General features: G+C 46.2%; 1 protein-coding gene and 1 long non-coding RNA gene across 3 annotated transcripts in view; one reads left to right on the forward strand and one right to left on the reverse strand.

Annotated features, from left to right (window-relative positions):
- Positions 1 to 17,029: 17,029 nt before the first annotated feature.
- On the forward strand, positions 17,030 to 24,007 carry LOC117980430 (uncharacterized). The gene is made up of 3 exons (XR_004671745.3): positions 17,030 to 20,458; positions 22,974 to 23,046; positions 23,978 to 24,007. It is a non-coding gene; the product is annotated as an uncharacterized LOC117980430 (long non-coding RNA).
- A 44,265-nt stretch (positions 24,008 to 68,272) lies between these two features.
- Positions 68,273 to 72,089, reverse strand: part of BOD1 (biorientation of chromosomes in cell division 1) — a 9,146-nt gene continuing 5,329 nt past the window's right edge. The window contains exon 3 of one of the 2 annotated variants that reach the window (XM_055112879.2): positions 68,273 to 69,015. In XM_055112879.2, the coding sequence (XP_054968854.1) occupies positions 68,988 to 69,015 (28 nt within the window). In that variant the 3' untranslated portion in view covers positions 68,273 to 68,987. Of the gene's footprint in view, positions 69,016 to 69,960; positions 70,158 to 72,089 lie in introns of those variants that run through there. The other variant, XM_055112878.2, reaches the window with a different exon arrangement.

A 72,089-nucleotide genomic window follows, 5' to 3' on the forward strand; every position in this document is an offset into this window, starting at 1 on the left:
GCTTCAAGACTTCAAGTTGGAAAAGATAAAATAAATCCATAAATCATTCTACTGTAAAGACACATGCACACATATGTTTATTGCAGCACTATTTATAATAGCAAAGATGTGGAACCAACCCAAATACCCATCTATGATCGACTGGATAAAGAAAATGTGGCACATATACACCATGGAATACTGTGCAGCCATAAAAAAAGAATGAGTTCATGTCCTTTGCAGGGACATGGATGAAGCTGGAAGCCATCATTCTCAGCAAACTAACACAGGAACAGAAAACCAAACACCACATGTTCTCACTCATAAGTGGGAGTTGAACAATGAGAACACATGGACACAGGAAGGCGAACAACACACAACGGGGCCTGCCGGGGGGTGGGGGGCAAGGGTAGGGAGAGCATTAGGACAAATACCTAATGCATGCGGGGATTAAAACCTAAATGACAGGTTGATAGGTGCAGCAAATCACCATGGCACATGTATACCTATGTAACAAACCTGCACCTTCTGCACATGTATCCCAGAACTTAGAGTAAAATTAAAAAAAATCCATGGGAGAAACAATTTCAGAATAACTCAAAACACTGCACATTGTGAAGCAGGTACTCCCTCCTTTGGTCTCAGTTGGTGCCCTCTCCTCTGGATAGCCTCATTTGAAACCTGCGATGGGTGAATGCCACTCCATCCCAGCAGGCTTCCCATCCTGGCACTGACACCACATCAAAATGATCTAATTGTGGTTCTGGGCCTCCTGCCTCCAACCTACTGTGAAGACTGCCTGGCACATAAGCACTTCTTAAAATATGATAAGCTAGCATTTAACGAACACTTAATACATGAGACAGCCTGTACCAAGATCTCTGTATTTGCCTCTTTTTTTCATGACAAAAATGCTAAGGTGCAGGGCATATTATTATCCCTAATGTGTGGAGGAGAGAAGTGAGAGTCACAGAGAGAATATACTTGCCCAGGGTTAGTAGGGTGGCAGGCAGCAGAGCTGAGCTTCAACCCAGGAAGCCAGAGTTCAGAGGCACTGCGCAGAATCTCAGACCCTTTGCAAACCATACATCCAATAGGGAGTTACTATCCAAAACATGTAAGGAACACAAATAACAAGAAAACAAATAACCCAGTGAAAAAATGGGCAAAGGATCTGAAGAGACATTTCCCAAAGGAAGACACACAAATGGCCAACAGGTACAGTCTATGAAGAAATGCTCAACATCATTGATTATCAGGGAAAGGCAAATTAAAATTATAATGAGATATCACCTCACACCTGTAAGAATAGCTTTTATTAAAAAAAAAGAGAGAGAAAACTAGTGTTGGAGAAAATGTAGAGAAAAGGGAACCCTCGTTACACTGATAATGGGATAGCATAAATTAGTACAGCCGTTATAGAGAACAGTATGGACGTTCCTCAAAAAATTGAAAATAGAACTATCACATCATCCAGAAATCCACTTCTGGATATATGTCTGGTATGGTTTGAATTTGTGTCTCCACTCAAATCTCATGTTGAATTGCAAACCCCAATGTTAGAGGAGGGTCCTGGTGGGAGGTGACTGGATCTTGGGGGCCGACCTTCCCCTCGTTGTTCTCATGACAGTGAGTGAGTTCTCATGAGATCTGGTTGTTTAAAAGTGTGCAGCACCTCTTCCTTCACTATTTCTTCCTCCTGCTCTGCTCATGTAAAATGTGCCTGCTTCGTCTTTGCCTTCCACCACAATTGAAAGTTTCCTGAGGCCTCCCCAGCCATGCTACCTGTACAGCCTGCAAAATCATGAGCCAATTAAACATCTTTCCTCTATAAATTACCCAGTCTTGGGTAGTTCTTTATAGCAGTGCGAGAATGGACTAATGCAATATTCAAAGGAAATAAAATCAGTATCTTGACAGATGTCTGCAGTCCCATGTTTATTGCAGCATTATTAACAATAGCCAAGATACAGAAACAACCTAAGTGTCCATTGAGAGATGAATGGATAAAGAAAATGTGATATACGTATACACAATGGAATCCTATTCAGACACACAAAAAAGGAAATCCTGTCGTTTGTGACAACATGGATGAATCTGGGGGACATTATGTTAAGTGAAATAAGCCAGACACAGAAAGACAAATACTGCATGATTTCACTTACTTGTGGAATCTAAAATAAATCGAACTCGTGGGAGCAGACAGTACAATGGTAGTTACCAGGAACTGGGGGTGGGGATGGGGAGAGGCTAGGTAAAAAATCTCATACCCAACTTGCTCATTTCCTTCTGCATCCATGCCTACCGGGTGCAGTAGGATGGAAGCAAGGTTAGCAGGGCCCTGCACAGATGCTGAAGGTTTCAAGAAGACACTGGGAGACCGCTGGGCCCATGTGCACTGAAGGCCTGGATGACCACAGAGACGTGGACACGCGGAGCGTCCCTGTGAAAATAAATTGCTATAAGCATTTAAAGCAGCAGAAGTGGGCAGCAGAAGTAGGAAGACTGAGGAAGTTTCTATCATGGGAAACAAACTTCTCAGAGAAGTTCTTGCTCCATCACACAAGATGGGGGGCACTGGCTTTGTGTAAGCTCAGCAGGTAAGGTGTGGGCATGGCCAGGAGCAGGAAGGGCACCTGAAAGAAAAAAAGAAAGAAAGAAAGAAAGAAAGAAAGAAGAAAGAAGAAAGAAAGAAAGGGAGGGAAAGAAAAGAAAGAAGGAAGAAAAGAAAGAAAGAGAAAGGAAGAAAGAAAGAGAGGTACTTGGGGGCTGATGTCAACCCTTGGAGCCAGATCAGCCATCACGAGCTGGGTGACTGAGAAAGTCACCTTTCCTCTCTGGCCTGCAGATTTCTTATCTGTAAAATAAGGATAATAATAGTGGATACCCAATGGAATTATTCCCATCATTAGAGATAATGCAAGCGACGATGCTTCCTCCATGGATATATATGTTGGTTTTTGTTTTTAGAAATTGAGAGGTGTTAATATGAGTATTAATATTAGCATAAGTATTAGTATAAGCCTAGGTTTTGAATGGCCTTGCAAGTTCTTGGTGAAAATCAAGAGTGCCCACCTTTTTAGTAAAAGCTTTGGAGCCAGTCTTAGAGTGGAAGGTGGAGAAAGTTGCTGTGTGTGCACGTGTGTGTGCACGTGTGTGTGCACATGTGTGAATACGTGTGTGCCTGTGTGTATGTGCATGTGTGCGTGTGTGTGTGTGTGTGTTGCAGAGGTGTGAGTAGTTTCAGACATGGCTGAAGAATATGGTAAGTGCTATAGAGCAGGTCTGTACCCAGTACAGTGCAGCACACAGGAGGGAATTGTTACCTCTGTTAAAGAGCAGAGAAAGCTTTCAGAGGATGTGACCTCTGCATTAGCTCTTGGCAGATAGGAAGGAATCATCTGGGTAAAGAAGAGAGAGAAGTGCCAAGGCATGGTCTTGGCAGAACTTGGCTTGTTCAAGGAACAAGTTCAGAGGGAGCAGAGGCAGGGAGTGTAGAGGAAGTGGCAGGAGAGTGCTGTAAAGGTGGTCCAAGCCAGAGTCTGGCTTCTCAGCACAAGGCCCTCTTGGACGTGCTGCCATGGGTGGACCCACCCTCCATCCTCCCAGCCACATCACGTGAGCAGCAGCTCCATGTCCAAACATCCATGTCTTCCTGGCTCTACATCTCTCCCAAGGTCCTTGGAAGTGGGGGGCATACAAATGAAGGAAGCAATGAAGGAGGCTTGAATCCAGGCAAGAACTCAGGGAAGGGAGTGGAGAAGACAATGCTTTTTGAGATTCCAGACCTTGAGGGCCTACACAGTCTACACTATGAACCCTGGCAGGGTGACTTCCAACCATCTGCAATGTCTCCATGGCAATGGGCCATGGAAATTGAGGGTGGAGATAGTTCTTGGCGAGGCACGCCATGATCTGGTACGTCTCATGATTTTCCTTGGAGGCATCCCCGGGTGTGCTGTCTGTCATAGACGGTGCTGTCCACAGGGCCCTCATCAGCAAGCCCTGCCTCTGACTTGTTTTCCCAAAAGTGTAGCTTGATTTGCTCAGTGCCATCTGCACAACCTCACTGGTCACCCCGCCCGCCGTCTGTTTACAGGCTGAAAGACAGCTGGCTGGGGTGAGGGGACACTATGTGACCATAGAATGCACAACTTCAACTGCCTCACCCTGGGGCCTTTACATCTCTCTCCCTGGGATCCCAGTTGAGCAGATGGACTTCAGGTTAGCATCCACTGTGACCCTGGCCTATGGTAACAGCAATGACAGTAACAGCAATGCCAGTGATCTAGTGAAGGTCAGTTAGGTACTAGGTACATGCGTATATCTCACTTAATCCTATAGCAATTCTGCAAGGTAGAGATCTTCCTGATGAGGAAGCTGAGGCTCAGAAAAGTGATATGAATTGCCCAAGGGCTGCAGCCAAGTGGCAGAGCTGGGAACGAAGCTCCCGACTGTCTGAATTCAGAAGTACAGGACCTTCTAAACCAGAATGAATCTTCTCCTCCTCCTGGTGTTCAGGGCCCTTCAGGGGAATGTGCTGACCTCCCCATCTGGCCTCAGCCCCTGCCCTGCCCTCATGTCTGCAGCACAGCCATGACACTCTGCTGGCCCTTCCCAGACACCACACCCCCTTCCAGCCTCCACACCTGTGCCCCGGCGGTTCTCCCCACCAGCTCTGGGAGCAGCTCACAGAGGGACTCTGCCTGGTCTACAAAGTCAGCAAAGGAGTCCATTCCTTGGCATTTCCAGGGGCTAGCACTGCAGAGTCGAGGATGACACTTTTTATTCTAAAGGTATGTGCTCATTGTTAGAGATTCCCAGAGTACAAAAGTGCACGAAGTCACATCCGCCTCTCCTTCTCACACCTCCTCCACCTCCAAATCCCACTCCCCAGAGGAAGCTGCTGGAGATGGGTGGTTTGCTGTGTGTCTCCAGATGTTTTCAAGACCATGAAAAGACACATATGTATTTTTTACAGAAACCACACTTACAGTGGTCTTTCTCCCTTTGCCTCCCCTCCCCTGGCCCGGGAACTATTCTCTGTCTTTCCTTTCTGCCCTGCTCTGTGTCTGGGAGGCCAACCCCTACAGGTGGCAGCACCCTGCCCCCATGGCCTCTGGCTTCTGGGTGGGTTGGCTGGTGGGAGGCACTGCTGGGGGATGGAAGGGCAGGTGGTGAGAGAGGCCAAGGTATGTACTCTGCCTCCTTTCCCTCCTGCTTCTTCCCTAGCTGCCTGTGGTTCTCAAAGTGGTGGGACTCCCCGGAGGCCACAGCTCCAGCTCCCACTGGGCTCCGGGAAACTTTTCCCTTCCCCAGGCCCCTGAGGCTGAGGCATGGCAGGGGCCTCCTGAGGTCACTGCTTCCTGGGTGCTCCACAGCTCCATTGATTCCTTTACCCCTGCCTCAGCACGGCGCCTGGCCCCAACACGACACCATTTTCCCACCTTTCTACAGGTCTCATGTTAGTACCTTCAGATCTGCTCACAAGGCGAGCATGGTGCTTGTGTCTGTGAAAATTATAATCTAGAGTTTGAGACTGAAAAGAAATGGTGACCAGGTAAAGAGGCGAATATGTTGGCAAATGCAGACGGTGGCAAGGGCTGTGGGAGACGTGAGTGAGTTTCAATGACAGAGACTAGCAGGGCTGACCGGGTGACTTCTGCCCAGCTCTGGTAAAGGTTGGCCAGTCTCCAGTCATACTGGTGGACTGTAGTCAGTTTCACCCAATGCCCCATTGATGGACACCCAGGTCTTGTCCACGGCTGTGCTACTTCAAATAATGCTGCACAACAGACATTCTTGTGCCTACGTCTTTGTACCTTTATCTTAACGTATCTCAAAAGGAAGTTCCAGGTATGGAACTGCTGGAACTGTGGTTGGATGGGTTTAAAATTTGCTGGATTCAATAAATGATGCTGAAGGAGTGTCTCTCCCCACAGAGGCCCACGTGAGAAGTAGCCACAACTTGTTTACCCTCTAAGGAGCCAGAGGAAGTCTTGTCCGGGACTGAGGGCTTGGCCAGAGGTAAGTCCATCCAGCCTTCCTGGAACTGAAGCCACTTCATAGACTTTCTCCTTTTAAAATTACTTCTCCTTTTCAAATATTTAAAAATATTTAAGCCGGGCGCGGTGGCTCACACCTGTAATCCTAGCACTTTGGGAAGCCGAGGTGGGTGGATCACCTGAGGTCAGGAGTTCGAGAGCAGCCTGGCCAGCGTGGTGAAACCTCATCTCTACTAAAAATATAAAAACTAGCAGGGCTTGGTGGCGGGCGCCTGTAATCCCAGCTACTCAGGAGGCTGAGGCAGGAGAATTGCGTGAACCCGGGAGACGGAGGTTGCAATGAGCCGACACGGTGCCACTGCACTCCAGCCTGGGTGACAGAGTGAGACTCCATCTCGAATATATATATATGTAATTCTTAAAAACACTTTCTCCTTTTAAGTTATTGTAATGGCAATAACACCACTTGCTCACCATCACCTTTCCTGCCCGCCATGACCATCTTTCTTCCGACGAACCTTGGTGTTGATACAAGAATGTGGCAACCAAATACCAAAGAGATTTTTTTTTTTCTAATGAGATTCAAGAAAAAAGCCTGGAAGCAATGACTCCCTCAAACTTCCCAGTGATTCGGTTTGAATGAGTGAAGTTTTAAGGGGCATCTCCTCTGTGCCAGGTTCATGCTGGTGCTGAACATGAATGAATGAGATGCTGCCCCCCTCCCCTCTTCCCACAAGGAGCTCACGGTCTGGGGAGGAGAGTGGAAGGGAGTGGGAGAAGTGGTTTCCAAACCTGTATAGCAGAATCATCTGGGAGGTTTTCAAAGACACGGGTCCCTGGGGCCCACACTGGGTGCTTTCAGTTCAACAGGCCTATGTCTCAGGAGTGTTCAAAGCCCCTTAGATGCCTCTGACACCCAGGGCAGGGTGTGAGCTGTGGCTGTGACAGATGTCTACACCAGTAAACAACACGGTTGCTTGTGTAATGTAGAGGTGGCCGACCTGGATGATCCAAGTGTTGAGCCTGGTATTTTGCATGATCCATAGTTTGGGCTTGGATATTTTAAAAAAAGAAATTATTTTCCAGCTTCTGAAAATCAAGGGATCTCTCATTCAAATCCGGATTTCGCCTCATTAGAAAGATCCGGACAACTAGCTACAATACTTGGCTTATCAGATGGGGCACCTCCTCTCAGTTTTACAGTCTCACCATTCTCTAGCCTCTCTCTGTTTACATTGCCAGTAGCCCTGTTGTCAGTGGATTGACATCACTCTTTTTCTTATGATAGAACTCCAGGAAAATGAGATATTTCTTATCCTGTTGTTTATATCAAAAGCTGAAAAATGAAAGACAGACCAAGAAGTCTAGGTCATTACTTTTTTTTTTTAATGAAAGAGAATATGTCTTTCTGGAAGTGTTTAATAGACACAACAAATGTGTCAAAAGAATATGAGCCAGCCCGTTTTCCTCATTTATTTGCCCAGCCTGCCCTCCGTGCACCAGAGCTCAGATTCCTTTAGTCCCTTTGGTCATTAACTCGCCATGTCACCTTGGACACAGTATTTAGTATTTAGTTTCTCTTGGTTACTTTGTAAAACAATGGTTCTTGACTGAGGGAAATCCTGTCCGCTCTGCAAACGTTCAATGTCTTGAGGCATTTCTGGTTGTCACAGTTGGTCAGTTGGAGGGAGGAGCTGCCATGGGCATCTAGTGGGCAAAGGCCAGGGATGCTGCTAGACCTACTGCAATGTACAGGGCAGCCCCCTACAACAAAGAATTATCCAGCCCCAAATGTCAGCAGTGTTGAGGGAGAAAAACCCTGCTCTAAAATGAGGGAGCCCAACCCTTCCAGCTTGGATGGCTTTCAGTTTTGGGGGCTTCCAAAGCCTCAGGAGCAGGTGGAACCTGGAAGGGTAAGTAGAATGGGAGGCAGGGAGAGGGTGTTCTGGTCGAGATGGGGCAGGCAGTGGATAGAGGTGGGGAGAAGGCCAGTGCAGGGTCTGACCAGGGAATGAGGAGTGGTCTGGTTTGTCTGGGTGTGGGGGCTGTGTAGAGATCGCTGTCCCTGGAGAGGCTGGGGCCCAACTAGTTGCGGTAGTGTTTTCAGTGCATGGGGTGGGATGGAAGTCAGTGTGGCTGTTTACAAGATATGCCAGCTGTCTGTCCTGGGATGTGGTAGGTTGTACTTCCTGCTCAAGTAAAGTCAGGACTAGCAATGTGACTCACCCTTGCCATGGAAGAGTGAGCAGGAGTGTGTATTCACTACTGGGCAGAAGCATTCAGAGGCAGTGCAATGCTTCATGACACTCTCTCCTTTCCCTCTGACATAGTGAACCTCAGCATTCAGGACTGTGGTTGCCATCCTGGGATCCGGGGCAACAAGAATGAGCTGGAACCTTGCCAGCCCACAGGGGCTATGGAAAAGAGATAATTTTTATGTTTTAAGCTACTGAGATTTGAGGGTTGTTTGTTACTGCAGCAGAACCTGGCCATTGTAACTGATTTAGGTGAAAATCACTGATGTTACCTGAGACGATGGTAGATGGTGCACAGAGGTGACATTAAATTACACTATATTCCTCAGAGAGAACACTCTTCCCTTTATAGCTATGTGGATTACACCAAGGAGTATGTTTCAGTGTGGCGCTAGGTTGTCTTTCATGCTTTTCCAATACATCCTATGCTCCCTTTTTAACAAAGAGAGAGCAGGCACAGGTTCAAGTGCCTGTATTTAGCTAAAATTTCATAGGGTGGTTTTAAAATGGAATTTAATGTCAGGGTTGCCTTCCATTTATGGTGAGGAATTATAGTTTTCCATTTACGGTAATGATGTAAAATTTTTTAAATTGTAAGTAGAGAAAGTGAGTCATTTTAAAGACTTACATAAAGCTAATAAAACGCAGGTGGTACACATGTACAGCAAAAATCATAAAGCTGACTTGCAAATGACTGAAGCCAGGGGAGTAGAGCTCATAGCCTATGGCAACATCTCTTGCAGAAGTGAAAGCATTCTGTCAAGGCAAAAAGTATAATAATAATAACAACATAACATTAATAATATTTCCAGACATCCTTCTAACAATAAGGTAAAAGCAGCCATTTCACCATATAATTCAGAGAGGTATATAGTATAATCCTATGTCCACTACACCATCCAGTGCTGGGTGCACAGTAGGTGCCCAACCAATGTTTGTTAAGTGAGTATCAGTTAGCGGCACTCGATAAGATTGAAATGCTCTCTCAGATGGGTGGGCTGCAGTCTTAGAAAGATGTTAGCTCTGCTCAGCATGTTGAAAAGCTTCTGCGAGCACATCTGGGAGAAGAGGCAGAGTTCTGCAAACAGAGGTGAGGAAAGCGAGGAACCCCCAGTGTGGCTTGTGGGGATTGGGGATTGGACAATGGGAAGAGAAGCCACAGATGCTGGGGGCTGCTGGCCAGGTGGAAATGGGGAGAAGTCCCATGTGGGGTGTGTGTGTGTGTGTTGTGGGGGATTTGGGAAAGGATGATGGAGAACATCATCAAACTCATATGAGTTTTAAAGCTGTTTGCATGAAGTATGCAATGGAAATCCACTCTTTCTCACCCTCCACCACCAATGGTTGAGTTTCACACCTCCATTTGCACAGTCCCACTCCTGCTTAGCAAGGGAGAAGGGAAGATTGCAGGAATCTTGGAGAGGCTCAGGCTTTCCAGGGCTGTGGAACTGTAGGTATTCTATTGTGATTTCAAAAATTGATGAGGCTGTGGCTGCCTCCTGGGTTACACAGAAGCGAGTGAGTGAATGAATGAATGAATGGTGACGATTGCACACAAGGGTGTGATGCACCCAGGGGCACTTCTGACTGTGGCCATGAACAGTGGGTGGCAAGTCTTATTTTTCAATGGTGGCTGTGCCAAGATGTTTCATCACACATGCTCTTCCATAATGTGACCTTGACTCTCCTTTCATGGGGAGGTGGTGACCATGTCCCCTTGTATGTGTGTATGTAAGCTTGTGATGGCTTTGACCAATAGAATACAGTGAAGCGATTACTGACCAAAGGATAATACGGCTTCCTCATTTTGGGACATTCATCCCTTGAACCCTGGGTTACCACATTAAAGGAAAGCCAAGCCGTATGGAGCAATTGCGTGCAGGTGCTGTGTTCTGCAGGCTTAGCTTTAGGTCATTCCAATGCAGACTTTTAGAAAATTCCAGTTTATAGCTGTCAACTCTCCTCCAGGCTTCAAGTCTTCCCAAGTGAGGTTCCAGACATCTAGGAGCCAACCCTGCAGTACCCTATCTAAATTCCAGACCCAGGGAACATAGGAACATAATGAAATGATTGTTTTCAGCCGCTAAGTGTTGGCGTAGTTTGTTATGCAGCAATTGGTATCTGAAACACAGCAACTGGGTGCTCCCCACGTCGGAGTCCTCAGCCTACAGCAACAAGCCTGAAACCAAGCAGGGGCTCAATAACAGCAATTGAGTAAATGGGGAGGGAATATCGGAATGAATCAGCATGCACCTTTATGTTTTATATTTTATTAATTTTATTTCATTATTTATTTTTTATAGAGATGGGTGTCTTGTTATGGTGCCCAGGCTGGTCTCAAACTGCTGGCCTCAAGCGATCCATCTGCCTTGGCTTCCTTAGCAGCTGCTATTACAGGTATGAGATGCTGTGACCTACCCAGTATGAACCTTTAAACTCTGTTCATATGTGGGTTTGGTTTCCTTCAGGGACCCCTTCCATCCTCTTACTGTGTGACTACGTAAACACACGGGGCACCAAAGCTTTTGTGGTACCTGGATACTCCAGAACCATGAAACAGTATCTCTTTTTCAAGGGGCCTCTGACATGATTTCCGCTCACAAACTAACTTCTCTGATTTGACTGAGAAATCTGGTAGGAATGAGAAGATTGCCTGCTAATGCAAGTGGGTAAAGGTGAAGGGTACGCAGAAAGGAAATATGAAAGGAAGGGATTTGAACACTCAGCAAGCTATGTTGTATCATGGTATTTTCTACCAAAATGAAGTTCTGTGTAGCAGCTTTATGAGGCCACTAACAAAGTGCACTAAAAAGGCTGTTCACAAACTCTCCCCTCTAAGTCACTACAGCCCACCTCTCCACCCAGCTGCCAGGATTGGGGAAGAAATTGCTCCTGGTGAAATCCACCCACTTTCATTTAAGTCTCAGTCCTGAGTGGAAGCAGTATGTTAGCCAGGATGACTTTTCAAGTGCCGTCCAATGCCAGTTTACTTGACTCGCCCCAAAGCTGCTTTGCAATTGCTGTTAAGAAATCTAACCCTGAAGAGGATTTACAAGGAGCCAGGAGTTTCCTTACCTGGACAACACCAGAGGGCAACGTCCGGCTCAGGCAGTTGTCTCCTGGCTGAGAAGGAATCATGCTGCGTTCCCAAGTCAGGAGGCCAACTTCCTTCAACAGAGGGCCACACCTGCACTTTAATAACAAAATTGCTGCATCCAGGGTCTCGCTGCCCTTGGAGGTTTCCCTGAGATGTGACCCAAGAGGAGTTGGGAACATTTGCTGACTACAACCTGGTGGAAATAACTGAATGAGGCCGAACTGTGCTGTGGGGAAGGGATCTCTTTGAGAAATCCCCACATTGTAAGTCAACTGTGAAAGTGTGTTGTCAACTAGAGCCTTGGAAAGAGGGAGTCTAGTTCAGCTACTCTCTTACTGGCAGGATATTCAGTAAATTTTGAGTTTCTCAAAGCAGAGAAGTATGCAGCTAATTCATTCCTCATAAACTGAAACCTCAATCTTAAAATACGTTTCATGCTGATTTATCAAAAACTGTGTAAGCTGGTGGCAACTATGGGCCAACTGTAATGCTACAGCATTGACATTAGGTGTTACAAATGTCCAGACAAAAAGTATCATAAAGTCAATAGATAAAAAGTGCAAGAAAATTTCAAAAATATTATACAAATATAGATATTTGGTAACATAATTTTTTTACGGGGGGGGAGATGAAAGCTCTTGAAACTGGAGACAGGAGTCATTACTTGTCTGCAAGAAGATGGAGGAAATTGTCTTAGAGAAATTTCTCTAAAAACAACTGTGTGTGTTGAGGACATGAATTCACAGATACGTCTCTGTGGTTGTACAGTCAGACCCCAAAGGCCATTCTCCAGTCTCTAGACTGCCTGCTAAGGATGTGGATTCTGTTAGCTAGCCACGGTTAACCAGGATGGGGAAGACATGTTTTGGGGAAAGGCTGCATTGCTTGACCCAACAGAAAGGAGACGGAGCATTTGTGGGGACGCTTGGAAGAGGAAGATCATCAGAGGAAGCATGAGAGAGGGGAGCTTGGGCACTAGGCATGTCTAATAAGAACTGGAGGAACTGTTCTACGAGGGATACAGGGTAACATCTCCTGCATTTCCCTCATGGAAAATCTGCTTGAATTTCTTTGTGGAAAAATGGATTAGAGATAAGAGCCTGGGTTGACTTGGATTCTAAATAGAATCTCGGAGTTGAAAGGAATTTTAAGAGGCTACCAAGCCCATCCCCGATAAAATTAGGAACCCTTTCCCAGACACCCCTTGGAGGTATGAGCAGTCTTGTTCAAACACTTCCAGAAGGGAAGGCTCACTTCTTTAGGATGCGAACAGGGCCATGGAGGAACTTCCAGTATTGGGTTTGCTTGTTTGATTCTGAAGGATTGTAAATAATGAAGCAACTATATACTTCATGGTGGGGAATGGAGGGTGTAAAAGTAAAGTCATAGTAAAGTCACAATAGCGACTGGGTAGAGGATTCCTGGTAGGTGTCAAGCATTTAACTTATATTATGTCATTAGGGTCTTAAGGAAGGTCATTCCCTCTGTTTTGGAGATACACAAATGAAGGTCTTGCAAGCCCAGCTTATTGTCCTGAATTCACAGAGCTAGTATGAGGAGTGGGGGAGTCAGGATTTGAACTCAGGCCTCTTTGAGGTTTTCACCCCATCACGGTTTCTTCCGTGTTGTCTTTATTAGGAAATCCCCCCTCTGCCAACATTTGTGAGAAAACACTTGTTCTGCAGAGTGACAGGCTGGACATTACGGCTGACTGTGGTCTCTGCTCCTTAAGAGGAACAGAGAGAACTTCAACTCATTTGTAAAGGGAACTTGGAGAATAAATAATCCCTGAGAAAAGTTTAAAATAACTGAGATGATTTCACTTGGAGAAGACTGATTATATGAGTCTTCAGGTTTATAAAAGATTTTTAGGGACGATGGCCACCAGCTGTTCTCCATCTCCACTCTGTACAGGAGAGAAAAAATTGGCTTAGCCTGAGGGTGTCTATATGGAAGAATTCCTGACCCTGGAATGGGTCAATGTGGAAAACAAAATAGGACAGACCTTTCTTCTGAGGCCACCAAACGGAGAGCAGCGTCACCCTGGTGTGTGTGGGCTTTTTAGAAGCCAACATCTGCCTTACTAATAGGGCTTACTGGGTGTGTACCTCAGGATTTTGTCTCTGACAGAAGCACACAGGGTTGGAGGGGGAGTGTCGTGGGATCCTTCGAGGATCTTCCCTGACAGAAGCTCCAATGGGGCTTTGTCTCCATTATAGCCCAGTACCGCTTGATAATGATGGACACCACTTAGCACCAGGGGATTATGCTCAGGTACATGCCAGTGTCACCAGCTACGTACCTGGCTGGGGAACACTGGACAAATTATATAACTTCTATGAAGCTCAGTTTCCTGGTCTGAAAAACTGGGGCTCACAGTACCTCGTAGGATTCTGGGAAGAGGTAATGAAGTCATCTGTGTGTAGGTCTATAGAGCACCTCCCGCATAGTTGGCACTCAGTACAGGATCATCCCTGCCCTCATCACCCAAATCTCTAGGATTTAAGTGCAGTCTAAATAAACTCTATTTTTTTTTTTTTTTTTTTTGAGATGGAGTTTTACTCTTGTCGCCCAGGCTGGAGTGCAGTGGCGCGATCTTGGCTTAGTGCAACCTCTGCCTCCCAGGTTCAAGCGATTCTCCTGCCTCAGCCTCCCAAGTAGCTGGGATTACAGGCACCTGCCAGCACAGCCAGCTCATTTTTGTATTTTTAATAGAGACAGGGTTTCACCAGGTTGGTCAGGTTGCTCTCGAACTCCTGAGCTCAGGTGATCCGCTGGCCTTGGCCTCCAAAAGTGCTGGGATTACATGCGTGAGCCACCGCGCCTGGCCAATAAGCTCTATTTTTGACAGTGATTTTGAGTTGAAGAGTTCTACAAGATTACTCTCTCAGAGACCTAGTCAAAGATTCAAAGGGTGCAACTTAGATTTGTGATATGGGAGATTTGGTGATGGAGTTTGTGTCCACTCTCTCCACAATCCTCATGTAGTTCAGACCTTGGACCTCGCTGCTCTCAGCCGAGATCTTCCTGGACCAGAGCACCTAGGCTCTTTTAGAGCTCACTTTGCTGCCTCACACTTCAGTCCACCCACCAATGTTGTTGTCTCTAGTCCCCTCTGGGTCTCTAGTCCTTAGATACAGATTACAGGGAGGCTCCGAGTGATCTCATGTGAGACTCAGTTCCTACCCCAGCTCCCCGACGGCTTGCCGAATGGCCTCAAGTCAAGACACTTAATCTTCCTGAGCCATGGTTGCCTCATCTGTAAAGTGGAAATGAAAATCTTGCAGCCTGTCCTATGGATGGAATTAGAGCTGGCAGACCACCTGGCACAAGCCTTACATACCGCTGCCAAATAAATGTTGAGAACAGGGCAATGTTTTCAGGATTGTTCCCAGCTCCAGGCCATCGCTGAGCCACGTGGGAGGGTCTCCTGAGTCCACCAGACTCTGAGCATACATCAGCCTGAACTGGCTTAGAAAGGAACCCCCTTTTCTCCTCTCCCTAAGTCCTTCTCTTCCACACAAGAGGAGCTTCCTACCTCCTGCAGAGGTGTTAGGAAGAGAGCTTCTGCAATCTTCTCTTCTTACCTTAGTTTCCCTGGAAACATGCCTTAGCTTCTCTGGAGCTGCTAATCTGACTGGCCAGTGTTGTTCCCAGGGGACAGAGTCACTGTCTTGGCTGACTTCGCTGGCTGCGGCCAGGCCTCTGGCTGGCCCTGTTTTCTGCCTGAGATCTCTGCTATGGACGTTGCCTTCAGGATCTCACGCCCCCAACACAGTCTTCCAGGAGGCCAGCCTGTGAGGGGGTGATTAGATGCTTACTTAGCCCTTAAGCCTGCACTATTGACATTCTGGGTGGGCTAATACTTCGTTGTGTGCATCATGGGGTGTCTAGCAGCAACCCTCTCTATCCACTAGATGCCAGTAGCATCTGCCACCCCAGTTGTGACAAGCAAAATTCCCACGTCCCTGGGGTAGGGGGACCAACGAAGGGGACTCACTCTTGACTGAGAGCCTTCGAATTAAGCTGAGACTGGGATCTATGTTTAGGTGGTGAGCCTCCTGTTCATTGTGTCTATCAGAACTAAAAAGAGGGAGAAGGGAATTTTACTCCCACCAACCCTTCAACTGTTGACTGTGCTACTGAGTGGCTAAGTGAGAAGCCTTCTTTAGTTTCTAAATAGCAAGAGAGAAGCAGAGAAAGAGGCAGAGAGACAGAGAAAAAGAGTGAGGCAGAGGGGGAAACTGAGGCAGGAGCCAGCAGCAGAGGACTTCCATAAAGACCCAAGGGCGCCGGGCATGCAGGAGCAGAGTGAAGAGGCGGGGCTGCCTGTGCCTGGGTAAATATGCTCTCTGGGATGGAAGGGCTGGCAGGTAAATATTAGTGACCATCTCGGCAGCAGCTCCTGGGGCAACCCGAGGCGAGGAAGGACACACAGCCCCTTTTACAGAAACCACATTTTTTTTTCTCCCTCTGTCTCCCTGCCCAGCCAGTCCCTGCGAACTGCCCGGCGCGTCCTGCCTTGCCAGACCCTCTGCCCGGGGTCATCCGCAGCCCGCGGGCGCCATCGGCTCCAGGCACACATCACCCGTGCTGGAACCCCAGCGCGTGGAGACCGGAGGCCAAAGAAACGAAACTCCCCACGCTGCGCCGTGGAGAATAATCACTGCCTTTTCAGAGGCCGACTTCGCCCCCTGCCAAGGCAAGAACTGTCTCGCCACCTTTCAGTTCTTGTTAAAAAGCAGAAGGCATGTCAGGACCAGGCCAGGCCTCGGGACAGAGAGGGCTTTCTTCGCAGCCCTGGATGAATCTCAGTGTCTTAATGAAAGCTCTTATTAGCTCCAGCTGGCGTCCCATTTTCCCGAGCTGGAATAAAAAATTGCCTTGGTCATCCTTTCCCAGACTAATTTCAAAAGCATAATTACCATCATCATAATTGATTACTATTTATTTTGGTCATTAATAGTCGTGCACTCCCTTGTTAGGTGTGGATTAAATGATCCAAGAACATTTAGGGCACGTGGCAGCTGTATTTGTTTTCCCTCATTCCACACACCTCCCGCCCCTGGCCCTTTCAGGGTAACCCCTTGATTTCATGACACCCAGAGAGTCTCTCCCTGGCTTTAATGTTCAAACTACTGAGCCACGGTGGCTGATCGGAGTTGGGGTGAAAGGCTGGGGGTTCTAAAAGGAATGAAGAGGGTCCTATCGGGGCTAGAAAGGGCAAGAGGGGTGCATCGGCCTAACTTGTCTTGGGGGAGAAACAAAACAGGAGCGGGCAGAAGAAAGAGAACTTTACCATAACCAGAGTGTTGTTTCTTCTCTCTGACCCCTTGAGAGAGGCAGTTCCCAAGCATCTCTCACTTACTTGGGCACTTACTTTGGGATAATTGGTGTCTTTTGCTTTCAAGACAGGGAGCTTGGGAGATGTCTGCGCAAGGATCACAAGGTCCCCCCGAATACTCAGAATAGGTGAGTAGCTCCCACTTTGCCAAAACTCTTCAGGCCCCGGCAGATGAACGTCCTGGAGGAGGTTAGCTGAATTCACACCCACTCCTGAGCTGGAGCAATTTTACTTCCGCATCATCCCGTCTACTGTTGGCTACTTAGCTCCTGAAAGGCTCTGGAGGTTCCGAAAATAAAGACAAGTAAGTAGAGGTTGAAAGCTTTAAATTCCCAGAGGCCAGGCTCTTACATCTCTTGCCTCCTGCTAGGCAGAGACAATGGGTCCAGGATGGGAGTTTGATTCAGGCTAAGCCAAATGAAACCATTCTTCAGGGAGAGGGATTTAGCCAGTACCCAGGGAGAAGCTGATTTCAGAGATGCAGACAGGGTCTTGGTAGCATTTGAGACTCTGCTTTCAGTTATTTCTGAAACCTGGAGTAGAGACACAGAATAGCTAGACAAGTTGTATCCTGCATAGCTCCAGGAAGTGCCCTTCATCTGGCCACTGTGAGATAGTGGCCATTGGGGTTGTGCAGCATGCAGCCTGCACAACTGTACATGGCGACCCCATCTGGCAGCATCCCTGCCCTTTCTTCGGCTTACTTAGAGCTTACCCTGATACCCTGTTATTAAACTCCCCTTTCTGCCAAATCCAATCGGAATTGGATTTATGCCACTCAAACAAAATGAGACCTAAATAATATGATGAGAATAGTTATCTACAACCACAAAGAAAAAAAAAAAGATGTAATATCTTCCCACTCCCACCCCCAGTTTATTCTAGATCACAGGAAGGAAGTACTTGTCTTTCTTAGCTATTAACTCTCAATTACTAGACATTTAGGGAGTCAGGAGTGGGGGTGGAGAAGAAGCATAGATGCCAGTTTGCACCCCCACCCTCAGCCACAGTCCTGGGGTGCCAGGCCCTGTGGAGCTGCCAGGCTGTGCCATGCAGAGGGTGGGTGAATGCAAGCACTGTCTGGAAAGCCTTCAGGCTGGCTGCATGGGAACAGCTGCACAGCCCCATGACGGGTGTCAATATCAAGGGAGACTCCACACTTTCCAGGGGGAATGGGGCTGAGAGAATGGGGGACTCTGGCCAGAAGAGATGGAGCTCCGGAGGGGCGGGGAATGCGGAGAGAGAAGGAAGGTCGCCAGGCAGAATCGCTGCACATGTAGACCCAGGGGAAAGAGAACGAGGAAGAGTCTTGAAGACACTTTAAATTCACAGTTCCTGCATTCAACTCCTCTAAGGGCTTTCTGAGTCTCCCTAGTGAAATATGTAGACACTAAGTTTCAGGAAAGAACAATAATAAAGGGCATTTTTAAAAGCGTGTGTGTGTATGGGGGGCAGGGGGAGCACTGGCAGAGCTCTTAGTGAGAAGACAGAGGGGAAAGAATTCAAACAATCTCAAGGAATGTAAATAAATGTTCTACAAAGAGATGTGGGGTGGCGCAGGGTGATTAGTGTGGATTTTGAAATCGGCCTCACCTGGCTTTTCAGCACCTAGTCCCTGAGGTCTGCACGATCACTCCCACTTTATTCTGTTTATTGGAAATAAGTTACTAAGTCTTGGCCAGGCGCAGTGGCTCACACCTGTAATCCTAGCACTTTGGGAGGCTGAGGTGGGAGGATCACCTGAGGTCAGGAGTTCAGGACCAGCCTGGCCAACATGGTGAAACCCCGTCTCTACAAAAAATACAAAAATTAGCTGGGTGTGGTGGCACGCACCTGTAATCTCAGCTACTTGGGAGGCTGAGGCAGGAGAATCACTTGAACCCAGGAGACGGATGTTGCAGTGAGCCGAGATCACGCCACCGCACTCCAGCCTGGGCGACAGAGTGAGACTGATCACAAAAAAAAAAAAAAAAAAGAGTAAGTTACTAAGCCTAGCTCACACTGGAGGAGAGTGAAATTAGAACCCATCTTTTGAGGAGAGGAGTATCAAAGAATCTGTAGGCATTTTAAAGCCACCCCAAAATCTAGGTTAGTCAGCCTTCCCATGATGTCTTCACTTTCAGGATTTTAAGGTTTATCTTCCCAGCAGTCTGCAGGGCACACACCCATTAAGCAAGAGTTTCTCAAGTTTGGCACTATTGACATTTTGTGCACTTAATTCTTTATTGTGGGGGGCTGTCCTGTGCCTTGTAAGATGGTTAGCAGCGTCCCTGGTCTCTACCCACTAGACACCAGTGGCACCCCCATCCCTAGCTGTGACTATGAAAAACGCCTCTAGACATTAGCAAATGTGCCCTGAGTCAGGGGTGGGAGGAAGGCAGTGGCAAAATTGCCTTTGACTGAGAACCACGTTAGCCGACTCTAGAGTTTCACCACAGAATATTTTAATAAGAATATGTACTTATGGCGTAGGCTATAATGCACAATGCTGTCTATAATTTGGTCCAGTGTGTGCCTTTTATTCTCATTTTGATTTTATCTAATATGTGTAGTTCAACTAGTTTTACAAGGTTTGTTAAGACCAATTACATTCCTCAGTTTTCCTCCCTCCCATTTTCCCATCTCCAGGAACAATGTTTACGACTCTTTTAGTATTCACTCCCTATCTCTATATATGGTTGAATTGCTGTTTCCCGCTTTTTCATTTTTGGTATTACCCATTAACTTGCCACTGTGGAAGACAGGGCTTATCACTCCTCCTTCCACTTCTACCTTAAGACTTCCCATCCCCCCACTTTCTCCTTATATTTATATTGTAATTTTGGCTTGAGAAGTATTCTTTTTTTTTTTTTTTTTTTTTGAGACAGAGTCTCGCTCTGTTGCCCAGGCTGGAGTGCAGTGGCACAATCTCAGCTCACTGCAACCTCCGCCGCCTCAGTTCACGCCATTCTCCTGTCTCAGCCTCCTGAGTAGCTGGGACTACAGGCGCCCGCCACCATGCCCAGCTAATTTTTTGTATTTTTAGTAGAGATGGGGTTTCACTGTGTTGGCCAGGATGGTCTTGATCTCCTGACCTCGTGATCCACCCGCCTTGGCCTCCCAAAGTGCTGGGATTACAGGCGTGAGCCACCGCGCCCGGCCAGTATTCATTGTTTCTTACAGAGCTTTATATATGCCTGGCAGAACTATGCCTGAGCCAATCTTTTATTTTCCCTGGAATTAAAAATTGCCTTGTTATTGTTACTATTTTTTTTTTGCTCAGTTTTCTCTGTACTTAAGAATTCATCTCCTAAAGCTCCTTTCCGTGTTCCCATTCTCATAAATTCTTTCAATTTCACCTTCCTGAAGAAATCTCACCTGCTCGGTCTGGGCTAGTTCATCTCCACCCCTGTACAGCTGTCAGCCTGGGCTAATGCTTCACCCTTAACCCAGCACTTCCTCTCACCTCTTGTTTCTGTACGTTGTAGTGGGTGAATATTGTCTCCCAAGAACTCATATCCTTCCCAGAAGCTCAGAATGTGACATTATTTGGAAATAAGATCATTGTCAATGTAATTAAATAAAATGAGGTCATGCAGTTGTAGGGTGGGCCCTTAATCCAATATGATTGGTGTCCTTACAAGAAGAAAAGAGACACAGAGCCAGATACACACAGAGGGAACACCATGTGAAGACACAGACGGAAGACAGCCATCAGCCATGTGAAGAGAGAAGGCAGGGACTGCAGTTCTGTTGCCATAAGCCAAGGAATGCGTGGGCCCCACAGAAGATGAAAGAGGTAAGAAAGTATCTTTCCCTAGAAGCCACAGATGGAGTGTGGACTTGCTGCTACCACGATTTCAGATTTCTAGTCTCTGGACTAGAATCTGTTTAAAACTGAGTTGTTTTAAACCACTCAGTTTGTCGGACTTTGTTGTGGAAAACAACAAAACCCTAGGAAATTAAAACATATGGCGTTCTCTTCCTTTTTTCCTCCTTGGTTTATTCCCTCATTTGGTAGAGCACACCCTGCAATAGCTTTCTTGGAAAAAGCATGTAGAAGTCAAAATTTTGTTTGAGAGTTTGCGTGTCTGAATTGCGTTTATTCTGCTCTTACATATGAGTGATAATTGGGCTGGATATAGAATTCTAGGTTGGAAATAATTTTTCTTTAAAATGTTGAAGTCACTGTCCTGTTTTTTGTTTGCTTTTTTGTGGGATTTTCTCCCTGTGTGCTATTGAGACTTCTGAATTCATTCTAATTCCTGACTGTGGCATGTGACTTGTTTTTCTCCTTCCCTTCAGAAACTTGGTAGGGTCTTTTCTGTAATCCTAGTGTTCTGGAAGTTTTATATAATATTGTACCTTGGTGTGAGTATATTTTCATCCAGTATGCTGCAATCTTACAGTTCCCATTCAATCTGCAGATTCATCTTCTTCAAATGTGGGAATACTCTTGTTTTGTTGTTGTTGTTTTTGATGAATCTCCCTTCTGCCCTATGTTCACTATTCTTTCTTTTTAATACTCTTCTTATGTGCATGTTGGACTTCTTGGGCTAATCTTCAAGTTATTTTCTCTTTTCTTTTCTTTCCATCCCTTTGTTTTTCTGACTTCCTTTTTTATTTTTTATTTTTTTAGACAGAGACTTGCTCTGTTACCCAGGCTGGATTGCAGTGGTGCGATCTTGGCTCATTGACGCCTCTGCTTCTTGGGTTCAAGCAATTCCCTGCCTCAGCCTCCTGAGTAGCTGGGGTTATAGGTGCCCGCTAATTTTTGTATTTTTAGTAGAGATGGGGTTTCACTATCTTGGCCAGGCTTGTCTTGAACTCCTGACCTTGTGATCCACCTGCCTTGGCCTCCCAAAGTGCTGAGATTACAAGCATGAGCCACCGCAACCCGGCCTCTTTCTGACTTCCTTTCTGAAAATGTTCCTCAGTTTTATCTTTCAATCTTTTTTATAAGGTTTTTTGCTCTTTTTACATTTTTAATTTTCAACAAATAGTTTTTGTTCCATAAGTGTTCTTGTTTTATAGCATTCTGTTTTCCTTTCATGAATACAATGTCTTTTCTTACCTCCCAAATGTTATCAGTGATTATTCTTAGAAGTTTTCTTCTTGCATAATTTCTGTTTCTCCCAAGTTGCTCTTATTTGTTTGTTTTGTTCTCTGACTTTCCTAACAGAGGTTTTCCTAAGATGTTTATTCATCTGTGATTGTCTGAATGGGTGGAGTTTCTTGACTGTGAGCTTCATAGGGTGTTACATTGTGCCAGTTTTGAGGGGAGTCTCAGTGATTATCTTCAGATCTTTCTACTTGGGCTTTCCAGACTTTGCAGAAAAGATCCTTCCAACCTACTGTCTAGAGGGCAGAGGCAAGGCTGCAAGCATTCTGGAAGTCCAACAGGGGAGGGAGAGTGGAGGAAGGAGGTGTCTCAACATCTAGTATGTCCATACTCACTGAATACTCCTGTTTCCAATATGTATGATACCCCTGGTCTCAACTAGATCTGATGTCACACAGTCCAGATTTCCTATGTTTTACCCTCCTTGGAAAGCAAATGGTCAGTCTTTTGAAGGGTGGAGAAGGAGCAGACACCTAGCAGTTTGGAGTTGAGGCGGGGATCCAGGCATTTAATTACTTCTAAACAAATTTCAGCCAACCTCCATTATTTTATACTCTTTCCCCACAGCTTTGCTCTCAGTTCCAGAAATACCTGTTGCCACAGACTCCTGAGTTCTTCTGAAGCCAGTGGGTTTATGCAGTGAATGCTCAGAAAAACCCAGGAATCTGTGGCCACAGGTACTGCTGGGACTGAGAGCAAAGCTGTGGGGAAAGAGTATAAAATAATGAAGGTTGCTTGAAATCCAGGGTTCATGGATTTTCCTGCCTGTTGGGTTGGGATTCACCTTCGTTAGGGCTGCTCAGTCAGTTTCTTCTCATCCATGAGCTTTCCAGCTCCCAAAGTTTTGTTGTTTTCACCTCTTTCATTTTTTCTTGTAAGTTTATGTCTTTAAAGAAAATCCCATCATGATGGTTGTAGCAAGTTTTCCTGGGGAACTGCAACCAAATGTTTGCGTTGAATCTGACCTCTTCCTTCAGAGCTCCTAGTTTGCATTTCCAACCTTATCTCGGGTATTATTTTGGAAAGGAGGTTGAGCACTTCTCGAGTTTGTTCTAAAATGCCTTTCTCAGCATTACTTGGTCCAAAACAGCATTTGGACCTGACCAATCATGTGCTATTCAGCAAAAGCCATACAACATATTTATTTATATAATATCTTCCTATATAACCAAAGGAACCATATTTCCATCAGATGTGTTTCTCAAGCACTCTGCCACTCCTTTCTACCTCTCCTGCGTTTGATCTGAGGACGGCCCGTTCCACAGGTAATACCGGGAAGAAGTGAAGAAAGCAGAGTCGGGGTGGGGGGAGGTTTGATTATTCATTGGTTTGTGACACACACAGTCAAAAGAGAACTTCGGGCTTGTTTCCCTTAAGATGGGCAGGGAAACCTGTTTTGATGCAGTGCTGTGTGAGCTGAGACCACAGTAGGTAAAGGAATGAGGCATGCAGATATCTGGGGAAGGGTTTTCAGGAGTAAGAAAGACAGTGCCAAAGTCTCTAGGAGGGAAAGCAGGAGACCCATGGAGCTGGAGAGGAATAAACAAGAGGGGGCGTGGTAGGGGATCGGCTGTTGGCAGGTGGGCATGATTGGACCGTTGACATTTTCTCTGGGTGAGATGGGGAGCCACATGGGGTCTTGAGTAGGGTGACATGATGCCTCTTGTGTCACATGCAAGAGCAGAAGCAGAGAGCACAGCCAGACAGGGCTTCTGGAAGAATCCAGGGGAGATATTTCTCTCGATGGTGTTGGCTTGGACCAAATGGTATCAGTGGAGGTGGTGAGATAGGGTTGGACTTCGGATATATTTAAAGGTAAAGCTGAAAAGAATTGCAGATAAGTTAGATACGAGGTGTGAGGGAAAGAGACATATCCAGGAAGATTTCAAAATTCTTGACTTCAGCCACTGGAAGGATACAGTTGTCAGGTGCTGAGATGGGCAAGACTGGGAGAAAAGCAGGCTTGGAAAGGAAGATCTGGAGTTCAGCTTTGGCTCTGCCAAATTTGCGTTGCCTACTGGATATCCAGGTAGGTGTGCTGAGGGGGTGGGGGATAGAGATGGTAGAGCCAACGAAAACACCCAGTGTTCATGGAGCTCGTCCAATGGGCCAAATGCTGTCTGTGTGCTTTATCTGTATAACTCATCCCATCGCCATGACAATCTGATAAGAGATGATTCTTCTTATGCATGCCAGGAACACAAAGGCACAGAAGATGAAGTAACTTGCCCACGGCCACATGGTTGGTAAGTATTGGGGCTAACTTCAACCTGAGCCATTTGGCCCCAGAGCCTGCCTTTCTAGCCACTGGGGTCTCTGTGTCTCCTCCCATCTGGCCAATGCACTTAAGGTCTTCCAGGTTTGACGTGGGTACCAGGACCTGAAGTATCAGCCTTTCAGTGTTAGCACAAAGCTGGCAGAAAACTCATGCGATTGTTAAAAGTGAGGCTTCTGGGGCCAGTCAGGTCTGGGTGTGAATGTCCGTCATTTACTGACCCTGAGGAACTTATTTTCCCCCTTCTCAGCCTTGGTCCCCTCCTCTGTGAAGTGAGAATAATAATGGTATTGACCTCAGAGAGTTGTTGTGAGGAGGAAGTGAAGTAATGCGTGCAAAGTGCTCAATAGATATTATTTGTTATCATTATTATTCTTAAAGAGCAAAGATTGCAATGTCTCTCAATCGGACTCTCACTCCACTCAATTCCCCACAAGGTAGTGTGCTGGAAAGGTAGGAATTGTGAAAGGGGTTTGAGAATCAACTATGATAAAGTAGAGCTTGTGGAGTCTTTGGAGAAAGGCTCTCTTGCTTTCAGAAGTCCAGAGTAGTTCAGGGCATTATCCAAATCCCATGATGTTAGGGGTACTTGGTGGCCAATAAAACCACCCCCATTCTTCTGGCCCAATGGGCTCTGTCTTAATTTTCATGACTCCAGGGCCCCAGGGCTCAGGGCTACAGGAAGGAAAAGTACTCCAGGCTGAAGATGGGACTCATAAAGAAGCTGCCTGTCTCCCAAGGCCATCTCAAACTTCACTCAGAGGATGCTGGGGGTAGCTTTAATTGGCCCTCCTTGCCACACGCGGTGCAAACAGCCCTGGAATGTTTCCTTAGATGAGGCCATCTCTGACTTACAGGAATAAAGAGTCACCTTTAATTCCTGGGTCCAGAAGGAGCCCAAATGAATTTAGAACAACTAAAGACTCAGTTCAGAGGGACACTGAAAAAAGCAACCAATAATTACAGCTTGGGAGCCATGAAGTAGCCCAAAGAGACCGAGGTCTGTCCATAGGAGACCAAAGAAAGAATTTTGTTTACCAATTTTTCATTTATACTCCACCTACTTCCCAAAAGAATTTGGGGTGGCTGACAGGAGAAAGCAAACAAGAATCCCAGCTCTAAGACTTTACCCACTGGTAAAGCTCCTGAGATGGATCTAATAAAGTGGGTTATTTTGCCACGAGAAAAAAGAGACAGATCATGGAACCAAACAAGTCACATGGAGGGACCAGCTACTCATTTGCATGACGCACATTGAGAAGAGAAACCATTCTGAACACTTCTTTTTCTAGCATCATCAAAGAATGAAATTTTTCATTCAACCTTGCCATCTTTAAATGACTGATTCCTCTCTGTTCTGGGCTCCGAAATACTACCATTAGAATTCTTAGTGCAAACGCAACACAGGTAATTGCATCGATTTATCAGGTGGTTTCCATTGTGGCCGTTGGTGCAGGACTGGATGCTGGTTTGGGGTAGAGGGAGCGAACATCTAGATTCTCCAGACTTCTAGGGAAAGAAAGGATGGGCAGGCATGGGGTACAGGTGGGGTTGGTCTGACTGCAGAGTGGGGAACATGGAGAAAATAGAAGGTGGGCAAATGCATGGCAGCAAGAAACTGACATTTTTTGAGCATCTATTTTATGTTTAGGCCTTTCCAATGTTACCTCTACAACAACCCTGTGAGAATGGCATTTTTACTCCTAATCATACGAAGGAGGAAACTGAGGCTCAGAGAAGTGCAGTGATGGACCTAACTCACACAGGAGAGAAGCAAGTTCTGACTTGTTCACAATGAGATCCAGCTCCAACCGATTTAAAATCGTGGGCAGCATGACACTTCTTGGCTGCTGTGGCATCCTGGACGTCCAGACCTGAGGGTGCTTTAGGGATTCTCTTAATACAACCTTCTCCTTTGACAGATAAGGAAGCAAAAGCTCAAGGGCCTGAGGCCTCTTGCCTACTTTGTGATAGCAGAGGCTCAACTTGAAAGTCAGCTTTAAACTCCAGGGTCCTGCTGCTTTCTGGATGGCCACCATGACACCACCTCACACAAAGCTCCCTAAAATTCTCCCAGCCCGCAACCATTTTCAAAAATGGAAAGTTTCAGCAGCCACACCTGCTGGGAAGTGGAGTCTATTTTGTGCTGGAAGCCACTATATTTACCATACCTGACCTTGGTCTACATCAGACAACATTCTTCAGGATCTAGAGACCGTTACAACCAGCCTTCAAGGGGGCAGACGTGCTTCATTGTGTCAAGTATTTGCAGGCATAAGTGGCCTGGGGCTTGGAAATATTTTCAGCATAGTATGCTTTTTGTTGTTTATGGGATTGGATATTTTAGGTAAATATCAGCATGCATTCCAATGCAAACACAGACTTGCCTATAGCACAGGCAAGGACATTAAAATTAACATCACATTCACTAGTGTTTGTTCTATTGACAAACACTGCCCAATTTAGGTAGTTGGGATATTAGAAATCAACTAGTTTAACAGCCACTGTGGTGTATATAAAATGCAGTTAGGTCAAGGGCATGTAACTAGTTTTTGGTGGGCGGTGGGAGGACCCATCCATGTAGGTGTTCAGAACTATGCAAGTAATGAGCACATAACAGCAGCCAAGAGCTGCCATTCTCTGAGTGTCTTGCCTGTTCTGGGCACTTCTTCCCCTATAAGCTATCATTTATTTTTATTTTTATTTATTTATATATTTTTTTGAGATGGAGTTTTGCTCTTGTCGCTCAGGCTGGAGTGCAATGACGTGATCTTGGCTCACTGCAACCTCCATCTCCTGGGTTCAAGCGATTCTCCTGCCTCAGCCTCCTAAGTAGCTGGGATTACAGGCACCCACCACCACACCCAGCTAATTTTTGTATTTGTAGTAGAGACGGGGTTTCACCACGTTGGCCAGACTGATCTTGAACTCCTGACTTCAAGTGATCCACCCGCCTCGGCCTCCCAAAGTGCTGGGATTACAGGCATGAGCCACCACGCCTGGGCCAAGCTATCATTTAATGGGAGATAGTCAGATTGCCTGGGTTCGCCTCTCGCTGTGCCATTTACCAACTGTGTAGCCCGGGGCAGTTTACTGATCCTCTCTGTGCCTCTGCTTTCCTCATCTGTAAAATGGGGATGAGTCGTGGTCCCTGCACTCATGGCAGAGTTGTGAGGGTGAAGTAGATTCTCCTTCTGAGGCACTGGTGCAGGAGTTGGCTTACAGGAAGCACTCAGCACACATCTGCGCTTGTTCCTACCTTGTGACTTTCATAACTATGCCATATATGTTTTCTTTGACTCATTTAATAAGTGTATGCTATGGGCTGGCAGAGGGTTGACACACCACCCAAAGCCACATGGCTAGATTGAGGCAGAGCTGGGACTTGATCTCAGACCTTTGTAACTGTGAAACTAAACCCAATGAAGAAGCAGAGCAGGCCCACCTGTGATTTCAGGCAGGTAGATGGGGGACCCAGGAAAAGTGGCTTTGAGCACTCACCTGTTTTTTGTCCTGGGCTTGTGGGAGACAAATTTAATGAGAAGAAATACTGTTGGCCCCAGGGGAACTCCACTGTGGAAAAGAACTACTCTCGTGGCTAGGAAAACACCTCCATGTGCTCATTTGACTTGGAAAGTGAGGCCCTCTGGGCAAAGCTGATGACATGGACCACGTGGCTCCTTCATATAGCAAATATTTTGTAAAATCCCCTTACCATCTTGCCACTAAATAAAATGTATTTATACATATAATCCCTTCCCAAATTCATATAATTCCCAGGTTGTAATAGGAAAGAGACATTAAAGTAAGGTGATTTGTCATAAAGTAATATGTGTGCCAATACCTAGGCACTGGGCAGGACCACCTGAGAGGGTATATTTGAAGTGATCAGATACATGCTCCAAGTTACAAAGAATGTGTTGGGATTGCAGAGAAGTTAGACACAAATCAGTTGAAGATTGTTGCGTCTTTTCCTTAATAGTTAACAGTTTGAGAGCCAGTGAAGTGTGTGTGCACATAAAGCACAGAATTCCCTAGGATGCGGCCAGGCACAGGCATGTTATTGGGGACTCATGTGCCTCGGGCAGCTTCCTTGTCAGTGGTATTTTTTCTGAAATGGTGATTCAAATCTTGGTAAAGTTCCAAATAAAACAAAATGTGATCTTCTCTAAATTTACACAGGAGTTACATTCTGGGAAACTCAGTGTGTATTAAACAGTGCAAAAACGACTTGGTGTTTATGTGTAAGGCTGAGTTGGACTCTAGTCAGACAATTATAAACAAGTTTCTCACCTACATGGGTGTCCAATGGATCATTCAAAAGTATTTGGGAGATGGATTGCAAATCAAAATACGAAAGGTAAAATTATGACGTTTGCAACGTTTCTAGAAAGACACAAAGGAGTAGGCAAAGATGACTTAGACAGGACTAAAACTTATTAACCATAAAGAAATGGTTGATGGATTTTATTACTTGAAAATTGACCCATCAAATGACACTCTTATGAGAGTGAAAAGACAAGTCACAGAATAAGAGAAAGTATTTGCAAACCATATATTCATCAAAGAAGTCATAGCCAGAAGAGAGCTACAAATTAGTAAGAGAAAAAGCCTACAACTCAATAGAGAATGGGCCAGAAGACTTGAGTAGGCCCTTTGCAAAGGTTGATATCTGAATGGCCAATGACCATAAGGTGATACCACAGCATAGTTTCCAAAATGGCTAAAATAAAACAGGCAAATAATACTAAGTGTTGGCGAGGAAGTGGAGCAATGGGAATTCTCATATTGTGCAAGTGGGAATGTCAAATGACTAAACTTTGGAAAATTCTTTGCAGTATCTACTAAGGTTGCACCTATGCCTGTCCCATGATCTGGCTATTTATTCTTAGGTATATTCCCAGAAGAAATGTGTACATCTGTGCATCAAGAAACATGTGAAAATGTTCAAGGCAGCATTGTTATAATAACTTCAAGCTGGAAACAACCCATGTGTCCATCAAGAACTATATGCAGCAACATGAAGAATCCACAAACATGAAAATGAGTGAAAGAAGCCAGACACAAAAAAGGGCACACAGCGTGATTCCATTTATGAGAGGTTTAAAAACAAGCAAAACAAATTGCAGTGCCTAAAAGAGCAGCAGATGTACACAATTGTGCTGATTTTTCTCTCATTTAAAATGGTTCTACAAGTAGTTAGTCCAGGGCTGGTGTCATGGCTCCATGGTCACTGGGGCACCGTGTTCCTCCATGATTTCTGCTTCACCAGGCTTAGCCTTTGCTTCCATCCTCTAGTTTGCCTCATGGCTCAAGATGGCTGCTAGAGCTCCAGCTGTCTCTTATGCATTCCTGGCTGTAGAATGGAGGAAGGCGGAAAGGGCAACGGGACGCTTTACTGGCTATTCTTGTTTAAAGGAGCATCCTTGATCATACTTAATGAGAATCTGGAGTAATTTTCAGGAGATCTCAGAGAGGGTACAAGAGCAACAGGGCCTTGCAAATACAGAAAAGTAGCCTTCCAGGCAATTATAATAGATCTGGGCAGGCATTTTGCAAAGACTATTGCAGGAAAATGGAGCTTATTTAGAAATCGATAGTTGAGTACTCTGTGATTTTAAAATGAGCACAAGGAGACACTGTTGATGCCCAGAATCCTCTACAATTAGCAGCAAGAGCTCTGGAAAACCCAGGGAGGGGGTAGAGGGAAGAAGGTTAGGTTCAGTTGAATCTGGATGCTGGAAGAGAAAGAGGATCCAGCCAGATCCAAACAGACAGCATCCTCAGATGCACCTGCCCAGGGGGCCCCCCACTCCTTAGCAATGAGGGTCTGGTGTGAATGCTGGTTCACTGACACGTGACAAGCACACCTGTGTCCCAGCCATCCCACCCAGGCACCAGGTAAACATCTTCCCAGAGGGCTGACAGGCCACTGAGCCCTTTCCCAGGATACTCCGGACTCTCCCCAGGGCAGTAGCCTCGTTACAGAATTCTATCTGTAAATTTAATCAGTGCAAAACCATATCCATGGTTTTGTGGCAGGATGTAAAGATGACAGCCTTCCTCCTGTGGGGTTGAGACATTCTGGAGCTTCGTGAAAATTCACCATCTGGCTTCTTCCTGGCTGAGCATGGGGACAACCTTCCCATCCAGATGTCCCCATGAGGCAGCACGTTGCCACAGGTACTTGGGTTGGATCTAGCCCCGCTGCTGAGCTTCCTGGGCGAGCCCGGGCAAGTCAGCCAGCACCGTGGGCCTCAGATCCCCCTTTTAAAAGGTGAAGAGGAGAGTACCTGCATCACAGAGCTGTCACAAGGATCAGAGGTATATGTGACAGGAGGAATCGCATGCAGCACTGGACATTAAATGGCGCTATCATGGTGTGGCAGCACACTTCTGAGGCTTCTGGGGTTGTCGTGTTTTGTTAATAATTTATTGGGCTCTCATTCACATACCATACAATTCACCCCCTTAAAGTGTACAATTCGGTGACCTTTAGCGTATTCAGAGCTGCGCAGCCATCATCAGAATCAACTCTAGAACATTTTCATGACCCTGGGCAGAAACCCTGCACTTCACAGCCACCAGCCCCAGCCCCTCCATCCCCCAACCCCGGCCCCCCAAGTTCCTCTGTTCGGTGAATATCTTCTGAATATCTGAATGCCAGCAGTGTTCTTGGTGCTGGTGGGAAGCTCTGTCCCTGCAAATGCAGGGCACGGGCAGGAGTACAAAGAGGGGACCACATATCACAGGTCTCAACAGTTCAGAGTTCAAATCGAGCTAACAGCTGTTAAGTAAAATACGTCTTAAGGGCTCCCTTAACAAATGTTCCTTTCCAACCATCGGGAAGGCCAGGTTCAAATTCCAAGTTGTTAGACGTCTTGAATCTCTGGTTGGAACGTGGCCCCGTGGGGAGGGTCATCTCGGCCAAGGGCAGCCCACTTCTCTTCTCATGCTGGCTGCATCACATGCTGTGAGGGACCCTTGCATGGTGTGTGACACCCAGGCTCTGTTTTTACCTGCTGTGAACACCCATCCTTGGCCAGGCGGCAGAACAAACCTGGGGCACATCCGATCCTGCGGTCCCTGGAAATAGGCTTGAGCCTTTGGGGGTCTAGGATGAGCTCCTCCAAAACCCTGGGTCCATTTAGATTTGGGGATGACTTGGGGTTATTTGCCCATTCAGCCTCTGCCCTCTGCTAACCCTGGAGGTGAAGGGCTGGGGCGGGTCAGGGACACACATGATGCGGGGAACCTGCCCCAGAACAGGGTCAGCTGCAGTTGTGCAGCTCCTGGCCCAGTCGCCTTCCTTCGTGACATACCTCCTGCGGCCTCGGCTCTCCTGCACACCTCCTTTCCTTCCTGTCCCGTGAGGCCCTCACGGCCATCCTTCCGTGACTGCATCATGACCCTGAATTCTGCTCTTGGACCCCAGGGCGTGCAGGCCTTTTGTAGAATACTCCAGACAGAGGAACTTCCAGATCAAGTGTTGAAACTCAAATTAGCCATAGCTCAGACGAACATGGAGGAGTGGGAAGACCTCAGCCCCTATGTAGGCAGAAAGACCTGGGTTTGGGGAGGTCACTGGTACCTCATACCTGGGCAACCTAGCACGGGCTCTTCATTTCTGAGAACTCTTTTCCCTACATGTTCTTCCTCCATAGGCTTGTAGAGGGGATTAAAACAGGGTGACCTCTGCAACCGCTTAGCCCAAAAGCCCAAGGCTGCTTCTCCCTACAACCTTCTTAGTTTTAGTTTTTAGATTTTTCCTGATTATCCCCAATTTTATGAATAATAATTATAACACTTATTTGCTAGACACTGTACTAAGTACTTTATACAAGTCTATTCTTTAAATACTTACCTTGACTTTTTTGCAGATAATCAAGTCAATGTGTAGGTACACTTTTGAAATTAGTAAGTGCCATGGTTTGGATGTCTGTCCCTTCCAGACCCCATGTTGAAATTTGATCCCCAATATTGGAGGTGGGGTGAATGGGAGGAGTTTAGGTCATGGGGGCAGATCCCTCTTGAATAGATGAATGCCCTCCCTTGGAGTGAATTCTTGCTTGGCTAATTCCTTCTAGAACTGGTTGTTAAAGAGCCTGGCATCCGGCTCCCCACTCACTTCCTCTCTCACTACGTTTTCTCTGCATACCAACTCCCCTTCACCTTCCGCCATGAATGGAAGGAGCCCGTGGCCCTCCCAGATGCAGATGCCCAACTGTGAACTTCTCCAGACATCAGAATCATGAGCCGAAGAAAGATTTTTCTTGGTAAATACCCAGGCTCAGGTATCACTCTACAGCAATACAACATGGACTAAGACAGTCAGTGTGCTCATGCAAATAGCATATCAACAGCCACCTGTGCACTTGATAAAAATGCACATTCTCAGGCTTCAGCCCACACCTGCCGAATCAGAAACTCTGAGGTGGGCCCAGCAATCTCTGTGCCCACATGACCTTCAGGTGACTCTGATATGCACCCAAGTTTAAGAACTATGGCCTAGTTTCCCCGTGTACTCAGCTACCCTATGTGATTAATACAGGCTGAGTATACCTTATCTGAAAGGCTTGGGACCTGAAGTGTTTCAGGCTTTGGATTTTCAGATTAGGGATGCTCAACCTGTAATTACTACTAATAATAGTAAATGCTTATTTGGCTCTTGCTATGTGCCAGGGGCTCTGCTAAGTGCTTTGACATGGAGTGTCTTCCTCATTCTCAAAGCATTTGATGAGGCTATTAAAGTCCTCATTTTACAAGCAAGAGAACAGGCACAGAAAGGTTGGGTGATTGTTTAAGGTCACACAGCCTCAAGCGTATGCCTCCTTTTCCACAGTGGTTGTAATGATGACAGGGAGGCAGGCAACATTTTACATAATTTTTTAAAAATTTATTCCCAGAAAGCCTTGCAATCTCAAGGATTTTTTCTTAAAAATGGCAGTTGACCAGAAAATGTAATTGATGGGAACTGGCCCATTCTCAGGGCATCTGGATAATTTAGGTTTTCCTGTGGTCTAGGTGGCAAAGCCAGATGCCTGCAGGGCCAGGCAGGAGACATAACCCAGTGAGGTGGTGCCAGGGTGAGGACTGTGGTGAGCAGGAGAGTGTATGCCCAGTCCAAGGGGAGCAATGGCTGGCTCCACAGCTCTAGAGAGAGGGAGGTGTTGTCATGGGGGGATGTGGGTGTCTTTTACCTTATTTTGTAAGAAAAAACCCAACAGGAATCTGGGTGTTATGTGAACTCTCCCAAGTTTAAAAAACTCAGTGTTAAACTCTCTGCGTTCTGTTTTTCAGACACCATGAAGGCTGAACAAAGGATATCTGGGGGCAAAATCTGGCCCATGGGCTGCCCATTGCCACCTCTGGGCAGCCATCCTTGATGGTGTGGAGTCCGCGGTCTGCATTGGTTAACTTAACTGTGCTTCCTCAGATCCAGTCTGGAATTAATTATTGAATTGTATGCATTTTCAATGCCATCCTCAAGCTTACAGCCAACTATGCGGGGGAATAAAACGGAGCAGAGAACTGAGTTGGGTCCCAGAGACCCCAGATTGTCTTCATTTGCAGTTGCCAGGTTCCCTGCAGCCCGGGTCTGTGGATTTCCCGCGGCTCAGCGCCCGCAGCTCAGGCTCCGTGGAGCCCGGCGGCATGGACGAGGCGTCGCGCGCGCCCTCTAGTGGAGAAAAAGGGTCACTGCCGAACTCCAGCTGCGGACCGTCGAGAGTTCCTTGGGCCATGGCTCCTGCCGGGAGCAGCCCTGGGGCCGGGATCCAGGAGGCAGAGGCGAGAAAAGGAACTGCCCGGCCACCACGAAGACAACCCACCCCTTGCCAGTCAAACTACTGACAATGTCAACAACAATAATTAGAACAATCATATTAATAAGTAGAATGACAAATATAATAATATTGAACAGTTTGTGATTTTCAGCCCACAAGGTTTCGCCTACTGTGTAGATTACTCGGGGCTCTGCAGGCCAATAGGCCAGGTATAGATGGACAGAAAGAGGTTTGTTATCAGAAATGGGCTCACATGATTGAGGATACTGTGAAGTCCCACGACCTGCTGTTTGCAAGTAGGGCATCAGGGAAGCCAGTGGAGTAGGTCAGTCCAAGCCCAAAGGCCGAGAACCAGAGGAGCCGACGGCCCAGCTCAAGCAGAAAGAGTGGCATTCACCCTTCCTCTGCCTTTTGTTCTCTTCAGGCCCTCAGCAGATTGCAGGACGCCCCGCCACACTAGGAAGGGCGATCTTGACTCAGTCAGTCCACGGATGCACGCTAACCCCTTCCAGAAACACCCTCACAGACACACCTAGAAATAATGTGAGGTTTTTGTTTTTTTACTTTTAATTGCATTTATTTTAATGCTGGATGTATTCCCGCGTTGCCAGCTCCTGAGCATCCCTGAGCCCAATCAAGTTGACACATACAATTAACCAACACGCTGTGTCAGTTCAATCATTAAAAATACGCAACACTCAGCTGGGCGCGGTGACTCACGACTGTAATCCCAGCACTTTGGGAGGCTGAGGTGGGCGGATCACAAGGTCAGGAGTTCGAGACCAGCCTGGCCAACATGGTGAAACGCCGTCTCTAATAAAAATACAAAAAATTAGCTGGTCGTGGTGGCGTGCACCTGTAATCCCAGCTGCTCAGGAGGCTGAGGCAGGAGAATCGCTTGAACCCGAGAGACAGAGGTTGCAGTGAGCCGAGATCACGCCATTTCAGTCCAGCTGGGAGACAGAGCAAGACTCCGTCTTGAGAACAAACAAACAAACAGACAGACAAAAAAACACGCAACACTCTATTAACGCATGAATGTATTCTCACCGAACAAGATTCAAACAGTATGAATGAACATATTGCAAATGTTTTTAAGTGTTTTTGAAAACTTTCATTTTGAAACAATTTCAAACTTAGTTGAAAAGTTGCAAGGATGGCACAAAAACCTTCTATTAATACACAGCTTTTAGCAGGATTCCTCAGTTGTTAACAATTTGCCACATTTGCTTTATAATTTTGGCTCTGTCTCTAAATACATACTTTTAAGATCTGAGCCATTTGAAATATAATGCCCCCTTATAATAGTTCCATGGATCTTTCCTAAAAACAAGTCACTATCTTCCATAATCCAGTACAGTTGTTCAAATCAGGAAAATTAACATGGATGCAATAGTATTATCTCATCTGCAGACCTTCTTCAAATTTCACCAATTGTCTCAGTAATACCATCCTTTTTAGCATTTTTTTGGCTGATTCCCGCTACAAACTATGAAAGCACAAATGTCTCTCCTCTGCCTTGCCCAGAGGTTCCTCTTTCAATCATCGGGGAGGTGCCGATAGGGTCTGTCTTTCATTTTTCTCAATGGAAGCACATTCCCCACTTCTCAATTTGCCTTGGGAGCTCTTATTTCAATCTCTTCTCAATCCTTCGAAGCAGGACTCCTCCCTAGCCATATTCTACACAGAAGGAAACAGAAACAGCGTGAGGACGGCTCCTGCCCTGCGACCTCAGGTCCCCCAGCTGCCTTGCTAAGAGTTGAACCGTGCCCCCAGCCCCTACCCTGAGACATTTCAGCAAATTGATATGCAAGGCCCCTTTCCAGGCCCTGGGAACATGAAGAGGAAGTTGCTGATGGCTGTGCTCAAAGACTTCCCAGGTTAGTGCAAGGGACAGGAGAGGGCGGCCCTGCTGGAAGCTCAGTGAGGAGCCCTGCGGAGGGAAGAGGTTGAAGCCGTTAAGTCCTCTGGTGACCTATGGGTGTGGGGGCTGGACCAGAGGGCCTTAAGGGGTAGCCCTGCAGGTCCCAACCCCATTCTTGGTGGAAGTGTTGGCTGAGGTCTCTGGAGTTGAGTGGGGTGGCAGAACTGGGCACTCGCATGACAGGAGAGGGGGGATGGGCAGGAGAGGTGCTCAGAAAAGGAGTGCAGGGAGGGCGGAAGAGCCGCTGTGTGAGTTTCCCCCAGCCCCTTGAGCAGCTGTGGGCCTCCTGCCCAGTCCCCGTGCTGGGACCGAGAGGGCAAAGCGTGCAGAGAAGGCTGCACACCCTGTAGCCTCAGCCAGCGTGTGATAGGGGAGCTCTGGGCAGGGACAAAGCTGCAGTCCCTGTCCCTGAATGTCGGGGAGGGGGGGGGGGCGGATAGAAAGGAGAAAATGGGGCAGAGAGAAAAGAAAGCGGTGGCGTGCACACGCCCAGGCCCTTTGCTCCACTTTCCATGCTATATGAGACACTTCCCAAAATTCACACTCCCTGGGACCCTGAGGATGGGGGCTGTATCAGAGGAATTAATTTGGTCACAGGAGGACAGGAGTCCAGCTCTGACTCAGTCCCAGTGGAGCATCGTAGAAAACCGACAACCAGTGTCCAAGGAGTCCACTTTGGTGTCTGATGGGTCACCAGGAAGAGTTTATTAGATTCCTGAAAATCATAAGTGAGCATCCCTGCTTTGTGGAATTTCAGTTGGTGAGTGACAATGCCAAGTATGCAATTTGTCCAACTTTTCATTTATGCCACGCCGCGTGCTGGGCTCTCTGCAGGTGCTGGTGAAACAGACATGAAAAGGCACAACCCTTGCCTCAGGATCTGGTGGCAAGATCAACAGGTAAACTGCAGGTCTGATACAGATTGACAGGTGCCACTCAGAGTGAGTACGGGTGGCAGAAACTCAGAGAGGTCCGCCTGCCCAGTCTGGGATTGGGAAAGGCATCTGATTAGTTTCTCATGGCTGTTGTAACAGATTACCACTACCTTAGTGGCTTAAAGCAACATAAATGTATTCTCTTATGACACTGAAGGTCCTAAGTGTGAAATCAGTTTCCCTGGCTATAGGTGTCATCTGAGCTGGTCTCTTCCGGAGGCTCCAGGGGAGAATTGCTTCCTGGCCCTGTTCAGCTTTGGGAGGCTGCCTGCATCCTTGCCTGCAGCCCCCTTCTCCTTCTTCAAAATGCACCCCTGCAACCTCTGCACCCAACATCACACGGCCTTCCCTGCTGCACTCAAATGCCCGTCAGCCTCCCTCATTACAGACACTTGTGATGACATTTAAGGCCCATCTGGATAATCCAGGACAATCTTGCCATCTCCACATCCTTACCCACACCTGCAAAGTGCCTTTTGTCATAGAAGGTAGCATTCCTGGGTTCCAGGGATTGGGACATGGACATCTTTGTGGTGGGCATTAGTTGGCCTGCACAGCTGCCTAGAGCAGACATCTCTGCAGCGGCAGGCAAGAAGAGTGAGGGTGCTCCTGGGTGAGGGCCTTGGTGGAGTTGCAAAGGCAGGGAGGGACAAAGCCTGGCATAGTCAGGGAAGGACAGATGAGCAGGAAAGGCTGGCAGGGGCCAGATCTCATAGGGTCTTGAAATCTCAGCTTAGTCCTGAAGGAAGTGGGTCTTGCACAAAACCTAAACATTGAGTGAAGGCTGTTGTCTCAGCCAGGGCCCCAACACGACACAGATGACACACTCAGATGGGTAACTGAAGTGTGGGTTGATAAAGACGCTGTCTGCAAAGGGGTGGATGGGGTTAGGGAAGCCAGCAGGGCATGGAGCATGCCTGGGACTGACACAGCTATGAGGTGCTACTGTCTCTTTGGGGAGCTGTGTCTACCCCTAGACCCGAAGAGAGGAGGCCAGGGAGTGGCTATCAGAACCCAGAGAGGGTGGCTGTGTGGAGAAGGCACATATGAGTCTGCAGTAAAGGGACGCAGCCTACCTGTGGTAACCTGGCAGGGAAGGAGCGGGGGAAACAGATGTCCAAGTCCATTCTTCCTGCCCTCTGAGGGCCTGCCCATGCTCCCATTGGCCAAACCCCACTTGAAGCCAGAGAGCAAGAGTGATTGTCCCCATGGCATGGCTGGGTGGGCACAGCAGGGAGGAGGAAGATGGGGTGGGGACAGAGACACCCAGCGCAGGTGTCACATGGGGAGTAGCACCACCAGATCATTGTGGAGAAAGATCACACTGGCCGTGATGTGGAGGGTGGACCCGAGTGGGACAGAGGAGGAGGTGGGGAGGTCAGGGCATTCCAAGTGATTTAAAAAGCACATTAAAAAATGCATTGCCCTAGTTAGGGGTCCATTTACCCGAGGAGGTATCTGGGATTGTTCTGCTCCCAGCTGTGTCTGGTAGAGTGGAATTCATCCCAAAGTTGCTGTTATATATCACACCAAATGTCTCCCTTGCAAAGGTGCAGCGCCAGTAGAAGGCCTCAGGCAGGCTTGGTTGCAAACAACAGAAACCACTTGTATTGAGTTTAAGCAGAAATGGGATTTATCACTGGCTACTTGGGGGCCCCAGCATCTTTTGAACGACCTGGGAACTGGGCTCTAGAATATGGCCCAAATGTGCCACCTACTGCAGAGCAGCTCCAGGAAACAACACGGCAGCCTGCCCTGAGTAGGGCAACTGCAAAGGGGCTTCCAATGTCGCCTCCCTGCCAGGGTGGAGCCCATGGGACCTTGCTTCGTCCTGGAGCCCCTGGCTCTGAATCTGAGTCTGGTGCAGGTACATCTATATGGTGAATTTGGTCACATGCCTGCACCCTCCTGTCTGAGAAATAGAGTTTCTGGCTCCTCTAGACAGTCAGGGACTGAGGAGGCAGGAGCTCCCCAAAGAAAAGAAGATATTTGAAGCACTGGACAAGAAGAAAGCAGGACGAATGTTCATTACAGGTAAATAAAGGTAAATTACTTTAAAGCTCAGACTGTCAGGTATCCCAAGGAGAAGACGGCATGCGTGTGAGTGTCATGTGTGTGAGTATCATGCATGTGAGTGGTTCCATCCTTAGGAAGAAAAACATGGGAGGAACCTGCAGTGTGCAGCCTCTGTCCAGACCCACCTGCTGAGGGGCCCAGGCACCCCAAAGTATACCCTAAATATGATCAGATCCAGGGAGCATTGTGACTGAGTTTTCAGGTTAGCCTCTGTGCAACCTGACTTCCCATGGGCAGGGTGGAGTGCTGGGAGCATTGATTCAATTCTTCCCTTGAGCACTCTTCACCCCCATCTCTCTCCAGAAATGTACCGAGAGTCTAACTGCTCTATACTCTGGGAGGAACACGAACATGATTCCACCTCAGTTCCAAGCTTTCTGAGAACCATCCTGGGAACCAGGAAGCATGACAACTCTCCACCTTCTGCATCAGTCACTTGCAAGGAGGCCAGTGGGCACAGTTCATGCTACTGAGTGAGATGGCACCCAGAGGCCAAGGCCAAGGGCAGGGCTGCATTTTCTGGTTCTTTTATATTTGTAGCAAGATACTCTTAGTGGAAGAGCCCAATATCTGGGCTTGCCTAAAAGTCTCCTTAGCTAGATCATTCAATTTATGAGCTTTCCATCTTGTTGCAGTGTTGCTTAATTTCTGCCTCTCCATAACAAGAATCACCTTTCTTCCAGTCTCCAATGCATTGTTCTCACTTTCCTATAAACCCTCACCAACATTCTCCTCCCACTACTGGCTTCTCCAGTGCCCTTTAGGCTTTCTCTGACACTTTCTTCAAAGTCCTTTCAGCTTCTGCCCTCTGCTCAGTTCCAAAGATGCTCCCACATTGGTAGGTTTATGTTCCATCAGCACCCCACTTCTGGTACTAAGTAAGCTTTATATCAGCTATCTACTGTTAGGCAACAGCCAAAACTTAGTGACTTAAAACAGACACAAACATATATTATCTTTCACAGTCTCTGTGAGTCGAGAATTCAGGAACAGCTTAGCTGGGTGTTCTGGCTCCAGGTCTCTCATGAGGTTGCAGTCTAGACATGAGCTGGGACAGTGGTCATCTGAAGGCTGGACTGAGGCTGGAGGATCCACTTCCAAGGTGGCTGACTCAGATGGTTGGCAAGTTGGTGCCGGCTGCGGCAAAGGCCTTGTTTTCTCTCCATGTGGACCTCTCCACAAGGCTACTTGAGCAGCCTCACAACATGGTAGCTGCTTCCCCAGGGCAAGTGATCCAAGAGCAAAGGTTGAAGTCACAATGCCCTTATGACTTAGCCTTGGATGTGACACACCATCACTTCTGCAGTATTCTACTGGTAACACTGACCAGCTCTGATTCAGTTTGAGAAAAGAGGACACAAAAGCATGAATAACAGGAGGTAAGTTTCACTGAGGGCCTGTGGATCATCTGGGAGCTGTCTACCACCAATAGTCAAAAGAAAAAATTAGGTATAAATATATGCATACGTGTGTGTATATATATATATATGTGCACACATACATATATACATATGTATGTATAATTTTAAAAATATATATTATTATAAAAGTAATTAATATTATTTGTAGAAATTTAAAAAAAAATTAGAGTAGCAAAAATAAGACAGTAAAGATTACCCCATAATAGCTCCATGCAGAGAAAAATCATTATCAACATTTTGGGGTATATCTTATCAGCCTGAACTTTAAACATTTTTACAAAAATGGAATAATACTGGACAAAATCTTTCATGCTATCAATTTTTTCATTTACTAGTACAGTCAAAAACACAGTTTTATTGCATCTTTTTTCATGGTAACATTATATTCCTGCCAATGATTAAGATGTAATTGATTTTTCCAATGTGCTATTACTGGACATGTAAAGGTTCTCAAATTGTTACATCATTAACAAAACTGGAATGACCATCTTCAGAGCTAACTTGCTGTCTATATCCCTGATCTTTCCTTAGGATGGATATAGAATACCAGCATCAGCAGGTGTACACGATTTAAAGCACATTTGGTATCTATTACCAAGCTGCCCTTCAGAGAGGTTGTCTCGTTACACATTCCACAGCTGTGACTGAGAAACCGTCTTGTCGCATTTGACAATCCAGGTTACTATCTAAAAACTTGAGTTTGTAAAAGCAACACGCCATGAGATAATATTCGTGCAAATGTAACTGACAAAAGACTAACATCCCATAATACTAGAGCACCTACAAACCAAGAAGATAAACATCCCATTGGGAAAGTGTAAAAATATGAACATAAAGTTTACAGAAGAAAAAACACAAATGGCTCATAAACACACAAAAAGATGATATTGTTTCCTGGTAATTGGGGAAATGCAAACAAAAACTACAATGAAATATCGTGGTATCGTGTGTCAAATTTGCAGAGCATAAAATAGATTACATTCGCAACCAACAACTACAACCCAACCTTCAGCCTCATTGGACTTCTTGCCATTCCCCAAACCATATCCACGCCCCTCTCCACAGGCTGTTCCTTCTGCCTGCATGCCCTCGATGGCACCAAGGGGGATGGGCACACTAACACAACTGCTGGGAATGGGAAAGTTTCAACCTCTTGGGAATAAAATCTAACAGTATTTGTTGGAATGTAACCTGTGCATACTCCACAGCTGGGCCACTACCCTGCAAGAACCCCTCTGGCTGCTGCACAAAGCTCTTCTCTGCATCCTTTTTTATACTAGTGGAACCCTGGACACAGCCTGCATATGGATCAAAAGGGCAGTGGTTATAAATATACTATGGTCCATCTCTAGGCTAGACTGTGATGCAGTGGTTAAAGCCAAGTATTGCAGAAGACTGATTAAGCATTCGTGCTCCAAAGCCAGATAGCCTAGGTTTCAATCCCAGCTTTGCCACTTACTTGCTGTGTGATCTTGTGCAACTCACTTAGCCTTTCTGTGTCACAGTTTCTCCATCTGTATAATGGACGATAACACTAGCCCCTACCTCATAGGGTCATTGTGAAGAGTAAATGAAATTAATATTGCCTATGTCACAGAGTGATCCTCCTCAAAATTTATTAGATGAAAAAAGAAATTTCTAGAAATTATCTACATACATATTCTGATGGGATTTGTGTAAAGAATTTAACCAACAAACCCATATTACACACACATACACACACACACACTCACACAGACACACTCTCACACACACACACACGCACTCATGTGCGTAGAAGTAGATCTAGGAAGATCCATGACACACATGCGAGGCAGGTGAATGGGGACATTAAAAGGAGGACTTCCACGTTTAATTCTGAATGGTTTGACTCTTTTATGTGTGCAATTTTTTAAAATCAAAGCAATAAATCACTGTAAAAGAAACCTGCCAGGTTTTGAGTCTTACCATTCTACCCTGGGCTCACCCTTCTCTCTCATTGAATCTCAGGTGTCTTCAGGATCATTTAGTTTAGAAGAGGAAGAAATGTCCCTGGACCCCACCAGTTGAACACTAATGCTCCTTTGGGGATTGCGCCCTCACTGTCTCTCTAAGCATCTGTGGACTGGGGTCTTGTCCCTGCGGGCTCCTCCCGCCTGCTCAGAGTGCGCCCTCTGGTGGTGATAACTTGCAGTACTGCGCGCCCACAGCACGTGTGAGGAAGGCGAAAAGCTTTGCTGATTCTCCCAGGGGCTTAGCCCAGGAGCCCTGGGCTTTGACTCTGGGTCTGGTGCTAGTGGTGGTACCAGATCTCTGTCCCTTGTCGAGGAAGGACACTCTCTATTTGTTTTTAAGTTGTCTCTATCTAGGATTGTCAGATTTAGCAACTAAAAACACAGGATGCCTGGTTAAATTTGAATTTTAGAGAAATCACAAATAACTTTTAGTATGAGTATGTCGCATGACATCTACTAATTTTACACAGCTCATACTTATATTAAACAAAATTATTTGGGGTTTCTCTCAGGCTTAAATTCCACTGGGCGCCTGTGTCTTATCTTGTGACTGTGGGAGGAGATCTGTTGGGAAGCGGGTAGGGGAGGTGGTGAGAAAGGAAGGGAGAAGGCCTGGGTATGGTGTGTGATGGAAGGGCACGATGGTTCAGGCGAGTCTTTGGTTGCAGGAGACTGTAAATGGCATCTGCTCTCCAGGCAGCTGGAGCTGTCAGGCTGTAGAACAATGCTGCTCAGCCCTGGGAGCTTTGAAAACCTGATGTGTGGGTCTGATTCCCACAGATTCTGATGTCGTTGGTTTGGTGGCATTGGGGTGAGGGTAGGCTCTGGCATTTTTTAAAGCCCCAGGCAATTCAAATGTGCAGCCAAGGTTGAGGACCACTACTCTACGGGATCTGCAGTGTGTGCATGTGTGCGTGTGAGTGTGCATGTGAGTGTGCATGTGTGCATGTGTGCGTGAGTGTGCATGTTGCATGTGTGCATGCGAGTGTGCGTGTGTGCATGTGTGCGAGTGTGCGTGTGTGCATGTGCATGTGTGCATGTGTGCGTGTGTGCGTGTGCATGTGTGCGTGTGAGTGTGCATGTGTGCATGTGCGTGTGTGCATGTGTGCGTGTGAGTGCATGTGCGCGTGTGCATGTGTGCGTGAGTGTGCGTGTGGGCATGTGCGTGTGTGCATGTGTGCGTGTGTGCATTGCATGTGTGTGTGCGTGTGAGTGTGCATGTGTGCGTGTGAGTGTGCATGTGTGCGTGTGTGCGTGTGAGTGTGCATGTGTGCACGTGTGCGTGAGTGTGCGTGTGTGCATGTGTGCGTGTGAGTGCATGTGTGCATGTGCGCGTGTGAGTGTGCGTGTGTGCATGTGCGTGTGTGCATGTGCATGTGTGCGTGTGAGTGTGCGTGTGTGCATGTGCGTGTGTGCGCATGTGCATGTGTGCACCCACTCGTGTATCCCAGATGCCTTCAGCTTGCATATTCCCAAGTTCACCAGTCTGGGGTCCTTCCCGAGAGCCTCCCAGCCCACATGTTATGGAAAAGCCTTGGGCCCTTTCCCAGATGTTTCTAGATTCCCCCAGGGCTTATATTTTACTGGTCATCCCTGGCTCTGATTTCCTGTTCACACTGAGCACTCCCATCTCATTCCTTTCTTCCCCCGGGACTGTGTTTTCTTTCTGCCTGTCAACTTAATGCTGGTCTTTCAATGACCACCAGCAGCTCACAGCTGTCAAGTTTAGCAGATGTTTCCTGCAGGTCTGCAGTTAACAAGAGGTGTCATCCCCAAAGTAAATGATTCTACACTGAAGTCCCCATCTGGGCGGGGAACTCCTGCTAGGAGGAATTTATCACTGGCCATTTCCTCCTCCAATTCCCTCTGCCTCATTTTTACTTCTAGGCCCTCTCATTCTCTTTCAGAAATCACTTTGTCCCCTCCCAAAAAAACAAAGAAACAAAAACAGAAACAAACCCTTCTTCCTCTAGCAGTCAGCATGCAGCTGCTGATCAAGTTCCAAATTGCAGTTCCTTTCTTAATCAGAACAACTCAACTCATTTTTCCTATACCTCTCCTATGTGTCCAGGTATTTCCGAGAGTGATGCATGCTCCTTGGGAAGCACTGGGAATTCTGCACTTCTGGGCCAGCCAGCTCCAACTGCAGCCAATGTTTAAAAAATAGCATCTCTCCCTTCCTTCTATATGTACAGATCTTCAAGGATTTAGCAAATTCTCTTAAATAGCTAGAAGACCTTGCTGACTTCGATGCAAATATTCTGGCCAGAGAACTGCAGTCCTTGGATGAAACCCAATAATCAGAAGGGTCACAGTTTCCTTAGCCCAGGAGGAAGGCAGCTGGTGTCTCAGCAGATGTTCCTAAAGGCCTGGCTTTTTCCACATCTGTTCTGTGTGGTAGACAAGGAGAAGAGGAAGGGAGGAAGGGAACAGAGAGGAAGCAGAGAGAGCTGAAGATTAAAACAATACCGTACAGGTCCCCGCTAAAGATGGACTCTCTGGCCGCCAGGAAAGGACTGAGAGATAAATAGGAGGAGCATAAGAACCTGGGAGCTGGAGGCTGGTCCACCTCCCTCAGCTTCCAGGACCCAGAGGGAGGCAGGCACAGCCAGCCTTGGCCCTGTGGAACCAACACCTTCCAGCCAGGCTGCCAGGAAGCCAAATTCCAAATGTCTAACTGTATTTTGCACTTTTCCACAAGGTGACCTGCAGCTGCTCTGATGGCCCCTAGGATTCCGTAGGGTACTGTGCAGTCCAGAAAACTTGACTTCCCAATTCTTCCCACTTAGCCAGCTGCCATTTCCTTCCCTCCTAACCACTTTCCTTCCTATTCTTTTTCCTCTGTATTTTCCCCCTTTGTTTTAAAAGTTCAACATGAAACTTTACTCTGTACACTCATCAGGTTAGCAAAAATTAGAAAGTCAGCTAATGCCAAGTGTTGGCTGGAGTAGGGGGGGAAGAGGAACCCTTGTTCTCTGCAAGGGAGTATGAGAAGGTGCAGCGACTCCGGAGGCTGTCTGATGGTGCTGGTTCAAGTCGACTGTGTAAGTCTTCTGCCCACAGCAATGCCACTCCTCGGTATGCGGCGCAGAGACACTTTTTGTCCAAAAGGGGCATGTGGGGAGGTGCTCATTCAGCATTGTTTCTGACAGGGGCATTGGCCACTCAGGCACCCATCCCTGGGGAAGACAGAAGTAAATGTGGTGGGTGTACACCTTGGAGAAGCATCTATCAGTCAGAAGCAAGGAAGGGGATGTCCACACAGATTTAGGTAGCTTACGTTAGATACTATGTTCAAATTCAAGGACGCACATCAGATGCACAGAAAGGCTGCCTGTGGGGGAATTCAGACTGCAAGTGGAGAATGGGGACTGCAGTGGATTGAAGATGGTCCCAAATTCCTTGACACTCCCTGCATGGAGAGGTGAGGTGGGGTGCCCTGGGCAGGCTTGTGACTACTTGACCAATAGAATACAGCAGAAGTGGTGCTTGTCAGTTTCCAGACCTGGGCTTTTTAGAGGGTTGCAGTTCACCTCACCTCTCTTAGGACACTCTCTCTGGGAGCTTGAAGCTGCCATGTAATCAACTGCCCTAATACCACCAGGTTGCTGAAACCATGTTCAGGAGCTCTGTTTGTGGTCCTAGCTGAGCCCAGCCTTGCAGCCAGCCCCCACCAGCCAATGTCACCAGACATGTAAGTGAAGCCATCCTGGGATCTCTAGACCAGCCCAGCACACCTACAGGCTGATTACCATGGAGTGACCTCCGTTGGCACCACATTCATCAAGAGAATCAACCAGCTGAGTCCTGCAAATCCAAATCCACACAATTGTAATATGATAAAGTATCTAACTTTGGGGGTATATATTAGCCTGTTTTCATGCTGCTGATAAAGGCATACCTGAGACTGGGAAGAAAAAGAGGTTTAATGGACTTATAGTCCACATGGCTGGGGAGGCCACACAATCATGGTGGAAGGTGAGGAGGAGCAAGTCACATCTTACAAGGATGACAGCAGGCAAAGAGAGAGCTTGTGCAGGGGAACTCCTCTTTATAAAACCATCAGATCTCATGAGACTTACTATCATGAGAACAGCACAAGAAAGACTCACCCCCATGATTCAATTCCCTCCCACTGGGTCCCTCCCATGACATGTGGGAATTGTGGGAATTACAATTCAAGATGAGAGTTGGGTGGGAACACAGCCAAACCATATCATTCTGCCCCTGGACCTTCCCAAATCTCATGTCCTCACATTTCAAAACCAATCATGCCATCCCAACAGTCCCCCAAAGTCTTAACTCATTTCAGCATTAACTCAAAAGTCCACAGTCCAAAGTCTCATCTGAGAAAAGGCAAGTCCCTTCCACCTATAAGCCTGTAAAATAAAAAAAAAAAATTAGTTACTTCCTAGCTACAATTGGGGTACAGGCATTGAGTAAATACAGCCATTTCAAATGGGAGAAATTGGCCAAAACAAAGGTGCTACAGACTCCATGCAAGTCTGAAATCCAGTGGGCCAGTCAAATCCTAAAGTTCCAAAATGATCTCCTTTGACTTCATGTCTCACATCCAGGTCATGCTGATGCAAGAGGTGGGTTCCCATGGTCTTGGGCAGCTTTGCTTCTGTGGCTTTGCAGGGTATAGCCTCCCTCCTGGCTGCTTTCATGAGCTGTTGAATGCCTGCAGCCTTCCCAGGAGTATGGTGCAAGGTGTTGGTAGATCTACCATTCTGGGGTCTGGAGGACAATGGCCCTCTTCTCACAACTCCATTAGGCAGAGCCCCAGTAGGGACTCTGTGTGGGGGCTCTGACCCCACATTTCCCTTCTGCACTGCTCTAGCAGAGGTGCTCCATAAGAGCCCCGCCCCTTCAGCAAACTTCTACCTGGACATCCATGCATTTCCATGCATCCCCTGAAATCTAGGCAGAGGTTCCCAAACCTCAATTCTTGACTTCTGTGCACCTACAGGCACAACACCACATAGAAGCTGCCAAGGCTTGGGGCTTCCACCCTCTGAAGCAACAGGCTGAGCTCTACCTTGGCCCTTTTAGTCATGGCTGGAGCAGCTGGGACATGGGGCATCAAGTCCCTAGACTGCACACAGCAGAGGGACCCTGGACCTGGCCCACATAACCATTTTTTCCTCTTAAACCTCTGGGCCTGTGATGAGAGGGGCTGCCACAAAGGTCTCTGACATGACCTAGAGATATTTTCCTCATTGTCTTGGCGATTAACATTCGGGTCCTCATTCGTTACTTATGCAAATAAATTTCTGCAGCCAACTTTAATTTCTCCTCAAAAAATGGGATTTTATTTTATATTGCATTGTCAGGCTGTAAATTTTCCAAACTTTTATGCTCTGTTTCCCTTTTAAAACTGAATGCCTTTAACAGCACCCAAGTCACCTCTTGAATGCTTTGCTGCTTAGAAGTTTCTTCTGCCAGATACCCTAAATCATCTCTCTCAAGTTCAAAGTTCCACAAATCTCTAGGGTAGGGGCAAAATGCCACCAGTCTCTTTGCTAAAACATAACAAGAATCACCTTTGCTCCAGTTCCCAATAAGTTCCTGATCTCCATCTGAGACCACCTCAGCCTGGATTTATTGTCCATATCATTATTAGCATATTGGTCGAAGCCATTCAACAAGTATCTAGGAAGTTCCAAACTTTCCCATATTTTCCTTTCTTCTTCTGAGCCCTCCAAACTGTTCCAACCTCTGCCTGTTACCCAGTTCTAAAGTTGCTTCCACATTTTCAGGTACCTTTTCAGCAGTGTCCCACTTTACTGGTACCAATTTACTATCTTAGTCCATTTTCACACTGAGATAAAGAATATCTGAGACTGGGCAATTTACAAAAGAAAGAGGTTTAATGGGCTTACAGTTCTACATGGGTGGGGAGGCCTCATGATCATGGTGGAAGGCATGGAGGAGCAACTCACATCTTACGTGGATGGTGGCAGGCAAAGAGAGAGAGCTTGTGCAGGGGAACTCCTCTTTATAAAACCATTAGACCTCATGAGACTTATTCACCATCATGAGAACAGCACAAGAAAGACCCACTTCATGAACTCGGAGTTTCTGTAGCCTTCTTAATGATAATATGATAACATGATGCTATTATAATGTATATTTAAATATTTAGTGTTTTTTTTCCAGGGTGAAATCTACTTATATATTATCCTTTTTCCAAAGCAGCATTTTGAAGAATAATGGTTGCTATCAACATTTTTGTAGATAATTAAATTACTAGAACATCAGGAATTTTTTCCCTAAAATTTCTTCACAGAAAAAAATTATTGTCAAAATTTGATACCTCTGAATTAGTTGAGAGAAAAAAGACTGTATGAATAGACCATAAGTTCTATTTTTTAAGTGTGTTAATTTAGATCCTATCTTGTTCCAAAAATAATTTGGGATGGCTTACACAAATGTGTACCACATGAAGAAAAAGAAAATTTGATACAGAAATCAAGACAAAAGAAAATTAATAGGAAAGAAAAGGAAATAAAAGGCATCCACATCAGAATAGAAGTAAGCTATCCATACTTGCAGATAAAAAAAAAAACCCTAAGGAATGCACTAGAAAACTATTAGAACTAATAAATGAGCTCAGCAGGGTTGCAGGATACAAGATTAATATACAAAAATTCATTGTATTTTGATACAGCAGTAATGCGTAAAAGAAAAACAAAATTTTAAAAACTTCAATTTACAATAATAGCATCAAAAACAATAAAACACCAAGAAAATACTTAACAAAATAAGTGCAAAACTTATACTCTGAAAGCTATAAAACATTGTTGATTGAAATTAAACAAGACCTAAAAAAATGGAAAGACATCTCATGTTCATGGATTGGAAGACTTAATATTGTTAAGATGGTACCATGGATTAAACTGTGATCTCCAAAATTTTGTTGAAGTTAGTCTTAACCCCTAGTATACCTGTGAAGGTGATCTTATTGGATATAGGATCTTTGCAGTTGATCAAGTGAAGACCAGATCATTAAAGTGGGCTCTAATCCAGTATAACTGGTGAAAGGGGAAACTTAGACACACAGACAGACATGCACACAGGGAGAACACTATGCAAAGATGAAGGCAGAGATTGGGTTGATACATCTAAAAGCCAAGGAACACCAAATACTGCCAGTAAAGCATCAGAAGATAAAGGAGAATGGCATGGAACAGATTCTCCCTCACATCGCTCAATTGTACCAACACCTTGACCTGGCAATTCTAGGCTCCAGAACTTTAAATAAGAATAATATTTTAAATAATAATATTTTTTAAAGAAATAATATTTTGTTCTTTAAGTCAACCAGTTTGTGGTACTTCATTATGGCTACCCTTGCAAACTAATACAGATAGTGATATTCCCAAAACTGATCTATTGATTCAAAATAATCACTGTCAAAATCCCAGTTAGCCTCTTTGAAGAAATCGACAAACTGATCCTAAAATTTGTATGGAAATGCAAGGGACCTCAAGTAGTTGAAACAATTTTGAAAAATAAGGACAAGATTGGAGGACTCATACTTCTTGATTTCAAAACGTACTACAAAGCTATAGCAATCAAGACAGTGTAATATAGTCATAAGGACAGACATACAGATCAATGGAATAGAATTGAAACTCCAGAAATAAACCCTCAAATTTACAGTCAACTGATTTTTTACAAACTTGCTAATTAAATGTGGAAAGAAGACTATTTTCAACATATGGTGTTGAGCTAGCTAGATATCCACATGCAAAAGAATAAAGTTAGACCCCTACCTCACACCTTATGTAAATACCCCTAAAGTGGGAGAGCAAAATAAGCTTATCATCATCAAGATGCCAAGGCTGGTAAGAAGGGGATGCGGCCAGGCGCAGTGGCTCATGCCTGTAATCCCAGCACTTTGGGAGGTTGAGGCAAGTGAATCACGAGTTCAGGAGTTTGAGACCAGTTTGGCCAAAACTGGTGAAACCCTATCTCTACTAAAAATAAAAAGAATTAGCTGGGCATAGTGGCAGGCACCTGTAATCCCAGCTACTTGGGAGTCTGAGGCATGAGAATTGCTTGAACCCGGGAGGTGGAGATTGCAGTGAGCCGAGATTGCACCACTGCACTCCAGCCTGGGCAACAGAATGAGACTCTGTCTCAAAAAAAAAAAAAAAAAAAAAAAGGAATGAAAGAAGTAAGGCAAAGATGAAATCAAACCATTGATTTAAAAAAATTAATTTGCAAAGTTTCAATTTACAGAAAAATTGCAAAGACAATACAGACGCCTTCCCACATGTCCCACTATTAAAACCTTACATTATTATTGTACATGTGTCACAATTAATGAATGAACGTTGGTACATGTTAGGAACTAATGTTAATTCAGACTTCTTGAGTTTTTCCCTCATGTCCTTTTTCTGTTCCAGGATCCCATCTAGATTCCACACCACATTTTGTCACCATGTCTCCTTGGGCTTCTCTTTGTTGCGACAGTTTCTTGGACTTTCCTTGTTTTGATGACCTTGACAGTGTTGGAGTATTCGTCAGATATTTTGTAGAATGTCCCTCGACTAGAAATGTGTCTGCTATTTTTCTTATGATTAGACTGGGGTAATAGGTTTGGGGGTGGAGAATCACAGAGGTTAAGTTCCATTCACATCACATTCTATCAAGGGTACAGACTATCAGCATGACCTATCACTGTTGATGCTGACCACCTGGCTGAGGTAGTGTCTGTCAGGTTTCTCCATTGTAAAGTGACTCTTTGCCCCCCTTTCTATACATACTCTTTGGAAGGAAGTCACTATACGTGGCCAATATTTAAGGAGTGGGAGTCATGTTCCTCCTGGTTGAAGATGGTTACATTAAGTAGCTCCATGATTATTTGGAATTCTTCTGCATGTGATATTTGAACCATTCATTTAAAATCTGTTACAAACCAAAGCAGGGGGCAATAGGGATGGCATGGGGGAGAAATGTCTCCAAGCTTGGAATTGCTCTTCTACCCTTTAGGGAAATGAAGGGATGGTGCAAATCTAGAAGGAAAAGAGAAAAGAGGAAGGAGAATTCGCAAGCTAGGGCACATGCAGGTGGTGGCTGTGCCTTCCCTCCTGCTTGCTCACCAGCACAGCGAAAGCTGGGCAGCCCACTGATGTCACTGCTCCAGGCTGTCTCAATTGTACCTCAGATCCCATTAACATGCCCCAGAATCTTGAAATAATATATTGGTGAGCCTCCTAAGCAATAGTGGAAAAGTTTTCCTTTTGTTCTGAGCAGACTATTTTTAAAAAGAGTCAAATGGTTATAAGACCACAGCAAAATCATCTGTTTCAAGAGTGTCTCTCCTCTCCCACCTCTCTCTGAATGAGTGGCCGGAGCTAAGCTGTGTGCCCAGACCTACTGTAGGGAAGTCCTCAAGAACATGTTCCCCAGAGAAGGCCCCAGCATCACCTGGTCAGGAGAAATGGGGTCCTTGGGACTCGTGAACAGGTCCCAGCTCTGGGGAAAAAACCACCAAGAATTTTTCCACTCTGGGAGGGAAGAAAGAACCCTTCTAGTTTTGGATCTTTAATGAAAGGCAAAAGCAATTTGGGAAAAACAAGATCTGGCTACAAAATAAAAAGGTTATTTTTACTGCAGAAAGCAAGCCATCTAATGAAATGCTGCAATTGCCAAAGTTTGTTCGGCCCCCGGGAACTTTACGGGCACTTAAGTGTCTGTCCTTTTGACTGTGGAGCCCATTTGTGGTGAATGTTTCACGAATTCAGGGAGACCACAGCCAAGGTCGAGCAGTCCCTGCCAACTGAATTGGTGTCCCCTGAGGATTGAAGTCTGTTTCCAGAAGGGGAGACTGAGGTTTCATTTGTTAAAGTGACATCGCCATCCTTCCTCAGAGCCATCCCGGACCCGGAGCTGCCGCCCACACACCGGCACGCAGGCCACAGGGGACTTTGCCTTCTGGGTCATTCTGTCCTTGAGCTCTCTGCAGATGCACTGAGAGGCGAGTTTCTTGCTGAGGTCACATGCCCTGTGCACACATCCTTTCAAACTGGACAGAAAATATTTTCTGATGATTCTCTGTAGACAGATTTAGAGCTGAGATCCCTGCATTCCTGCATTCTGAATTGAGAAGTATCAGATAAGTGGGCCTGAGAGACATGGCTCTCCTAGGAGACATATGAAATCAGCATGCAGTTGGTGCTTCTCACTCATGCTCGCTGCAGGCCTCCCTCCTTTACAGAGAGACAGGCAGAGCGGTGCCAAGGCAGCTGTGGCTTTGCAGTCAGACAAGGCTGGATTGGAATCCCAGATCTATCACTGTAATCTCTCCATCAATTTCTCTTAACTGCAGGCAGAGATGACATGAAGTGGTATATGCAAAATGCCTGAAAAATAGCAGATTGCAAAAAACAAATAGTAAATGGGGAAGGATAGATTTCCTCTTTTGACACAGACCTCCTGCTCTTGATTCTTAAAAAGCTAACCTGTTCTCCATTTCTACTACTTTTTTTTTTAAAGTACACAATTCAACAGAGTATTGAGATGGTTTTTAAAAATCCCAATTTTCCCACAAATCCAAACATGGTAATTTACCACAGGTAGACCTTAATTTTTTTCACATTTTAGAAAGTATTTGAGGCATTTTCATTTGTGAGAGAACCCTAAAGTCTTGCCTTCTAGTTTGTGGATATTTAGGTGTGCCTATGCTTTTATGTGCTGCGGATACATTAAGATACATTAAGATCAGCCAATCTGAACAGCTGAAAAGCTTTTATCACCAAGGAGCTTAACAGCTCTGCAGATACATTCATTTCCTGTACAACTGGTCTGACCTATAGCTTGGGGTATGAAATCTAGTCATATCTCTGTTTTATTCTAATTAATCACTGAGTCCTCTCTCCCCCTCACACACTGTTATTATAAAGTTTAATATCTTGCTTTTGAATTTTCCAATACCCTCTGAGGCCTTACTTAGTCTTATTTCTGAAATACCAGATGTAGAGAAAAACTGCAGTCAGCCTTCCATTGTGCCTGCTTCTCTTCACCACAAGGTGGCACTGTTGAACACCAGTCCTGCACAGCTCCATGGACATTCACACTAATTTGTTGAGATCTTCACTCTTTTGTATCTCTCTTGTTTCTGCAGTGGTGTCCCACATTTGGGGTCCAAAGTTGGCTCCCTTGGTTCATGTTCAGACATTATTCCCCCAAATGAGACCCTGAGTAGCTTTCAGCTTCAGCTATCATAGTTCTAGGGCCACCACCTCCATCAACTATTAGGTTTTGAGCCCAAATCAGTGACTACTGACCTAGACACTTACATGTTTTAGAGGCAAGTATTATGGACAGAATATTTGTGTCCCTTCATACGTTGAAGCTCTAATCCCTGTATTTGGACATGGGGACTTTCTGGATGTAATTAAGGTTAAATGAGGTCATAAGGGTAGGGTCCTGATGCTGTAGGATTGGTATCCTAATAAGAGATGCCAGAGAACTTGTGTGTGTGCTCTCTTTCTCCCCCATGTGTGGACACAGTGAGGAGGCAGCCGTCTGCAAGCCGGGAAGAGAGCCCTCACCAGAACCCAGCCATGGTGCCCTGATCTTGGGCTTCTCAGTTCCCACAGAACTGAGCGAAGGTACATGTCTGTTGTTGAAGCCACTGAGTCCATGGTATTTTGTTACAGCAGTGCAGGCAGACTAAGACAGTGAGTTTCTCTGTGCAGTGCTTTGTGTCCCTCCCTCCCAACATACTTTGATAGGGTCACCCTGGTCTTACCTGACAGATCCATCTGGGTAGAGAATTCTGGGGTACTGAGTACCCAGTTAGGGTGGAGGAAATTGGATGCAGGTGGGCACATCCATTGGCCCTTGCTGCCTGGAAAGAGGCATGTCCAGAGGGGGACAGTATGAGGCCCTCTAATGTGAGCAGCCTGGGGCAGGGATCCTTTTTGCCCAGGTTTGAAATCACAGCTCTGCCATCCACTCACTGTGAGCCTTGGGTAGGATATTTCCCTCTTGGCACCTCACTTTCCTCACCTGCAAATGGGGATAATGATAGGCCTAGCCTCGTAGGACTGTGGTGAGGATTAAATGCATCAATCCATGGAAAGCACAAAGAATAATGTACAGCATGTAGCAGAAATTAATTTTTTAAAATAAGACTCAGCCTCTCTTGAGTGCCCTCGAAGCCATCTACTCACACATAGGCAGTGGTGATCAGTGTGGACTTTACTCATGTTTTAGGAAGTGGGCCAGATGTCTGGGGTTGCATTGCATGCCCCACAACATAAAGCCTAAAGGTGTCCTTTCTGAAAGTTCTGTCACCATATTCTCCTTGGTCATCTCCCAGCAGGCTGTCCCTCTGGTCCTTCCCCGCAGGGCCTCTAGGGTGCACTTATTTCCCGGGCCACCATTTCCTAGCCAGTCCTCACTCTCCTTCCCTTCCACATGGGAAAAGATACCTCCCTCTCCTTGTCTCCTTATTTCCCAGTCCCTGTGCCATTTTGTCATTTCTGTTTTTATGTGCACGTGTTCTTAGGCTCTTACCTTCCAGCCCAATCATTCTAACAAAATAAATTTTTCAATTTTTTAAAAAAATATATTCTCCCTCAGAAGATCCTGGTTGAGAACATCTTTTTCATACTTTTATGGCAGAAGCGGAAGCAGGGCCATAGTGTGCCCATGAGGTGTTGTTGCGCTATCATTTCTGCATCTGATCTTGAGTTCCTTAAAGGCTGGGGTGGCACTTAGTGACACCAGGGCTGGGATCCCAGAGGTACAGATGACGTGCCTGTGTGGGATCAATGAGCGGGTGCTGCCTTGGGTCTCTGCTGGCTCCTGTGGCAAGGTCTGCTCCTTCCCCTGTTCTCGTGGTGGAACAGCTCCCCGGGCCACCCCACACCCCAACCATGCGCTGAATTTCCTCCTGGGAATGACATTTTTCTAGCACCTACTAGTCACTTCCATTTTTGTCTTCACCCTGGGGCTTCTGAGAAGCTCTGCTTTATGTTTTTCCCTAGCAACACAGAACATTAAAAACTTTGGCATTTAAAATTATTCCTTTCATGTTGTTTCAACTTAAAGAGAAAGATAGCAAAGCTTTGACTCATGGGCCAAGTCTAACTGGCGACACCCACCCCTGCCCTATCCCACCAAATGTTCATGATGGAGTTCTGATGTCTATCTCCTATATGAAACAAATGAAGAGTTTGTGCAAATGTATCCAAATCCAGAAGCAACCAAGAGACCATGTTTATATCAGCTTAGTCAGCTACTAGCTTAGATAAATGCCTAATTTTAAAGGTACACTCAATCATGACTAGTTCCAAAAACAAACTGAGACAGCTATAGAGTTATAAATTCTTAAATAAATATGTAAGAGAGATTTTAACAAACACTTATTGACACTTATTTTGTGCCAGCAATTAATTGTGCCAGGAAATGTTTTAAGGTGTTATGAATACTGACTACTCATTGGATTTTCCTATCAACCTTATGAGGCGGGCACTACTATAACCCCATATTACAGATGAGAAAACTGGGGGACAGAAGAATGAAGTAACTCACTCAAGAACACACAGCTGGTAGGGGGCTGCCAGGATTGTGAATCCAGGCAATGTGGCTCCAGGGTCCATGCTTTTAACACCTGTACTATGCTTCTGGAAGTTCAAGAAGCCTAAGAGGTCATCACTTTATCTACCTGTGTGTTCATTCACTGGCCAAACTTGTGATCACCAATGCTGTGCCAGGTCTGCACGGGGTGTCAGCTGCACAGAGCGGAAGGCACCTGGGGCCTGTACTCGAGTGGTCTCATCCTATGCTCCTGACCATGGCAGAGTGAGGTGCCAGCATTCCAGCCCCGGGTCCCCACATCAGCCTCCTAAGTCTGACCTTTGGGCATATTTCTTAATCTCTAGTCTCCTTTTCTTCCACTGTAAAATGAAAATCAGGACACTCGCCTTATTGGGTGGTTTGGCGGTGAAATGAATGAGTGTTTGCAAAGCAGCGTGCAGAGCACTGATATGTATTCAATCCATCTCCTCCTTCAGCGAGTATTTTCCCACTCAAATTCTTGTTTCTCTATCCATTCGTAAAGTCATTCTATAAACACGCTCTATTTCACTGGGGGTATTGGCCAAAGAGGGGTAAACTAGAGTCTGGGAAGCTCCGAGGGTTGGCTCCGGGGCTGGCAGAAGTGATTTTCCAGTGAGAAGCAGCGGTGAGAGCTGAGGTTTGGAGCCAGAGTTGGATTCCAATCCCAGCCCTGTGTCTTACCAGCTCTGAGATTTGGGGCTAACCATTTATCTCCCGGAGATTCCGTTTCTTTGTCTGTGATCTGTGATCACATGGGATGGCATATTAAAGGCGAAAATGCATGTGAGGTGCCTGCTCATCCCGTTGCCAATGCTGCGTTGTGACCTCACCTGGGGGACAGGCACTCCGAGAGCACAGAGAGGCAGGTGCTCACTCTGGGGAGGTCACTGCCGAATTGGAAGAAGAGCAAAGAACCCAGGGTAGGGTGCTGGCCAGGCTCAGCAGGGGTGGGGGAGGCAGAAGCAGGGGTGCAGGCTACATGCCCTCTGGCTTCAGCACCCCCACTGTGGCTCTGCTCGCAGAGGGTCTTTGGTGGTCTGCCCTTTCCCTGGTTCTCTTGTTGTTTCCATCAAACCAGCTGCCCCCCTCCAACTGACCTCCTGCAAGGCAGGTGGCCTCCAGGGCCACCAGGGAGTGGGTGTTTACTTACACTGCCTCAGTCCTGTTTATAGCAGTGGCACTGAGGGGACAAACGCTGCGGTTGGGCTTGGGTGGCTGCCCCACAAAGACAGCTTTCAGGCCACACTGGGCTGGAAAGTTAGGGACATGAGCACGATGAGATAGGAAGCAAGGTCAGGCCAGGGGCTGGCTCCAGCTGAGTGAAACAGACCGGCAGTAATAACAACAGCAACCATTTTTAAAAGTCCTTACTACATCCCAGACTGAACTAAGGGCTTCGCATCCATCTCAGTTATTTATTCCACAAGGATTAGGAAACAGAGGCTGAGAAACTTGCCCATGGCTGCTCAGCTGCTTTTTGGGGGAGCTGGGGTTTTTCGGCCCTGATCTATCTGAGATCAGAGTCTGGGCTATCTCCACTTTATTTTGCCTCCCTGATTAAAATTCATACCAATACTGTTTGTTTAAAGATTCTCTATAATCCTCAAAGCAGCCCATTTTACAGATGAGGATACTGAGGTTCAGAGAGGACCCATGACTTGTGTATGGTAGGAAGTGACAGAGCTGGGACACATCACCCAGCTCCTCCATCTTGTGAGGGAAGGAGCCTGGCTGTCAGGCCAAGAGGCTCTCTTCCGGTGGAAACTTTTCCCTAGGAAAAACTCAGGGTGTTTTCCTCCTGGCCTGCCACACAGGTAGAGCCTTGCTGGTTCCTCTGCTGGCATGACAACATGGAGTGCGCCCCTCAATGCACGTGAGGGCGGAAGGCTGGGCCTTCGCCCCTGCCGTGGGCTCAGCCTCACTCTTCGCATCAATGATAACTGCCATTGTTGGTTGGGTGGTGACTCTGAGCTGTGCATGTGAGTGACATCATCTCGCTAATTCCCACAGCATCCCCGTGAAGCAGCTACTACCATCTCCCTCATTTTACAGACGAGGAAGTGAAGGCTCAGAGAGTCCAAAGAACTTGCCCAAGGTCACCTGGCTGCTGAGGATAAAAGCGCAGGGGGGTTTCACTCCAGAGCTCCGATTCAGGCAGCCGCTGCCTCCCTCCCTCCTGCACATCTTCCAAATGGCTGGGGGGCCTTGGCTTTCCACCAATGTCCAGGTGCACCCTCTCCAACAGGTAAGCCTGCCTCCAGCCTCCTTTTCCCCCAGCTCTCCTGTTTCTTCTCCCTTCCATGCCCCTGGTGTGTCCACACCCACTATTTTCCACCTCTCTTTCCCCTTTTCCCACATCTTTTGGATCCTGCTCTAGTTCCCTGTAAGATAAAGTCCATGTCCTGAGCTGGGTTCCTGTGACCTCCCGCAGGGAACAAGCTCCGGCTCTGGCTGTGCCACCCCTCGGCTGGCTAGGCAACTTTGGCCAGGTAACATCACAGTTCTGGGCTTCAGTTTATCCACCTGTGAAATGGGTGATGATGGCTGCTCTGCATTCTGGGGTGTTGCGATGGTCAAAGGAGTCAGCAACAACTCCTGGTACTCCTGGGCTTATTCTGTGCCCTGTACATGCCAGTGCTTGGTAGCAGCATCTCAATTCATAAATGGTGGAAAGAGATGAGAAAGTGATGCTGGTTTTGTAGAGGTCCCTGTTATCTGCTGTTTCCTCCCCATTCCATTCCAATAGCCTATCTTACATCCCCTCCCCTCCCTTCCCCTCCTCTCCCTCCCTCCTTTCCCTCCATCATCCCATCCCATCCCATCCCATCCCATCCCATCCCATCCCTCCATCCATCCCTCCCTCCCTCCATCCCTCCCTCCCTCCATCCATCCCATCCCTCCATCCACCCCTCCCTCCCTCCATCCCTCCCTCCCTCCATCCACTCACCCACCCATCCCTCCATCCATCCCTCCCTCCCTCCCTCCATCCCTCCATCCATCCATCCTATCCCATCCCATGCCATCCCTCTTCTATTCCCAAGGAGCCTGGCCATGAGAGCACCACCATGCCTCAGAGCCCAGGGAACAAGCAAAGCTGCAGGATGAAAAAGGCAGAGATTAAGGGGGGCGACCTGATCCCTCAAGGATGTGGCTGTGTTCCTCCTCACAGATGGGCCACAAGTCCACAGTCAGTCCCCACAGAGGACAACTAAAAACCTTCTTCAAAGCAGCCGCTGGGAACCATGCACCTCCTCTTTCCTTGACAGGTTGTGAAAGGCCAGCTCCCACCTCCCCTTGACACCCCTAGGGATGGATCCCACTAAGGAGATCCTACTTGCTTGAGAGAATGAGCCCTGGTGGGGTTGGCCACATCCCAGGGCCCTGGCTGGGCCACAGGGCTGGTGGTGTCATGCACAGGCTCAACATTCCTGGGCAGCCCCTCTTGATGACCATCTTGTGAGACGAGGGTGGGCACGAGAGCTGGCCCTGCTCCCTCGGGGGGCTGGGAAGGATCCCCCCCTCTCTCTTTCCACTTAGGAGGCAAGTGGTGTGAATAAGCTCTACTGGTTCTGGAAAGGCCTTCTCCATCTCCGTTTGTCCTCCTCCGCCACCTGACATGCTCCAGGCCTCAGCTTGGCTCCATTCCGGGCCCGGGGACCATGGCCATCTCCTGTTGCCCATCTTTCTTGCTCTCTTCTGCCCCAGGTGGGAGAGGCCTTGCATCTCACCAGAGGGGTAAGTTCCAAGACTTGGGTCTGGGCAGGGTTCACAGGCCGAGCTGCCTTCCTAAGGCTGGCTTTGGTTCAAGGCCACGTCATCCTGGAACTGGCTTGGGCAAACACACCCTGTGTGGTCCAGCCTGCCCCCTGGACTTGTGTATCAGAGTTTGGGGCCAGTGTCTCAACTGATAATAAAGAGCCACTTTACCAGCATCTCCTGTGCAAACATCTTCCTCGGGGACTTGTGGGGAGGCAGGAAGCTGGGCCAAGGCAGGACAGAAGTGGTCCTGGGTCTCCAAGTCAAATGAGTCCTATTTTACAACTGCAAACCACAAGACGTTCCCAGCGTAGACTTAATGAGGAAAAGCAGAGTGCCGTATTACAATACTCCCTTTATGGGGGCTTCATCCAATAATGTGCCCTGTGTTTTCATCACCCCTGGCCCAAGTGTTTATGGAGAGATTTGTGTTGAGAATGGAAACCAGTAAAATCTTAGCTTATTAATAACTTCTGGAATACAAATATGTTTCTGTGAGTTTCCACAGCTTGTGAAAATGGTTGCATGGACTTTCACCCAATTTGGTAGGTATGTTCTAGATGGTCTAAGTTGGTGTATGAGGAGTAAGCCCTGGGCAGGCATCAGAGACAGGCAGGGTCCCACCGAGTGGCTGACAATGAGCCACAACAGGGGCCCTGTAAAGCAGAAGGGGCGGCGGGGTAGGGGGGACCAGAAGACAGTGTGATGAGCCTGGCTGCATAGCCTCCTCTCTTGCTGCTGTTCTACCCTGTCCAGGCGGTGGCCCACTGTTTCCTCTGTGGCCAAGCCTTAAGTCAGCTGAGCCTCCTGTCACCTGTCACATGGTGCTGATTCTAGCTGATTCTGCAGCTCATACTGTATGACCTTAAGTAGTGATCAAATCAAGGGCTTACCCTTGGTTTCTGAGTCACCAGGTAGGGCTGGGCAAGGTAGTGTCCATGGAGATGGAGGCCAGCAGTAGACCAGCATGGGGTGTCAGAGCCCAAACGGGGTGAGGGGACATCTTTGTGGCTTGGGGTGGTGGTAACCAGAGACTGGCTTTGTATAGAGGAGACTGATCCAATGTAAACGTACAGAGGATGATGAGAGACTGCTGGGAAAAAGAGAATTAAAGGATGGGAGGCAATTAGAACGAACCTCAAGAGGACCTGGGAACAACGGCACATCTAGCACCCAGAACTGATTTTTAAATACCAGTCAAAGGAACCAATGCTCCCTGGAGCAACAGCAGATCTGGGGCTGGGGTAGAGAAAGTACAAGATGAGCCTGCAGCACTTTGTCGTGCCAGAAAGCAAGCAAGAGCTCAAGACAGATGGAGAGATGTAAAATGATGCAAACCCCAGCTGGAAGGAGGGGCTGTCCAGTGGCCAGATCTGGGACAATTTGGGCATCAAAAGAAAAATGGTAACACTAGATATTAGAACCCACTGGATAAAATAGGAATCCATAGGTCCATACAGACAGAAACAAATAGGTGAATAAATACACAGAAGGCTGGGTGCAGTGGATCATGCCTGTAATCCCAACACTTTGGGAGGCTGAGGTGGGTGGATCACCTGAGGTCAGGAGTTCAGGGCCAGCCTGGCCAACGTGGTGAAACCCCGTTTCTACCAAAAAAATACAAAAATTAGCCAGATGTGGTGGCACGTGCCTGTGGTCCCAGCTACTCAGAAGGCTGAGTCACAAGAATCACTTGAACCCAGGAGGCAGAGGTTGCGATGAGCCGAGAATGCACCATTGCACTCCAGCCTGGGCGACAGAACGAGATTGTCTCAAAATAAATACATGCATACATACTTACGTACACATATACATGCATACATGCAGACAAGAGAAAGCTTTTACTTACAGTAGGATGTCAACTAATAAATGTAGAAGGAATGATGGAAATGGGAAATTACCATTTGGCCACCATCATAACAATACTTTATCCAACCAAGAAATACTGATGGGTGTGAATGTTTAATGAGGAACAAGATACTTGCAAAGGCTTAAAGTCCCTCCCTACAAAACACTAATTAATTACACAGGGGCAAAAGCGTTATCTACGTCAATCACCTGATCAAAGTTAACCTCACCAGCAAAGGACAAAATCATGCACCTGCCAGGACGCAGTGAGAAGAGCACAGCGTCACATCCGGGATGTTCCTGCCAAAGGTCCAGAGTCTGCATTGGATCATGAGGAATCCTCAGGCAAACCCAACTTGAGGGATATTCTACAAAAGATCTGGCCTATAGTCTTAAAAAATTCCCCAGGAATTGTTCTAGATTGAAGAAGACAAAAGACACGTGACAACTAAATGCAACGTGTGATTCTGAACTGGATCCTTTTGTTAAAAAGGATGTAGTTAGGACAACTGGCAAAACGGAAATAAGGTCTGAGGATTCAATGGTAGCGACGCGCTCACGTTGCTTTCCTGATGCTTTTGTTGTGGCTGTGTTGAGGCCATCCTTGTTTGTACTTGGGGGTGATGGGGCATCAGGTCGGCAACTGCTTTCAAATGGCTCAGGAAAAAGTTATTTTTATCTGTATTACAACTTTTCTGTAAGTTTGAAATCATTTCAAAGAAAAAAGCTTTCAAAAACTTATTGTCTACTAACAGTTGGGCATCTTAGAGCAGAGTTGTGGTTAAAAGCTAGCTTTACAAAATATGATACATACATACAATGGAATATATTCAGCCTTAAAAGGGAAGGAAATTCTGACACTTGCCACAACACGGATGAACCTTGAGGACATTTTGCTGAGTGCAGCAAGCCAATCACAAAAGACAAATACTGTATGATTCCACGTTATATGAGGTGCCTCGAGTAGTCGAATTCATAGCAACAGGAAGCACAGTGGTCGCTGCCAGTGGCTGGAGGGAGAAGGGGATGGGAAGTTACTGTGTAAAGGGTACAGAGTTTTAGATTGGGAAGATAAAAAGTTCTGGAGATGGATGGTGGTAAATGGTTGCTTAGCAATGTCAGCGTACTTAATACCACTGAACTGTATACATAAAAATAGTTGAGGTAAATTTTGTGATGTGTATCTTATAGTTCTTTTAAAAATGGGTGGGGGGGTGGGGAATAGGCTTTGAAGTGAACCCTGGCTTGGACTCTCAGCTTTAATACTTGTCACTGACAAGCGCTTGTCAGCGGGGACGACAGCGCTGTCTCTGTGGTGCATAGCTAGAGCTCCTGCAGGGAGCCCTGGAGTGCAGGGCTGGGGTGGACACGTGGCACGCACTCATGTTGGGTGAACTCCTCTTCTTATCATCGCTCATCATGGACTCCATAGCTCAGCAAGGCTGCTGTTGTTTTCCCCAGTGCCCTCCCTTCCTATCTTTAACAACTGCTGGCCACCCAAAGTCTGGACTTGCTATCCTCAACTCTCTAGGAACTTCCACCAGAGACAGAGGTGAAGTGTGTCCCAGCTAAAGGCATATGTAAAAATTTACAGGCACTGATGTCTCTGGAGACAAGGATGGAACTGGTAACAGCTTCTGGGGAGGGTATCTGAGAGACTGGAGGGACAATGATGGGAAACTTCTCGCTGCTAAACCCATTTGTACCCTTTCAATGTGTTTCCACTACAAGCTTATCTATTTAAATAAATGGATAGTGTCAACCTAAACAACAGTCTATCGAAAAGAAAATAACATGATTCAGGACATTGCAACGGGAATATGCATGCCATAGTAAACTATGTGCATATTCGGGCAGGTAAAGAAAAAGGTTTTTAAAGAAAAAATGAGAGGATTGCATCATCGAGATAATTATCCTTGGCTACAACAACACGGACCAATAACAAGGGTGGCGTCAGTCCAAGGTTGGAGAGGCGGTTGCTGGGCTCTTGTCCTTGCAGAAGAATTTGTGTGGTAATAAGGCTGCAGTGGCCCTTCTGCAAAGCTGTGGTTTTTGCAGTCTTGTGATAGTTTTTGTTATCAGGCATTCCGGCATGAGAACCTCTCCCTTCATGGCCTTCCCCAGCAATACATGTTATGTTTTTTATTTTTTTTTTTGAGACAGTCTCACTCTGTCACCCCAGGCTGGAGTACAGTGGTGCCATCTCGGCTCACCGCAACCTCTGCCTCCCGGGTTCAAGCAATTTTCCTGCCTCAGCCTCCCAAGCAGCTGGGATTACAGGCACCTGCCACCACGCCTGGCTAATTTTTTTTTTAGTAGAGATGGGGTTTCGCCATGTTGCCCAGGCTGGTTTTGAACTCCCGAGCTCAGGCAATCCACCTGCCTTGGCCTCCTAAAGTGCTGGGGTTACAGGCGTGAGCCACTGTGCCTGGCCGTGTATGGGTTTTTGACATAAGTGACTCTATTTTGACTCTGACAATTTTCACAATAATCAAATTGCCAGAGAGACCCCTCCCTTTCCCCTTCTCTCTCACACCCTTCAGCCCACTGTCACCTTGCAGTAGCCCCCAGCTCTCCACTCAAACTGCTCTTGCCTTTGTTGACAAATTCAACGAATTTCTCCCTTGATCTTCCTGACTGCTCTGTGACATTTTGACATTTCAAACACTATTTCCCTCAGCTTCACAGAAACCAGTGAGATGTATCCACTATTAGGGGAAGGGCCAACGTCTGTCCTGGCCACTGATGTAGTCCTATGGCGAAGTGCATTGCTTGGCACACTTGTGCCATATATTACATATGCCATTACACACACACACAAAAAATCAAAACAAAACCTCCTGACCAACCTTAACACAAAAGTAGGCTCAACAATAGCACTGGCAAACTCACAAAAGACATCTTCATGTGCAAATAGCCAGAAATAAAGGCAGAGGCCATCAGTTTTTAAATAAAGCAATCTTGGTTGTGATATTGTACCACCTTTTTGCAAAACATTACCGTTGGGGAAATCGGGTAAATATCAATGTTTATACAGTCTATTATTTTTTAAAAACTACATGTGCATCTTCAGTTATTCACATGTAAAAAGTTTAATTTTAAATACAGCAGGAAGTACAAACCCGATCTGTCAGCTGAAGAAAACATCTACCAACTGGAGGATCATTAATGGGTAAATCAAACAAATGCTATGAGACAATCGGTCAGGACATATTTTAGTTGCAAGCTGCAAAAATGCAAATAAACCAGCATAGAAGGAGTATGTACTGGGCAGCAGTAACTCGGGGCAGGTCACGCACCTATGAGCCAGTGGCTGTAAGGGAAGAGGTGGAAAGCAGAATGCCAATGGTATGGGTGGTTGACTGTGTTTGGAAAGATCTTACAAGAAAGAAATGAGCCCGCAGACAAGTTTTCCAGTTTATCAGCAGAAATTAAGGGACAGTTCAGATAATTCGAGGACCTATAATGTTGAATAGGACCTATAATGTTGAATAAGTAAACTGACTCGGCTCCAAACAACAAGAAACAAATGCAGAGAACAGTGGAATGACAAAGGCCTCAGTGTGATGATTAAGGAGGAGGCACCCAAGCAAACTTTCCAGCTGGACAAAATGGCTCAGGGGGAAAATAGTCTGGTTTTTTTTTTTTTTTGCACAGAAGCCCCACAGGTTTAAATCTAGACTGAAAGCTTAAATCTAGAGAGGCGTAAGGGTAAGGGAGTGAAGAAATACAGCAGATTTGAGAACTGAGTCACAAAAAAGAACTGAGTGTGGCTTCTGGCCCATGTTACTGATTGCAATCAATCAGGTAAAATTCCTACTACATTTTTGAAGCTTATTCTGACAAAAATAAAACAAACTCACAAGCCCAGGTTCCAGAAGTGTCTGTTCAAAACTTAAAATATTCCTTGGGTCTCCAATCTCCTAGAGGATGAGGATTGAGAAGGCTGCACAACCTCCAACAAATTCTTGAATGTCTCTTTTGGGTGTGGCCGAAAAGGAGGATGGAAAGGGAGGATAATGGAAATGAAAGAACCTTGCAGAGGGTGAAGCCAGTGGCCACAGAGGACAATGGAATGGGGAGACCCCTGCTAAAGAATGGAACCCAGTCCTAAACAAGCAACATCTGCCAGCCTAGGTGAAGTGGCCCCACAGTGGCTGCCTACTGGGATTTTGGAATTGCTATGGGCCAGGAACAGCAAGGTTTCACATTCTTCCCTGTTCTAATGATTCCTGTTGCTTATCAGGTGGGATGTTGGGCAGACAACCTGAGTTTTCTTAGGTCTAAGAGAGGAGCTGCCTAGTCCCCACTGTAGAGATGTCCTGAACCTTGGGTTGGATGCAGTGACTAGATGGTATTTTGGGATCATCTTCCATGGAGCAGGATGAGTATCTTTGTGGGGAAAATACACCATATATTTGGCAGTCAGAAAGGCTAAGATAGACTTCTAGTACTCACCCATATTTGATTCTCCTCTTGTTCTGGGCACTTCCAAGGGACTATGGAATTTTTTAAAATGACATACTAGTCTTGCCCTTCAGGAGCTGTTAGACACACACACAACTATGAATTAAAATGTTTCCTGAGCAAACGTGCTTTTTAGCGTGCACCAGAATCACCTGGAGGGCTTGCTGGGGCCCTCCACATCTCCGAGTCTGGGGTGGGGGCCACATTTCTAACAAGTTCCAGCGTGATGCTGATACTGCTGGTTGGGGATTATATGTTCAGAACCACTGTTGCGATGGATCTGTTAGCACTTACTCAGTTCACGGTGCTAGTGGGTGACACAGAATGCACAGAAACCTTTACCCTCCACCCACCTGATGAGTAAATAGAGGCCAAGGCAAAATGATGGAAACAGGATAAAACCATTCCTTCAATTTTGCTATAGGAGCCACAAACCTCACTAAAGGCCAGAAGTTAAAACAATCAGGACTGGGTTGAGACGAGTTGGCAATACCAATCAAATATCTAAGCTGGTAACTGGAAACATGCCAGAAACAAGAATCTCCAGCAGCAATCACAGATGCCGTCCCAGACAAAAGAACTGGGCTTCAAAATGATACCCTTCTTCCCGCCTTGGCTGACCCCCACCGTACACGATGGGGCTCTTAAGACACTCATGACCGCAATCGGCTTGCAAGTGTTGGTAATATTTGTTCATGTATTAACTGTGTTTTACTGGGCTTTTGCAAACAGCAGTTTTCCCAACTAGAGAGAGAGAGGCCTAACTGGCTTGAGGTCAGTGACAGCTAATTTGTTTACGACTGAATTAAGCAAGGGTGTGTTTAAGAGGTGGAATTTTGTGGTGGTCTTGTCTTCCTCAGGATCTCAGAACATACACAATTTTTCTAGATTCTATATCACGAACCCAATTAAAACATGAGAACTCAGTTGAGGATGCAAAGAGGCTTACCTGGTGACCAGTTCCTGAGGAGGAAGAGGCTGGCTTTCTTTCCCCTAAGCCTTCTAGTGCTATTGTCTTGACTCGCCTTCCTGTGTGTGCCAGTCTGAATATGGTTACCCAAACCAATCTAGGCACGTCTTCCCTTTCAGTGTTGCTAAGAGCCAAAAAGTCCACCGTCCGTCCCAACAGTAACGATGTGCCCAATTACTTCTATAATCTCACGTTCTCAAATGAAATAATCTCTAATCTAGGTGACTCTTGGTGGATATAACAGAATGATTTAAAAAAAAATAGAAACTCTTTGGTATTTGGCACATTTAACATTCTGTGAAAATTCGGGTGTTTCTCATCAACTGGTCCAGCCATCTCTAGTAAAAGCAGCCGCAAAGTAAGAGAACTGAGATGAACCAAAAACTGTCTGCCAAAAACATATATAAAATGCAGTTAATTGAGCATTTGGGGGCAGAAAGGGTGAAGCTTTCTCTGGGCTTTTGCCCTCTTTGTTGCTAGTTGAGGTCAGTGTGGGATAGGCAAGATGTTGGGAGGGTCAACACAAAGTAGCTGTGTGGAGATCTCCCTCCCAGAAGGATGCCTCACAGGGAAGGAACTTCCCATTAAAGCTATGTGGTCCTGAAGAGAAGACACTCCAGTTAGTCTGAGCAGCTTTTCTGCAAGCACAGGACTGGTAATTCTGGCCACTCCCTGTCTGCCTAGTAGTAGAGAGGACTGGAGGGTCCATTTTCTGGGGTTAAGAACTTTGTTGACTCCTGCAACTGTAAGGCAGCTTGAAATGGAACTGCACCTACCAGGTGGGAACAGACCACACGTCAGATATAACTGGCACCTGCCTTTAACGTGTGGCCAGTTTGCTTTAAAATTAGGGCACATGCTACCAAGCATCTTGCTGAATATGGCACTGCAGTCCTCATACAGGGGTATTCATGGTAAAGGTGGAAGTGGAGCCTTTGTCTTAACAGGGAACCAACTGCATTGGTTAAAATTTTGATCAGATTAGCAGCAATATGCAGTAGTAGACTCAACCAAGAACCACAGACTTAGTTTGACATAATCTTGGATATATTATCCAAGGCTTATTATACACAGTATGTTCAGAGGCCTGGCAGCATCAGCATCACCTGGCAGCTTGTCAGAAACACTCACTCTTAGGTCCCACCCCAGAACTTCTTAAATCAGAATATGCATTTTCCCTAATCCCCAGGTGCTACTTCTGTACACACAAGGCTGACAAACACTGACACATACCACAGACTACCTCAACTAAAGACCAGTGTCAGTAATGGCTCAGGGAGGAGAGAAACAGCCCGCTACTAGCTACACCTACTAGTTTCATAGTTCCAAGTTATATGTACCAATCTTCACTGCCAGTAGATCATGTGTGGTGCACAGAGGCAGAAGACAAAGGTTGCCCTTCACAGACCTGAGGTCTAAGCTTCAGCTGAAGCTTCGGAGTAAAAGTATCAAATAATTTTATTATGAAAGATAAGCCATTTATTGACCATTCACTTTTCTAAAAAAAACACAAATGTGAGAATAAAATAAACATACCTAAGACTCACTGGCCCCTCCAGGACAGGAAGCAGAGAGCCTGCAAACGAGTTTCCTTATGCCTAATGTTTGAACTTCTCACACATTCTAGGATTTCATGTTTCGTTACAAAGGAAAGGAAACTGGCTAGAAGATTCATGTACAAGAAGGTCACAACTTTAAAGTTATCTGACGCTAATGACTTGTACAATCTGGTTTGCAAACTCAGACAGTATCAAATAAGCACTGTCAAAGACTACTCCCAGCTAACCTTTACTGTCATTTTTCTTTGAAATTGTCTTTGGGACTGGCTATGTTCTCACTGTAGCTTCCGTTTATCCCACAGCACAAACCCTAAAGTCCATGTGCAGTCTCCATGTTCAAGTATAAAAGTCTGTTTCAGGACAACCCTGGGTTGCTGTAGTGTTTCTCTCTCTGTAGTGTCTACTTGGTGTCATGCCCTTGGACAGGCTGGCCAAATGGCAGCACAATGCAGGGGGTGACACGGTCAACTCTCCCACTGCCGAACTTGCTCCCCTTTCAATCTGGTCACTGCCCATGGTCAAGGTTGAAATCTTGAGATCAGTGACGACCTTGGCCTATCTTCAGTCTGAAGTTGCACTCTTATGTAACCGAATCCATTTCTTCACCAAAAATTAGCTTTCAAAAGGTGTCTGGCATATTCTAAAAAGGAAAGACAATCATATCAAAATGTTATTTATTGATAAGAGACTATATTCACTTTTATGTTCCTAAAGGAATTTACAATTAAAAAGAAAGACTTAAAATGAATGTTTTACACTCCATATTGGACTCAAGGGCTTCTCTCAATAGAGGAACAAAAAGACAGTCCTGATGCTCTTGCGTTGCTCATCACTGACGCTCAAAACGCCCTAGTCAATTCACCTCACTTACTGATTATAACAGGCATCTCAGAGAATCTTAAAAAGAACACCAAATCAGAATGAAGGGATAAAACATATCCCAACAGTCACCAACAATGGCGAAAAGTCCACTGCTAACTTCATCGCTGCTCCTACTAATGTCTCCCAAAACCTGCAAAAAGCATTCTTTTGTACATCTACAGCTGTTTAAAATTACATTTAATTCCAAATTTAATTTAAAAAGGGGGAGTGTTCCTAACAGAAGAATCCCATGGTAATTGATAGTGGTAAACAAACTCCTTCTAAATTCAAGGAAATCGAGTCGCACTCAAAGCAGACTCTGAATCCCATTTAGGATATCACTTCAGAAGGCACTGCTTGATTTTAAATAAAATTGCAAGCCCAAGTTAACTCATGTCCAGGAGACACTCATTTAAACATTTCAGCAAAATAAGACTTTCATTTGAATCCCCTTTATGCACACCAATCATCCCAGCTGATTTCTAATGAAGCATCTATCCATAGCTTACATGTTTAGCGCTGGTGGAACAGAAAATCAGTCACTGACACAGGAAAATGCTACTAATTAGTTCTCAGTAAAAAGTGACTTATAACAGTAGGTGAAGTCCATCTGCAGTAAATACTTCCTGAATGATCCTCAATTACGGCCTACCCCATTCCTATCCATTTTACATATCTACAAGCCAGAGATGCATACTCCTGGACAGAAGATAGGATACTGGACCTTAGGAAGTGTCCTGAGATGGAGCTGGAGGGTCCTGGCCTTCGGGCTCTGGAGGGGGTGCTGGCACAGCTGCTTTTTTCTGGGCCGCCAGGAACTCATGAATTGCTCGTTCTATTTGTGGCCTGAAGATGTGGTTAAGTTTTGGATCCACCACCTGAGAAATAATCCTGTCTACTCCAGCTTCCAACATCCCTGACCTTGTGGAGACAAACAGATCATTCTGTTATTTAGTTCCTTCGGGATTCATCTTTAGCCCCAATAAGTGTCACGTGCGAGCCCAATAAATGTCCACCTTCAAAGCTACAGCCCTTCTAGGGAGTTTAGAGGTCAATCCACTTACCACATACAGCTCACGCTATTTTCACTTTTGAGGGGTAATTCTCAACCAGCAGCTGTTATTCCTACTGCACAATCTCACCCACAATCACCCAACCTTGTACAAAAGAACCAAAAACAAAACTAAGTGAGTTGCTCCAAAACAACAAACAAATGACAGCATGGTGAGAAAGAGTTTGACACGTGTGGCACTGAAAAGCTTCCTCGTACTGTCAAAGCCAGTAAGCCCCGAATTGGACTCCATTTCCTTCAACATTTATTCTCCTAATAGCCTAAGCAGAAGTAGCTCCAGCAGCAACCTGTTTACTAATCCTTAAAATTTAAACAAGGCCGATCAGTCAGGGCTGGGAGTATTTACATCACCAGCAATTCACCATGGCCTTCAGCTGTAGCTGCCACAACACATAATAAGCAACTTGGAAGCAAACAAGAAATAGACAAACAAATTAGTTCCAAGCTCCTAGAGGGCTAAATTACATCCCCAATCCTTTCTGAAGTAGAGCAAAAATCAGGGCATATCAATGTCTATATTCAAACACTTGGGACAGGGTACTGGAAATGATGGTGAGAGGAAACAAATCATATTTGGACAGTCTGGAAAATAGCCCGTAAGGTTCAAAGTGAAGTGTTCTTCTCAAAGGACTGAAACATTCCAATACCATCACAAGCATGTGGGCAGGTTTTACTTATTTTCCCGTAGACTTGAGACTTCAGAGGCCATTTAAGCCTTCGGGTAAAAATAGGCTGGGCAGCAAGTGGGCAAATGGTCTGTCAGGGTACAGCAAAGGAAAGACATGAGTAAATGTACATCATGACAAAGAAGATAAGAAACGGGCTGTGAACTGGGAAAGATGATTAGTGTGTAAAGTGCTCCCTGGATTCAATGGTAACTAACAGCTTATCGACAGGAAGCCTAGATGTAAATACACCACCACTAGAGCACTGAAGGGCACATTTTCAGGTAGACCAGGCATTAGACAGTATCGGCCCTTAGTGATGAGCATCGTTAAATACAGCAAAGTTAGCATCCGGCTATGGGATGCTAACAAAGCAAAGCCACCTCTCCTCAGTCACAAGCCAATACCTTTCCAACTTTACCAAACCACTTCCTGAGTCGGATTCACAGGGTCCTTTACCAGATGTAAAAGCTTGATATTATCAACTAAATGCCTGTGTCCCCCAGACTTCCTAGGTTGAAATCTAATCCTTAATGTGATGGCCTTTGGAGGTAGGGCCTTTGGGAGGCGATCGGGTCATGAGGGCAGAGCCTCCGTGTATGCAATTTATGCCCTTACAAAAGGGACCCCAGGAAGTTAGCGAGCTCTCTTCCCACCACATAAGAAGAACAAGCAGTTGGCAGTCTGCTGCCTGCAAGAAGGCCTTCCCCTGAACCTGACCATGCTGGCATCTTGGTCTTGGACTTCTAGCCTCCAGAATGGTGAGAAGTAAATTTCCATTGTTTACAAGCCACCTAGTCTATGGCGCCTTGTTAAAGCATCCCCAACTGACCAAAACCCCTGATCAGGGGAAACAAAGTACCAAGGGAGTGCAGCTCACTTTCCTGGAGATTCTTAAACTTTTGAGGAAAACATAAAATCTTGTCAGGAGCCCAATGTACAAGATGGAATAAACAAATATTGTACAGTTACAAGAGTTATTCGTCATAATTCAGTGCAATAGCACAGGCTAATTTCCTGTTAAACCCTCTAGGCTGTGGCACTGGGTTACGGCATCTGGGCCAGAACAGCCAGGCCAGTGAGCCAATGCTCTGAAGGCCTGCAGTGTCCATCTGG

This window comes from Pan paniscus, chromosome 4 (genome assembly GCF_029289425.2).
Source record: "Pan paniscus chromosome 4, NHGRI_mPanPan1-v2.0_pri, whole genome shotgun sequence".
NCBI classification, from domain to species: domain Eukaryota; kingdom Metazoa; phylum Chordata; class Mammalia; order Primates; family Hominidae; genus Pan; species Pan paniscus.